This window comes from Chenopodium quinoa, unplaced genomic scaffold (assembly GCF_001683475.1).
Source record: "Chenopodium quinoa cultivar QQ74 unplaced genomic scaffold, ASM168347v1, whole genome shotgun sequence".
In the NCBI taxonomy this organism is placed as follows: domain Eukaryota; kingdom Viridiplantae; phylum Streptophyta; class Magnoliopsida; order Caryophyllales; family Amaranthaceae; genus Chenopodium; species Chenopodium quinoa.
In genome coordinates, this window is record NW_018742933.1 from 95,005 (window position 1) to 167,093 (window position 72,089).

At 37.9% G+C, this 72,089-nt stretch overlaps 3 protein-coding genes across 3 annotated transcripts; 2 read left to right on the forward strand and 1 right to left on the reverse strand.

Annotated features, from left to right (window-relative positions):
• The first annotated feature begins 19,491 nt into the window (after positions 1-19,491).
• On the forward strand, positions 19,492-21,142 carry LOC110728410 (protein FAR1-RELATED SEQUENCE 5-like). The gene is made up of 3 exons (XM_021908066.1): positions 19,492-20,049; positions 20,208-20,681; positions 20,762-21,142. Exons 1-3 carry the CDS (start codon positions 19,492-19,494, stop codon positions 21,140-21,142), a joined length of 1,413 nt encoding a protein of 470 aa, XP_021763758.1.
• A 6,788-nt stretch (positions 21,143-27,930) lies between these two features.
• On the forward strand, positions 27,931-35,723 carry LOC110728420 (ATP sulfurylase 1, chloroplastic-like). Its single transcript, XM_021908072.1, has 5 exons — positions 27,931-28,636; positions 33,258-33,663; positions 34,666-34,926; positions 35,014-35,100; positions 35,203-35,723. Exons 1-5 carry the CDS (start codon positions 28,116-28,118, stop codon positions 35,356-35,358), a joined length of 1,431 nt encoding a protein of 476 aa, XP_021763764.1. The 5' UTR covers positions 27,931-28,115; the 3' UTR covers positions 35,359-35,723.
• Positions 35,724-51,856: 16,133 nt separating this feature from the next.
• Positions 51,857-54,668, reverse strand: LOC110728411 (protein FAR1-RELATED SEQUENCE 5-like). Its single transcript, XM_021908067.1, has 4 exons — positions 54,240-54,668; positions 53,441-53,754; positions 52,280-53,000; positions 51,857-52,237 (listed from the first exon to the last, which is right to left on the reverse strand). The coding sequence occupies exons 1-4, from the start codon at positions 54,666-54,668 to the stop codon at positions 51,857-51,859; spliced, it is 1,845 nt and encodes a 614-aa protein (XP_021763759.1).
• Positions 54,669-72,089: the final 17,421 nt, after the last annotated feature.

A 72,089-nucleotide genomic window follows, 5' to 3' on the forward strand; every position in this document is an offset into this window, starting at 1 on the left:
CTTCGGGAAAATTTTCCACCTACGGAAATGAATGACAATCCACATTGAGGAACCTTTGCCGAAATTTATTATGGATAGAGACCTACAACAATCCTTTGGGAAATTTTGCCATAGGGAACTGGGTGTATGACAATCCTATCTCGGAAAACTTGCCAATGAGCCGATGAATGTATGACAATCCGAACTTGGAAAAACTTGCCAAACTGAGAAGGAGCACGACAATCCACGCTTGGAAACTTTGCCAGAGATGACAATCCGATCTTTGAAAAATTGTCGTTGAAGAAGATGCACGACAATCCATGAAATATTGTCAGTTGGGAATGACAATCCAATTGTGGAAATATTGTCGTTTAAAAAGAATGCGCGATAATCCATATTTGAAAATATTGTCGTTTAAGTGCTTGCTTTTGAATCGATTGTAATGAGCCAGTGTTTTAGGCGCTTAAGCTAAGTGAGACGATCTTTCGTCAGGTCGATCACTTAGACTGTAATCAAACCGACTACTTAATCATGTCAAATTGCTTATAGGGGCTAACTGGCGTACCAAGGAACCCGAAATTGTTGTATGAGGTCAAAATCACCTTTCTGAGAGGCTTCGAGCTCTGTCACTGCTGAAATATCTCTGGCGCCAAGAATTGACTCTGTCGCCAGACGCTGTGATCTAGCGCCAGGCGCTAAAAGCTATTGCCAGACGATAGATGTTTTCGTCTGGCACTGGGGTAGGGTCTTCCCTGTTCTGCTGCACCTGTATTTATTTTTTACTATAGAACTTTGCCAATCTCTTTAATTATCTTAGGGTTGACCTATGGTTTAGCATTGCTTGACTCATTGACTTGACACGACTCAAGGTATAAACTTGACTCGATATGATTGACTGAATCGAGGTTGACTCGACTCAAAGTGTTAGACACATGTGTTAGACTCAAATCAAGGTGATATGATACGGCATGACTCAATGTGTACATGACTCGTGTGTGCATTGTAATGTGATCGTGCGACTCGAAAAATGCAAAAAAAGCGAAAATTTTCCGTCATTTTTGTGGAGGGTACCGACTTTCTCTTGAAAAAGAAAGACGCGAAAAAGAATCGAAAGTTTGAAGGTGCATGTTGAACGAGCTTAGCCAAATATTGTTTGATACTATCTCTCAAGGTGCAAGGATTAATCCATCCTAGGCTATCTCAATGGTTGACTCAATGATGAAAGTATTTGGGTAACTTAGGCATGGAGGCTAAGCACTTCATACTTCGATGCAATGACGATTATGAGTGATGTGCGATTTTGACATGACAAGGCATGCTTCAACGTTATGTTAAGATTTCATGACAAAGGGTTCCTAAGGGAAGTATATTTGGTCATGTATCTATGATGTGTGTGATAGTGATACTAAAGTTAGGCCGCAAGAAATAAGTGTGTGGGAAAATATTATTTTTTAAAAGAGTCAAATGGTGGTGACTCTTAGGCTAGGTAAACTAATGATGTAGGGATCAAGCCCCCAAGTCTAGCTCTACATGAATAGGGATGAGCATAGGAGATCCCTTGATATGATCAATTATGAATGTAAATATGAATGCATTTTTATTACGGCCGCACCTCGATTTAAGGTTGACTACGTATCCGTTAGGAATCAGGCCGAACGTAGCTCTAGCCGAACCTCGCACAAGTGTGTATACCTCAAAAAGGTCTTTTTAAGGGTTGTAACGTGGTTAGGCTAAAGGCTTGAAGAAGAAGAAGGGGATAAAGGCTCAAGACCCTAGATAAGCCCCCAAGGTGTGCAACTTTGCTTTTGGATCTTTGTATTTTTATGCTTGAGTTTCTACTCTTTTTTTAGCTCTTTTTTTTTTTTTGCTTTAGCATATATTTTATTTTTATAAGTGTGGACAATCTCGATCATGCAGTCTATCACTCACTTGGCATTCATGTTTCTCAGGCACGGTACCGAGCACTCGATAAGAGACGCAATCCGAGACGTGTTCATATCGAAGACATTTTCATATCAAAGATATTGGAACACTTTCCCTTTTTGTACACTTTTATTTATTTATTTTTATTTTGATCTTTTGAATTCACTCAAGCCTTTTTTTAGAATTGCATAAGTTACACACCATCCCATCTCAAGGTTAGGTAGATGTAGGTTGAAAAAAGAAAGGTATATCGTTAGACGAGGCTCAAAGTGGTTTATGAAGAAAGGATTGCATATTAGAAAGGTGAAAGGTAATATGATGTGGCTACAAGGGGTGCCTCAAATCATCGGTATACCTTGTGCTTAATACGACATGGATTTTTTTTTTTTTGTAATGCAATATAATGAAATGATCATATGTAAGAGAATAAATTCTCATTTTATTAAAAGAAAATATATAATGATCCTACAAAATAAATCTAAGGAGAATAAAAAGGTGCCTATGCTAGACTTATTGGGGAAAGGGTAAATAAAAAAGAACTAGAAAAAAAAGGTCACAAAATCTTGTCGTTGAAGCTCGCCTCTTGTCTTGTGTTGTTCGCTTCATCATCACCCAGTCTTCTCGCTAGCTAGAGGCAATGGGATCTTGTTTGCCTCTATGAGATCTTGAATGAGATTTTGAAACCTATAGCATTCGTCAGTAGTATGACCGCGACCTTTATGGTATCGACAATAGGAATTTGGATCCCAATTGGGAAAACGTTTTTTAGATGGGGGGTCTTGACTGGGACCAATGGAGTGAATATGACCTTGATCATGAAGACAATCAAAAGCTCCATTGAAAGTCATTTCTATTGGTATGTACTCTTCAATGGTCCATTTTGCTTGTGGCTTAGGAGCATTGAGTTCTTCATTAAACCCTTGGCGAGAATTTTGTTTGATGGCCATTACCCGATTTGCTAATCCTTCTACCACATTAAAGAGCATGGCAACGACATCTTTTAATTTTCGAACGTCCTCTTTTAGACTTGACGAGTCCTCCCTGGTATTATCTAAGAAAAGACTTTCATCCTCCCCAATCATGGCCACCTCATCGAGAGAGGTCATATAAGCTGTCTCGATCATAGGCTCTCCTACAGGTGTGATAAGAAGTGATGGATCGAAGGATGTTTGATTCTCTTCGATGGCTAGAATCTCGGGAGTTTCATTATTATCGATTAGATCTTGAATAGCTTCTTTGAGTTCCAACACTCCTCAGTGTCGTGACCCTTTCCTTAGTGATATTTGCAGTGCTTATTAGGGTCCCACTTAGGTGGCCTAGCTTCTGGAACTGGATCTTTCATGGGCCCTATGGGCATGACTACTCCTTTGTGATGTAGCTTCTCGAAAGCCGTTTCATAACTCATACAAGTGGAGTGAACACTCTTTTTAATCTTTGGATTCGTGGTTTAGAGGCGTTCTTGGCATGTACTTCATTAATGGGAGAGGAAGAAGAAGGATGGTCGTTCTTCTTTCCTCTCGCACCATTATCTTTCAGAAAGTCATCTTCAATGTCAATGCCTATATTATAGACAGCTTTGAAAGTATTTAAATTGTGTTGGTACTTTAAGTGCTTTGAATACTTCCCTTGGAGATTCTTGATAAACATCCTCACAGATTCTTTTTCGGTAGGAGCCTTGACCATATTAGCAGAAGTTTCCCTCCATTTGTTGAAGAAAGAAGTGAACCCTTTGTTTTCTTTTTGTTTTAACATCTCAAGTTGTATGTGGTCTGTTTCGTCTTGGATGTTGCACTTATATCTATCTAAGAAAGCGTTTGTTATCGACTCCCAAGAAGAGGTTTTTTCTTTCTCGAGAGAAAAGAACCATTGTTGACAAAAGGTGTTGAGAGATAGTGGAAACAGAGAGGAGAAAACCTTCTTATCGATACCCTTAATGTTCATTATGGTTTCAAAAGCTCTTAGATGGAAGTAAGGGTTATCTGTTGCCTTGAATTTAGGGATGTCAGTGGCGTTGAACTTATGTGGAAGAAGTTCCTTGTCCAGCGAGACCCCTTGTGAACTCATGCCCTGGAATTTATAGTCACTAGATAGCTTGCTTAGACTCTCTTTCATGAGGTCCATCTATTGTTGCTTCACGGGATCATCAATCTTGAGTGTGAGTAGCTTCAGTGTCTCTGTCACGATAACCAATTGGTTCCTAAGCTCATTGACTTCTTCTTGACTTTCCATTATCCTTTTAGCCTTCCTCTTTTGACGAATTGGTTTATCGAAAAGTGAAACTTGAATAAAGAGGTTGTCCTTGATTAATCGCCCTTCTCTCCTCGACCAAATACTGTGGAAAAGGAATTTGGGGATATTCATTGTTAATTGTTTGACTCGAACTTTATTCAACATGTAATGGATGGAGGAAGTGAAGAAAGATTGGAATAGAATGTGAAGGAAAATGATGTAGATGGAAGGATATGAAGAATTAGGAATAGGATGTACTCCCCAACTCAAATGACGGAAAAAACTGACTCATGCATGAACCTAAGACATGGTCATGGTGATGTGTACTCAAAGTGTGTGCTAACACTAGTGAGTGTAGGTGGTACGTTAAGACCGTGTCATGACCATGTGACTTAGACTCAATTAACGACTTGACAAGGTGTTATTGACAGCGAAAATTAACCGAATTAATTAGCAAACTGGTTAATTCGACACTAGGTGATGACTCGATCAATAATCCGAACTGTCGACAAAACGACAGGACTGGCGTCGCACTGTGTGGTGTAGCGCCAGACGAGAGAGTTGTCGCCAGGCGCCACACTCCACAGAGTGGCGCTACAGTCCAGACTTTGGCGCCAATACTGGAGCTTCAATTGGGACTGTCTTTGGTGTTATTAATCAACAGGGGTATGCCTAAAGTCGTACTAGGTCAATTCTGATTAAAATATTAGACTTTATTGACTAAAATTAATTAATTAATTAATTAAATAATTAGGCAAAGTTCTTTAAGGCATTAATTTATTTAATATCAACACAAGTCAAACAAACGGTTAAGAGAAACATAAAATATAGGCAAAATTGGCCTCAACATTCTGAATTTTGGCTTAGGTGCACTCAGCACCCTGAACTAAGAAAAATAGCCAAAACACCCTGAAGTATTAGCATGGGTGCACTTAGCACCATACAAGAAAATTTCCGGCCAAAAGTGGCCGGATTCCGGCGACTTTTTTTTTTTTAATAAAAAAATGTTTTTTTTTTTTATAAAAAATGTATTTTTATTTTCTTATTATTATTTTATTATTATTATTATTATTATTATTATTATTATTATTATTATTATTATTATTATTATAATTATTCTTATTATTATTATTATTATCACGAAAATACCTCGATTTGCGTGTTGTTATTTTTTGACGGAAATTGTTTAGGTAAGGTTTCGAGGGTCATTTTTACCCTTAATAGATTCAAATTTAGCTCAGATTTTGCAAAAAAAACGGTAATACCTCGTTTTGCGTGTCAAATAATATCTAAGTAGCTAAGACACGCAAATCGAGATATTCCCTGACACGCAAAACGAGGTATTTCCATTATTTTTTTGCAAATTCCGAGCTTGATTTGGATCCATTAAGGGTAAAAATGACCCCGAAACCTTACCAAAACAATTTCCATCACAAGAAATAACAATACGCAAATCGAGATATTCCTCGACACGCAAAACAAGGTATTTCCATTACTTTTTTGCGAATTCCGTACTTAATTTGGTTCCATTAAGGGTTAAAATGACCCTTGAAACCTTACCCGAACAATTTCCATCACAAAAAATAATAACAATACGCAAATCGAGATATTCCTCGACACGCAAAACGAGGTATTTCCATAAATTTTTTGCGAGTTACGAGCTTAATTTGGACTCATTAAGCTAAGGGAAAAAATGACCCCCGAAACCTTAATTTCCGTAAAAAAAAATAAATAACAACACGCAAATTGAGGTATTTTTGTAATAATAATAATAATAACAATAATAATAATAATAAATAATAATGATGATGATGATGATGATAATAATAATAATAATAATAATAATAATAATAATAATAATAATAATAATAATAATAATAATAATAATAATTATTATTATTATAATAATAATAATAATAATAATAATAATAATAATAAGAAGAAGAAGAAGAAGAAGAAGAAGAAGAAAGAAGAAGAAGAAGAAGAAGAAGAAGAAGAAGAAGAAGAAGAAGAAGAAGAAGAAGAAGAAGAAGAAGAAGAAGAAGAAGAAGAAAATTAAAGAAAAATAAATTTTAATTAAAAAAAAAAGTCGCCGGAATCCGACCACTTTTGGCCGGAAATTTTCTTGTATGGTGCTAAGTGCACCCATGCTAATACTTCAGGGTGTTTTGGCTATTTTTCTTAGTTCAGGGTGCTGAGTGCACCCAAGCCAAAGTTTAGAGTGTTGAGGCCAATTTTGCCTAAAATATATGCACAACAAATAATGCACAATTAGTCAAGTAGGCACAATATGATGCAATGAGTTTGCAACCTAACCATGGCTCTAGTTCTCTAAAGTTCGGGATATGATTTAGTCAATAGAGGGTCCATAGTTAATTGTCCGGATGCAGCGCGCGGAAGCCTAACCGTGAAGGGTTGGCGCGAGTGGATGGGACACCGTGAGTTTTAGAAAAACTCGCTTCCATGGTTTGGTGAATTCAACATTCACGTATGTACCCTTTGTTGCACAAAGCGTTCAATCAGGTAGATGGAGCATGAATTCCCAGAGGGTTATGTCCATATGTAGAACACATATGGGTTTTGAAAAAGTGAGAAAAACTCAATCAGGAAGTAAGATCGAGCAAACAATACGAAAAACTGGTCAAAATTAGAACGCATATTTCTGGCTCGGTATTGGAGGAATTTGGCGCCAGCAAACAGAGACTTGCGCCAGGTTTTAACTGTAGCTCCTGGTGCCAATGCTGGCGTCTGGCGCTACAGTTAAATGCCTGGCGCCAATGCTCTTGTCGTTGGCGCTAATTCCTACATGCCTCAGCAGCTTTCTGTGCTCGATAAAATTTTCCAGTTTCGCGCAGTGTTATTTCGGTCCTAGTTGTGAAAGATATTTCTCAAATTTCCTACGTGTAAAATCCTATGTTTTTATCTCATTACGGATGGTCTTTCCAATGAGATCTTTTTTATGCATATGACAATACTTAGAACGTTTCGAGTCTCATCCACTCATTCTAAATCATTGCCGAAACAAATTCAGGAATTAAAATAGAAATCCTCCCCAGTGGAGTCGCCAAAAACTGTAGGGAATATTTCAAGCATTATCCCTCTAGCTTGAACTCCACTGTGATCATACACTAAAGTATGGTGGCGTCCAAAAGGGAAGAAGATAGAGCAAAAGAGTCTCCAACAAGTTTTAGGAACTTGTAAACCGTTCACAGGGTGAAGGTTACACCCCTAAACGATCCAAGAGATCGTCAACTCCATAAGGTCTTGTACCAAATAAGGGTTCGGGGATAAAGGTGAAAATCTAACCTAAAAGAGATTGAACCTGCCCTAATAATAGGCCTCTACTTTATTCAGATCGTATTCATGTGCGCTTTTTGACTAACATGCAATCAATAAGATTAACCCTAAACCTGTTTATCTATGTTGGTTGAATATAATGCACAAATAAACTATTATTGGCGATCACTTGAATTACAATCACATTAACCCTAACAAGATTATTAATCATCTTATTAAGCGTGATTACAAATATAGATCCCTTTAAACATGCATAAAAGGCGTGATCAAGCAATAAATAATAAAATATCAAGCAACATAATAATAATCAAAATAACAATAATCAAAATAATAATTATAATAATAACAATTATAATAATCATAATAATCATGTTAAATCATAGCAAGATCCTAGGCATGATACTAATAAGATTAATAACTAACCCTAGCATGTCACTAAGCATTAAAAATCAAATCTTTATCCCAAACATGATACTAACAATCATAAATATTAGGAAGAACATAAGAAGTATCGTACTTTTAATCATACTTGATATTAAAATTACCCTAGACATGATACTAGGAATCAAAACAACCTAAGCAGGAACTCTATATCATAACATCAATAAAAAAAACCATTAAAGTACTTACTTTGATGCCTCGTACCTCTTTCTAATAACAAAATACACACGTTAGTAACTTCAAGGAAAATAATAATCAAAACAATTAAATTAAATAATTGAAAGAGAGATTTGGGACCAAACCCTCAGCAATTAAACCTTTCACGTCTAGGGCGAAGGCAACTTCGAATATGGCTAGGTGTATCTAGATCTAATGAATGCGGAATTTTGTATTTGAAAAGCTAGTTTTGAAAAAGAGAGAGAGAGATAGATCAAGAAAATCTTGATGAGAGTTGGTTTAGAATTAGAAAGAATAAGAATTGATGATTGCGAATGAAAACTGGTTAATGAAAACGGAGTTTTTAATACGTTATTTATAGAGAAAATCAGCCAAAAAGTTAAAATTATTAAAACAGAGTCTGGCACACAGAAAACAGAACCAGCGACAACGCTGGTTGTTAGCGTTAAGCGCCAATGCTGGCGCCAGGCGCTACAGCTGGTGTTTGGCGCTAATTTGGAAAATTATGCGTTTTCTCAAAATCAGATAAAAATTGCCGTACAGGAGGATCAAATCGTATTTTCCTCAAAAATGCTCTTTGATTTTAATTAAAACTCTGAAAAGTCAACAAAAGTCAATTTATCAATGCTAATTAAATTAGGAATGAAAAGAACCTTCTAGAAGAATCTAGAAGACTAAAACCATTCCTAATTGCATTAGGAATGATAAATCATATTAGGCCCTCCCCTAGTTCATTGGGCCGCATATAAGGCTCAAACCGGGCCCAGTTTAGTAAATTGGACATAACTTCCTCAATATTCATCGGAATTGGGCTTATAATATATCGTCGGAAAGGTCTTGTCAAGCCCCATTTAACTACACTACTATTGGACCCATATTATGGACCAACCAAACTGGATTGGCTGTTTTCTTAAAATAAGTTTTCAAAAACAGAGAGAAGAGAAAAAAAATTAAAATTTTCCGCAACACTAAACTTTCCACACTTTCGCTTCATTTGATTATGATTCGAAGCGAAAGGCACTCATCACTGGGTTTGGTTTTGGGGAGACACAATTGGGTGTCTACAGATTCCAAAGGGGAGAGTTGAGGATGTTCCTCTTAAGATAGGAGGGTTCACTATTCCCGTTGATTTCATTGTGCTTGAGATTGCGGAAGATGACCATATCCCTATCATTTTAGGAAGACCTTTCTTAGCCACTTCGGGAGCCTTAATAGATGTGAAAGGAGGTCGTATTACCTTGAGAGTTGGTAAGAAAGAGGAAAGTTTTAAGTTGAAACCAATGCATGAGTCTTTGTCTCTTATGTAAGGAATTATGTGTGCTAATTCCCCTCACTCTATTGATAATGTGTGCATGATTGATTCTTCAACTAATGATGTTCTTGAGAATTGTGATGATGCTCTTTCAAGTTTTTATGACAAGAAGGTTAGTGAAGAGAAAATGATGATTCCCAAGCTTATGGACGAGGAGGAAGTTGAAATTCCTCATTGGTTTGAGCTCTATCCTCAAGATGGAGGGGATGTTTCCATGAGTATGGATGGTGAGGAACCATCTACAATGAACAACAAGCCAAATAAAAAAGCTCAAGATTCTAAGAAGAAGAGAGAGAGAGAAAGAAGTTAAGGAAAGAAAAATTTGCAATTGAAAAGTCTTTGAAGGAAGTTTCATCAAGCAACAACAAGAGGTTGCTAGAAGTTGAAGAGGAATTTGCTCTTTCCGCTACCTTGAAGAAGGTGGTGTTCTTTGACCCTCCATGATTTGGAGGAAGAGTCGAGCTTAGGACCATAAGAAGTTAAGGAAAGAAAAATTTGCAATTGAAAAGTCTTTGAAGGAAGTTTCATCAAGCAACAACAAGAGGTTGCTAGAAGTTGAAGAGGAATTTGCTCTTTCCGCTACCTTGAAGAAGGTGGTGTTCTTTGACCCTCCATGATTTGGAGGAAGAGTCGAGCTTAGGACCATAAGCAAGCGCTTCCCAGGAGGCAACCCGGAGATTTCTAACCCTTTTCTTTCTATTTTCACTTTTTTTTTTTCTTAATTTTCCTTCTTTAGTTTCTTTCTTTAGTTTCTTTTCTTTCTTTCACTTGTTTTTCTTTTGGATTTATAGGTTGAACTCTTGGAGTTGGATTTCACCAAGTGTGCATGAGCAATGGGAGGATGTTTTGCGGTTTTTGATGTGGTTGTGTTCGATACTATCGAAATTTGATGTCAAGGGGCAAGAATTTTAGTGAGGTAAGATAGGGAAATTTGTGCTTTAAAGTTGAAGAAAGGTTTGAACTTGGTGGGTTCATGTGGTGCTACCATTATTTTGGGATGTTGAACCCACTATAATCTTGATTTGAAACTGCCACTTTCGGTGGGTTCAATAGCCCCAAAGTTGATCTTGATCAATAAGCCCACGCATGAACGCACCAAAGAAGAGGAAAGTTAGGGAAGACTTATGGCGCGGGCGCGCCAAGCTAAGGTGCGGCCGCGCCCGACCAAGGTGCGGGCGCGCCATCCCCCTGCGCGGTCGCACCCCTGTTTTGCCGAGCCTTTTATTCTTCCTTCCTTCTTTCTTTTCTCATTTCCCTTTATTCCTCTAATCTTGCACGACTTATCCTCCCTCATCCTCACCAAAGCCGCACGACCTCAAAGTCTTTACTCATCCAATTTTATCTCACATCGACCAAATTTTCACTTCAAATCCTTTAGTTTTTCTATTCCTCTTTTTACTCTTTGATAGCTTAGTTTAGTGTTCCTTTGTAGTTTCCTTTTCTTTTGTTTTGAAGTTACTAACCATTTTCTTTGTTTATAGTTTCTTTTGCTTTTCTTATTCTCACATGGCTTTATGATGATGCTTATGATTTTGAAGCGCAACGAAGGTGGTTCTTTCTATCGCCTTTGTTTATTATGCTAAGCATGGATAGCCCGGTGAGACCTTTCTAATTTTTCTCTTTATTTTCTGTGGATGCATAGATTAGGTTTAGTTTAGGGAAAGTTAAACGGTTCAATGATGATTGCTCGTTAACACGTAATGTGTTTGGGATCGTTTACGATGTTGTTATTCGATCACTTGTATGTCGATTGGGATATATGTGTTTAACTTGCTTTCTAGTTCCTTTGTCAATTTTTCCTATTCTTCCTTTATCTATGGCTTTCCTTTTCTTTTCTTTTCCTTTTATTTTTCTTTTCCCTTATTTTTACTTAAATCTTGTCTTGGTATGTGGTATGCTTTTGAGGCTTGTTTTTCATCCCTTTTTGTTTTCCTCATGAATTGGACTTTGTACATTGGACTTCGTCTTTTGAATGAATTTCTTCCTAGGTAGTAAAGGTATGCACGGTTTGAGACTATGCTTGGTTGACTCTAGGATAGGTGTATGCTAGGGTAGTTGGTTTGAACTAGGAGGATCATGAAGCCGGATTCTACTTGTTTGTGGCATGTTGGTAGTTGCTCCCTATAGTCGATTTGACACCACTAGTGAGTTTTTGCTACATCCATGTGAGGTTCATTGTTTTTCAAGCCTTCAACCTATTTTGTATGAGCGGCGTGGATCCTTGACTATTACGGACCTAATCTATAAAGCTTGATTTATGATTCTTCAACCCGAGACCGAGCTATTTAGGGAGGACAAAGGCATCTTTTTGGGGTGGTATTTTTCATTTTTAGGATAGTTTGTTTCATCTTTGTTTTTGGGTTTACATTTTCCTTCTTGCAACCATTTGAGCCTATTACCTTCTTTTCAAACCACATCTTTAGATCTTTGGCCTTTTGTTTCATTTTCTTTCTTTTCTTGTTTTTTGTGAAGCAATTGATCATTCTTGATGGAGTTTGTGGTGAAAAAGTTGGGATATGTGGTTCCCTTGATGCAAGGTTGTGTTATATCTTCTTAATAATGGAAAATGAGTATGAGTAAAAGTCGTCCTTAATGATAAAAGGCATGGACAAATAAGTGCAAAATTGAAAAGTCGTTCGAAGTTGGAAAGAGGCAAGGACAAAGCATAGCAAACAAAATAAAACATAAAAAAAATTTGAAAAAGTGAAAAAAATTCAAAAATATTTTGATGTAATATTTTCTCCTTCTAAGCATTTAGGACAATGCTTCATTTAAGCTTGGGGGAGAAGCGTTTATGCTTTTTGTACATATTCTTCTGAGTATAGCTTTGAATAAGCTTGGGGTGTAGTTGTTTTGTTTGGTGATTTCTTGATCGTTATGTTGAGGATTGAGCACCCTTTTGCTTCACTATTTAGGAAAACCGCCAAATTTTAAATTTTAGCCTACCTTCACCCTTTATGCCTTACGTTACAACATTTGGGAAATCCCTTTCGACCTATAAGTTGAGTCACTATTCGGGGGAGGGAATCATGGGTCATTGCCTAAGGAAAGGGGATGCATAGTCAAGATTGTCGAGTAGCCTAAATAAATCTCTTCTTCCGGTTCCTTCGAGGAATCATTGGGATGCTCACTAAGGGGATATTTGAGACTAGTGGGGAGAACACGGTATGATCGTTTGGGATGAACGTGGATTGTGATTTCTAGTTCCTATGCTTAGCATACCTTATGTTTCAATCAACCTTGGATATCTTGGAACGTGCATACCTTGATTGCTTGAGAAAGATTTTCATTCATTTGCAATGTAGTCTCTTTGTAAGTCCATTTCGCAAAGGTTTTGTTTTCCCTTTTCCCTTTTTCTTTTCTTTTTATGGTTTTGCCTCTTGGATGTTGGGAGAGAGTTATGGGTAAACTCTTAGGATACCCTTACGAGAGCATTACTCGTCCTCTAGGGCGATCTAGGGGTTTAAAATGGCTTGTTGTAGCTAAAAACAACCGTGATTCCTACGATAGTGAGTCTTAGTGTATATTCTCATCTTGAGTCTTTCTTTTTCTTTTTGAATAAGTCTTTCATCCTTATTCTTTCTTGCTTTGTTTTGCTCGAGGACGAGCAAAAGTTTAGCTTGGGGGAATTTGATGAGTGTCATTTATGGCACTCATTTGGCTTCTTTTTAGGATGAATTTCATGCTATTTTATAGCTCTTTTCTTTAGTTTTCCTTAGTTTTGTTCTTTATTTCTTTATTTGTGCTTTCCTTAGTTAGTTTTCTTTCTTTGTGCATTTCTTTGTTTATTTGGTCTTTTTCCCTTTTATTTGCTTGTTTTCGTGTATTTTCAGGTTATGATCGTGTTCCGAGGATTCTCGAGCCTTCTTCTCATATTTCTCATCATTTTGGATGCCTCTTGCTTGTCATTTGGAGCTCAAGTTTGAAGGAATACAAGGAGCAAGTTCATGAGATCGGTGCATGCATGCGGTGGGGGCATCATCTTTAGCATAAACCCACAAAAATAGCCATTTCAAGAATGCCTACCTTAATGTTCATCATCATCACCAAGACGAGCGCACGAGGATGAGCTAGGACGAAGAAGAGGGAGCTCCCCTGCTGCCAGGTGCGGGCGCGCACCTAGGTGGCGCGGGCGCGCCTGCCTGGGTCCCTGTTCCGTACCCATTTTCCCGCGGCCGCGCCTCTCCCTTGATGTGACCGTACCTTCCGGGGTTTCTTTTGGGACGATCTAACTAACTCTTCTTTTGTATCTTTCCTTTATATTGTCTTTCCTTCTATTTTCAGAGAGAGGATGATTAGAGAATTCAATTAGATCATAATTAAAGAGATTTTAGAGAGAGAAACTCTAGGATTTTAGAGAGAGAAATTAATGGTGGATTGTTGATGATTGAAGATTTCTCCATTTTCCTTTGATTTTTGATCAAGTTTGTAAGGGTTCCTTTTCTTTAATTCAATCTATAGTTTGATCTTTAGTTTGATTTCATTTGTTTTGTTGATTGTTTTAGTTTGATAGAAGTTTGATTGATTTATGTTTGATTTTAGCTTGTTTGATTTGATCATGATGAATTTGTTGCTTAGTGTTGTTTTGATCTTAATTTCAATGGCTAGTGAGTAGATTTCTTACTAGTGTAATGGTGAAGCATGTATGAGTAATGGATTAATGCTAATTGGGGAAAATTGATGGAGTTGATGATGTGATTAAATTGGTTGATGATCATGTGCATGTGTGTGATTAATTAAAGAGTAGCTAACTTTGAGTGTTGCACTAGATTGTTTTGTAAGTTCACATTGATACGAACCATTGATTTGCGGGCATTGTGGCTTGCATTTAACGATTGAGGTGTCTTGTGACGTTCCTAGCTAGAGTTTATCTTAGTTGACCCTAGTTAGACCTAGGAAAATAGCTTGATACGCTCTTTTGGTTGCATGATTGGTCTTCCCTCACATTGCTTGACTTAGGCACTTTGATATCCCAATTAGTTGAATCCGTTACGATTACATGTGGATCCTAGCCCTAGAGTTTTACATACTTGATTTCAATTCGCTGTTTAGTCATCCTTGTCCTAGTTTACATACCTACACCCTACCATTTCGGAGTAGCTTGACTTAGGCAATAGATAATTGCCCACCGTTCCTTAGCGGTTCGACCCTCAACTTACCATTATACTTGTGTAAGGGTGTGTTGAGAGATTACAAATTTTGTTTGGCCTAGGGTAGGGGTTAGTTTCAACAACCTAGTTCCGACCCTTGCCACCGGGTTCATCCTCTTCAATTGTTCCTACTCATACCCCTATATCTGATTTGAACCTTAGAGTGAAGGACCTTATTGACCATGAGAATCACAAGTGGACAACAAAAATTATTGCGAGCACTTTTAACCCGAAAGATCAAGCTTGATACTCGCAATTTCATTGTCCAATAAAAAAACAAAAAGCAAAAGGATTCTATGTTCTGGTGGCAAAACAAAAATGGTACCTATATATATTGTGAGGTTTGGTTATTGGATGAGGATACAAGGAGGGTTGGCAGAGCAGACTGCTAGCTCTGATAAAGCTTGGAGATTAATTTGGGGTTTGAATGGACCACCAAAGTTAAAGCACTTCTTATGGAGGGCCTGCAAAGGCTTCCTGGGTGTTAGGGAGAGATTATTTTACCGCCACTTAATTCCCGACAAGGTGTGCTCCATCTGTAGCAATGATGAAGAATCAATCATTCATGCTACTTTCGATTGATGTGCTGCTAAGGACATATGGGCTGCAAACGAGTTTAGTGTGCTGTTAACCCAATATCTAACATCGAGCTTCACTGACAGATTGCTTTGGCTTGTTGAAAAACTACCCAAGGAGAAGCTCGTGGCTGATGCCTCTCTCATGTGGGCTTCCTGGTCATGCAGGAGTAAGACTTTCTTTGAGGGGGCGAATATGGATTATATTGGTATTGCTGCTGGTTTTTCGAAGATGGCATTTGATTATTGTGAGTATGCAGAGAGAGTATTTCCTGGGAATAGAGGAATGGTTGTTGTGGGGGCTAGTTCGTGGAGCCTTCCTGCTATGGGTGTTGTAAAAATAAATTGCGATGCCCACCTTGGAGGTGACACACGCATGGGAGCAGTGATCAGGGATGATAATGGCAGGTTACTTGTGGTTGCAGCTCGTCAGGTGAGTGTGAAATGGAGTGTTGATGAGGCTGACTGCTGCTAGAAGATTTGGTCTTCAACTTGCAAACAAGTTGGGTTTCTCTAAAGTGCAGCTCGAGAGTGATGCAATCAAGGTGGGTTCGGGTGTGATTAATCGTGTTGATGGACTCACTCCTTTTCATATGATATTAGATGATATTGTAGCTCTCTCTTATATTTTGCATCTTTTTCTTTCTCTCATGTTAGAAGGGGAGGAAATACTTTAGCTCACTTAGTGGCAAGATGGGATTCTCATGGTTGTGATGAGTTTGTATGTTTTGGTCCTTTTCCCCAAAGCCTCCAAACTTTGGCGGATCTTGATCTCAATTAATATATGATTTGCAGGTGATTTCAAAAAAAAAAAATTAATAATAGCACAAAGTCTTATATGTGGTTATTCACACCGTGTGGCAGGGGTTACCTCATTAGTAAGTAGGGGTTACTTGTTTAGTGTTAAAGGGGTTACTTCGTCGGTGCTATAGGATTACTCAATTAGTGTTATAGGGGGTACTCAGTTTGTAATACAGGGGTACTTGGTCGGTTTTATACAGATTATTTTGTTCATTTATAAGTGGACATACGATATAGTTAGCCACACGCAAGATGAGCTCTTTTAATATTATATTTTCTCTTTTCATTCTCTCCACCTAAACGCACAACTACTTCTTTTTATTATTATTATTTTGCTTTCATGTTCATTATTTTTCAATATGATATATTAACTCATTATCTACTTTTTAAACTTTTGAAAACTCCAACTACCCCACTTTACACTTCATAAAATACAAAGGAAGTATTGTTCTTGTAAAAAAAAAAGTACTCCCTCCGTGTCTATTTGATAGTCACTTATTCCATTTTTGGTGCCCAAAATGTTAATCACATATTTTTTTTCAATTACCATTAATATTAATTTTTTTTTACCAAAATTCTCTCCAATTTGCAAAAATATTTGTGCAAATTTAACTTTCATATGTAAATTTTGTTTTTTTCATGTACTTTAATTATTTTCTCACTCTACTTTTTTGCCTACTCAATGTAAAATTTACTTTTTCAATGCACTTTTGCTACTTCTTATTCATGTTTATTAAGTTTGGTGAAAATTGCCCAAAAGTGACTACTTCCTCCGTGTTTTTTTAAGTGTTACACTTTGACCGACACATACTTTTAGGCAATTTAAGTGATTTAAATAAAATAAGAGGTTAGTAGGGTAAGAGTATTATATTATTGTAAAAGAAAGATAATAAAGTTAATAATTTATTGAAAAGTAATGAATGTGAGAGGAAAGATAATTAAAAAAAGTAGTAGTGAGTTTGGGTGGGGACCATGAGAGGAGAGTGATATAATATTTTAATGTAACTTTTTGACAAAAAAGGAAGTGTAACACTTAAAAAAACACGGCCGAAAATAGAAAGTGTAACACTTGTAAAAACACGAAAGGAATATCAAATAAAAACGTAGGGAGTACATGCCAAATGTCAAAATCACAATTTGGCTCTTTGATTCTATAGTGGATTATCGAAAAAGTATTACATAATTAGCTGCTTTAATTTGATTGTGGACGATTTAATTTGTATATAAGTGTTTGTAAAAACAATAAAAAAAAAAAAAAAAAAAAAAAAAAAAAAAAAAAAAAATTCTATATAAGTGATAAAGTAGTAGGTTGAACTGTTGAAGCATGTACAAATTATTGAAACTTGTCTAGGTTCATTCCTATCTCTATCCTCCAATCAAGCTTTTCCTAAATCCTATGAGAACTACCCAAAAAGAATCCAGGTTTATTTGACTATTATTATTATTATTATTATTATTATTATATATATATATATATATATATTTTTTTTTTTTGACAAATGACAAAAGAAGCCAAAAATACACTTGACAAACTTTCTTTCCCGAAACGTTCTTCAAAATGTTTAAATTAAAAGGTATCCAAAACTAAATATTACCAAAAATTATGTTTCATAATGTTAGATGACTAGTCAATTAATCCTTGCGCCTACCCTTGGACCTTGGTGACGAATTACCTCAAGGCTACCCCTAAATTCGTCAATAATATAGTGTTCATTTTTCATTCTACATGAGGATAAGGAAAGTATAACGAATTATTTTTATTATTAGGATGAAGTGTCAATTTTAATTACGTACACAATATAAAGAAAGTACATGATTAAATTTGAATCACAATTATACCGGTGATGATGATGAGAATTGAGATAATTATTATAATTATTTTTAAATTTACCGGATATAATCGTTGTGAAAGATAATCTATAAAAATGTTAATAAAAATATAATTTGTACAAAATATATCTTATTGACATATGTAAGAACAATCCCATTTGCATGTACCCGGTGTACAATATTTTTACTGTACATCGGGTTTTCGCACGTGCTTTTTTTTTAAAATAAAAATCGCAGAATTTCAAATACCTAAAAATAAAAAAAACGCAGAACAACAATGGAGGAGAGAGAAAGTGAGAAAACGCAGCTATCAATCATCCATTGAGGAGAGAGAAAGTGAGAAATCGCAAAAATTGCAGAAAACGATCATCAATCGAGGAGAAAAAGGTTAGAAAACGCAAAAATTGCAGAAATCGATCATCAATTGAGGAGAAAAAAGGTGAGAAAACGCACAAATAGAAGAATTCGATCATCAATTAAGGACAAAGAAAGTGAGAAAACTTACAAATTGCAGAATTCGATCATCAATGGAGAATTCGACTTTCGATACAACAAATTGCAGCAATCTCATTCACGAATTGCTACAAAAACAGAGGCAAATTGAGACTGAATTTGAAATCGATTTAAATCGATCGATTATAGAAGAAGAAGAAGAAACTAATTGTTTTGGAGATGAATTCGTACCAATATTCAACAATCCAGACAATGCAGATGAAGCAATCGATAATGCAGATGAAGCAATTGAGAATGCAAAAGACGCAATTCACAATGCAGAAAATCAAGTGGTTCCTGATAAATCAATTGATTCAAATTCAGAACAAACAACCAAATCAGATGCAACTGAAGGTAATTTCTATGAATTTTTGAGATTGTATGCAAAAAGTAACCCTTTGAATACATAATTGTTACCCTTTTCATGCATAAACGTGACCATACTTATGCCTAAATGTTACCCTCAGATTGAATGCAGAACTTTTTAGATTGCATGCAAAAAAGTAACCCTTTGAATGCCTAAATGTTACCCTTTTCATGCTTAAAAGTGACCCTATTTATGCTCAAATGTTACACTCAGATTGTATGCTGAAAATTCAGATTGTATGCAAAAAGTAACCCTTTCAATGCCTAAATGTTACCTTTTTCATGCATAAAAGTTACCCTATTTATGCTCAAATGTTACACTCAGATTGTATGCTGAAAATTCAGATTGTATGCAAAAAGTAACCCTTTCAATGCCTAAATGTTACCTTTTTCATGCATAAAAGTTACCCTATTTTCAAACGAATGTTACCCTTTTTTTTATGCTGTCTGTGGTTATTATCTGATTTGTTTGTATTAAATAACAGATACAAATCCAATTGATGCTTATGATTTAGATCTTAGAGGATCATTTGTTGGTGTGGTAAGAGAAACTTTTGAAGAAATTTTGGAATTGTATGAAAAACATGCTGCTATACTGGGGTTTTCAATAAGAAAACATACAACTAGATTCAAACAACACACAAAAATAGTAACTGAGAAAAACTATGTGTGTTCTGCTGAGGGAAAGAGACATTCTGGTCAGAAGAAAACAAAGTTAGTTGAAATGGTTGATGAAGAGGATGTAAATGTAAAAACAAGAAAGCCAAGACAAGTATCCATTACAAGATCAAATTGCAAGGCATGCATAAGAGCAAAAGTGAATAAAGAAGGACAGTTTGAGGTGGTGGCTCATGTTATTCAGCATAACCACGAGCTAACAAAGCCATAGTGGCATTATTTGCATCGTTCTGAAAGAAAAATGACAGAGGAAAAAGTTGTAACAATCAAAACAATGAAATCTTCAGGTCTAACTACAATGGACACTTACAATTACATGGCTACAGAGGCTGGAGGAGAACAGAATATAGGCCATAGTGTTGTAGATCACCTGAATTTCTGCTCAAGGTTAAGAATGGAACAAATTGAGGCTGGAGATGCTCAAACTTTAGTGAACATTTTAAGTCAGGAACAATCAGAGGATCCAAACTTCTTTTTTAGAGTGAAGTTTGACAAAGAAGGAAGAATTTGCAATATCTTTTGGAGAGATTCAATGATGCTAGAAGACTATAGGATATATGGAGATGTTCTTATCTTTGATACAACATACAGAACCAACAGATATAATCTTATATGTGCTCCATTTGTTGGCATAAATAACCACGGGCATAATTGTATGTTTGCTTGTGCTTTTATTGGGGATGAAACGACAGATTCATTTGTGTGGTTACTACAAACCTTCTTCAAAGCTATGGAGGATAGAAAACCAACTTCAATATTCACTGACCAGGACCAAGCAATGGCAAATGCTATACTGGAGGTAAAAGATTTATATTGACATCTTATAGATTTGAGCTATGACAATAACGTTTTCCTTTTTCACATAAAGTTACCCTTTTAGCTGCATAAAGTTACCCTTTTTAGTGCATAAAATAACCCTTTTAACAGCATAAAGTGACCCCTTTATTTTCAATGCAGGTGATTCTTAATACAAGACATAGACTTTGTATATGGCATTTGGAGCAAAATGCCATAACCAGATTTGGAGCTCTTAAAAAAGACAAAGAATTCAAATTTGCATTCAACCAGTGCTTAAAGATGTGTGTGACAGAACAAGAATTCGAAGCAAAGTGGCAAGCAATGTTGCAAAAATATGAGTTGACAGATTACTCTTGGTACAAAAGAGTGTATGAGTTGAAAGACAAATGGTGTCCTGCCCTTTGTAGAGATTTCTTTTCAGTAGGGATCTTATCGTCACAAAGGAGTGAAAGCACTAATCATGCCATAGGATTCAGAGCAAGTAAAGCAACTACTTTGACAGAATTTTATACCATATTTAAGAAGACAACTAATCGTTGGAGAAGCACAGAGAAATATGATGAGTTTACCTGTAGCAAGTCAATAGCATTCACTTCATTGCCTCTATCTGGAATGCTAAAGCATGCCGCACAGGTAAAAAGTTAACTGACAAGTACATAAATTACACCTAATATATGGCAATTTAAATGAAGCTACATGATTTTAATGTACAGGTTTTCACTTTATCACTCTTTAGAAATTTTGAAGAGGAGTTTGGATACTCTATGGCAACAACTGTTCAGATGTTAGGCAGTAATGAAGAATGCCTACTTTATCAAGTAACACTAGAAGACAAGCCATGGTCTGCACATCAAGTAAACTATATACAAGAGAGCCAAACTGTATGGTGTACTTGCAAAAACTTTGAAGCATCTGGATGGTTATGTTATCATTGCATCAGAATTCTACATTTGCATTCAGTAACAAGAATACCAGACAAGTATGTTTCAAAAAGATGGACTAAGTTTGCAAAAATAGAGGCATGGGATAGGTTGAAGAATCAGGATCCTAAACAGCAATATATTCCATGGAGGCAAACAATGATGAGGAAATAATACAATCTAATCTTAAAAAGTCAAGAAAATGAAGAGACAAGAGCATTTATGGAAGAAAGCTTCAGAAACAGTCTTAAAATGGTGGAAGACTTACTTGCTAGTGCTGCTCAGAAAGAAAGTGCAGAAGCTGCTTCTAACATTCCTGATGTGGCAGACAACACTCAAAGCAATACTGACGCTTCTTTAGCATCGAGTACAAGCACATGTGTACCAATAATTCTTGATCCTAAAAGGGCTGTAACAAAAGGAAGAAGCAAGAGAGCAAAAGGAGGACTTGAAAAAAGCAAGAGAAAAAGAAAACCAGCACTGCCACCTCCAAATTCAGAATTTGGATCAAAGACACCTAACTTACGACTCTTTTAAGATCTTTTTTAGAACATTTTTTTTTTCGAAATTAATATACCTTGTATTGTTAAACTATTTTTCTTTTGTTTTGACATTTTTATTAGCACATGTTTAATTATTGGAACACATCAACTTATGTTACCCTTTTAACGTATAAAAGTAACCCTTTTCATGCATAAAAGTAACCCTTTTCATGCATAAAAGTGACCCTTTTCATGCATAAAATTTATCCTTTCTATCCCCTAAATCAACCTTTCTTTGGCAATAGTTACCCTTTCTGTTAATAAAAGTTAACCCTTTTATCAATAAAAGTTACCCTTTTCATGCATAAAAGTTACACTATCTACCCACAAAATTATACCTTATCATGTATAAACTTATTATTTCTACCCACAAAAGTAACCCTTTTTATGCTACAAAGTAAACCTTTTTATGCATGAAAGTGACCCTTTTCGTGCATAAAAGTTATCCTTTCTATCCACTAAATCAACCTTTTCTTTTCTAATAGTTACCCTTTCTGTTAATAAAAGTTACCCTTTTTATCACTAAAAGTTATCCTTTTCATGCATAAAACCCCTGACCCTTTTATTTTACAGAAAAAGTGTCCATTTTCATGAATAGAAGTGACCCTTTTTCTACATAAAAGTGACCCTTTTCATTGCTAAAATTACCATTTCTAACAATAAAATCTACCTTTTTCTTGCTTAAAAGTTACCCTTTCTATAAATAAAAGTTACCCTTTCTATAAATAAAAGTTACCCTTTTCTGCATAAAAGTTACCCCATAAAAAACATAAAAATAAACCTTTTAATTACTTTATGTATTCACATACATCAGTATTCCAAAAACAACTAAAGACTTTAAACTAAGTTTAATTACTTCATTAAACTTAATGTATGCACATACATTAAGTTTTTTCATTGTTAAAAAAACCCCCTGAACTAATCAGCTAACAACTATCAATTATTTCACTATTTAGAAGGAGTAAACTTTTTTGCCTGCTTTTTTGCCCTTTTTCCTTTGTTCTTTTCCTCTTCTCCCTCTGCCTTTGCTTCTGCTTCTGCTGCCATTTATCTTTCTTCTGTTTCTCTCTTCTTCTTTGCAGCAATTGCAGCCTTTAATCTTTCTTCAATTCCATTGACATAAGCAGGATCTTTCTTCTTCTCATTGAACTTGTGTAATTCTGACAACACATCGTTCCTAGATTCATTCAAATCACACAGTACCAGTGTGGTACAGATCTCTCCTCGTAAAAATTTCCTTCCATTAATCTCAAAACAGCAAAAAAAATAAAAATTATCAATATGTTATTAATAAAAGCAATAGAAAGGAAAAAACTACAGAAACTATATAGATAATTACTGTTTTGAGATCATTGAATTTGAACGATTCACCAACAAAATGGAGCATGTGATACATGACAAAGACCCCACAGTCCAAATTGTCAACCTTTTCTTTTCTCCATTCCAACTCAACAACTTCAAAACCATAAGAAGGTAGCTGAGAACTCTTTGGATGATTTCTTTTGCCAAGAAAAGCACCCATTTGAACACACTGACATAAAATATAAAAGTTTAGAATACATTAAAATCAAAAAAGTTAAAATGGAAACAATGAATCAACATTAACATAACAAAAAAAAAACAAACATAAACATACCATCTTTGAACACAATTCTTTTGTATAAACAAGAGCAGAATCAGTCCAGATAATATTGTCAAGATAATATACCAACTCTTTTGTATGATCAATAACATACAAAATGTAGTGATTCTCAATAAGAACAGGAAAATAAATCTGAAACAGCAAAATTAAAGAGATTTAAACAGAGCATATCATAAAGAGAACACTTTTAAATTTATTACATTAAGTTTAGAATAAAAATACCAGATCAGCATCCATTATATTACATTCTGGATTCTCATAGCTAACCCAAACTTCCCATATGTCGTGCAAATCCTTAACAGCACTAGATATGTTACCTTTGCCAATATTGTCACAAACATGCAAGAATGAAAACTATTAAAGTATAAGATCTCAATAATATATATATAAAGTAAATGTGTTAAGATATAAAAAAAGGAATGAAATAACTTACACTCTGCCTAACACCGAAGAAGAATTTCCGAGGACCAGTAGCCTGAAAACATGCTTTCTCATTCAAATACAGACAGAAGCAATCAATAGCGCACCATCGAATCCTGAGTGGAGCAACAAGGGACACCATGTCTTCTCTTGGAATTAAAAAGTTCATTCCAAAAGTAACAAGGCTCTCACTGAAACAATAAAAAAATAAGATCAACATTAAAAAAAAAATATAAGAAAAAAAACAGATAAAAAAATAATTATAATAAAAAAGGACACTTAACTTCCTATCCATTGAAACATCCTTCAGCAAACAATAATCGAGAGTTTCCAAATGTAACTGAGGCAAATTCTTGAAAATCCGAGCATTGCTCTTTACAAAAAGAGTTACAAAAGGCACCTGCACTCCTACATGTCCACAGTCTAGAGAGCATAGAGATTTATTTGCTCTGAGTCGAGGAGGTTCATTTTGATCAATATGCCCGACAGGAATATTTTGAGTAGGACCAGGAATGATAGCAGAAGGTCCAGAACCATTAAGGCCTTCATTAACTATTTTTCCATGACCATTGTCATCATCCTTAGGAATATTTTCATTGAAACCTTGTGCGGGTTCTTTTTCAGGAACAAAATCTTTGTTACCTTTTGTAGGTTCATAAAAACCGCAAAACATATCATGTACAGACTTCATTTTATTACACTCATCAATTAAACCATCTAAAATCTTCAAATAATGAGGATCAGAGAGTAGCAGTTCAGTTTGAGAAACTGAAACAAAATCATCAGAAGATAATGAAACACTTCTGCGAGAAGTAATCAGATCATTCAAGGTTTGAAAACCAGTTGACTGAACAAATAATAAAACATCCATATTTCTTTTAAACAAAAGAAACGTTTCATAAACAACCTACAAACATATGAACAATGAAAAAAAATGTTACAAATAAAAATAATAAAATAAGTAGGAAATCTAAATATATGCTAAAAGTGACCCTTTTAAATGCATAAACTGGCCCTTTTAAATGAAAAAGTTACCCTTTTGTATGAATAAAGTAACCCTTTTAACTTAATATTGAAGATAACTTTAATGCAACTAAAGGGTAACTTCGGTGCAAATAAAGGGTAACTTTGGTACACAAAAGGGTAACTTTTGTACACAAAAGGGTAACTATTGTACACAAAACGGTAACTTTTGTACACAAAGAAGGGTAACTTTTGTACACAAAAAGGGTAACTTTTGTAAACAAAAAGCAATAATAACTAAACATATAAGAAAACAGAACACTTACATCAGTTGAATTTTTTTTAATTTCTTCATCGGTCATAATACCTTCTGGAAGCTCAAATGCAACAATGCGACCAGTGGTACCACTTGTAGAAGGACCCTTATCATAACCCAAAGTAGGAGCTGGCTTAAAAACAGTTCCCCTAAAATTAAACTGTGACACAGGATATGTAATAGTATCCAATGGTCCCTGCCCATAACCACCAGCTTTGATCTCTAACTTAATTCGCTTCTTAATCTTTACATTCGTCCAATGTTGAATTAAAGGAAGAGTACTACTTTCCTTTTCACCTTGAAAATTTAGACGATGAAAATACATAATTTGCAAAGCTAGCAAACAACCACTAACATTTTGAGCATTTTCATCATCCTTATACTTCTGAACAACCTTCTTTAACTTTTTTAAAACATATGAACACCAATCAAAAGTTTTAATTTCATCAACTTTTTCAACAGCTTTCAGCAACTTCAATGAAATAGTCCTATTAGTAGTAGGAGCTAAAAAGCTAGACATAGCTTGAAGAACAAAACACCTCTTAAATACTTCCCCTCCATCAACCAAATCAACCATCCTAGACTCCAATTTTGACAAATGAAGAGGTTGCTTACCAGAAAGACCATAATCAGATCTCCATGCCTGAATGATACGTTTATCTACACTTTCATCTTCAGAATTTGTATTAAGTTCAGGAACACAAATATCACTCAAAGGCAAGCAAAACACATCGCATATATCATTTCTAGTAACAACAAATTCTTTACCAGTAGCGATGGTAAACATGCAGCTACCAGCATTGAAGTTTTCAACAAGCCAAGATAGCATTTGACGATTAAGAGTTTTCAATTTAAGATGTAATAAACCTCCAAAACCAATTTCTTCAACAGCCTGTTTTTGCTCAGGACTAAAGTTCTGCAGCAATATTTCCAATGAATAGGGTCTACATCTTGCAATGATTCTTCTTTGCTCCCTAAATAGAAAAAAAAAGAAAGAAAATGTAACTAAAACAATATAAAATAAAAACAAAATATAATTAAAAATGTAATAAAAAAATATGTATACTTACATAAAAGATTCAGAATCAGATTCAGAAAGCATTTCATAATCAGAATCTTCCACTGTATTAGCTTTCTTAGGTACAATTTTGGCCTTCTTAGGAACTATTTTGGCCTTCTTAGACTCTGGTTTGTCACTCTCAGGAATTGTCCCAGCCTTTTTAGATACTGCTTTGCTCTTCTCAGGAGCAATCTGGGTCTTTTTTGGTACCGGTTTAGGCTTAGCAGGCTCTTTAGGCTTTCCTTTTCCTTTTGTAGGCTTTTTATAACGATAACCACCTATTGAACCACCTGTATATAATTATTAAAGTAATATAAATACAAATTCAGAAATTACTCATGGAAAAATATAGAATAATGTTCACAAATGACACTTTTAAATGCATAAAGTGACCCTTTTAACAGCACAAAGTAACCCTTCTAACAGCACAAATTGACCCTTTTAACATCACAAAGTGACCCTTTTAACAGTATAAAGTGACCCTTTTAACAGCATAAAGTGACCCTTTTAACAGCATAAAGTGACCCTTTTATATGCAAAAAGTGACCCTTTTAACTGAAAAAGTTATTCATTTAACAACATACACTGACTCTTTTCCCAGCATAAAGTGACCCTTTTAACATCACAAAGTGACCCTTTTAACATCACAAAGTGACCCTTTTAACAGCATAAAGTGACCTTTTTAACAGCATAAAGTGACCCTTTTATATGCAAAAAGTGACCCCTTTTTTTTTGCAAAGAGTGACCCTTTTAACTGAAAAAGTTAATCATTTAACAACATACAGTGACTCTTTTAACAGCATAAAGTCACCCTTTTAACATCATAAAGTGAACATTGTCAAAACATATAAATGACACACATGTCTATTACTCAAACACAATGAGCAATGCATATATGCATGTTAATCAAACACAGATGCACAAACACAATGCGAATATGCCTATTATACACATAATCTAACTAAAACATAAAACCTAAACAAATAATCAGTTTAATTAGCATTCTCTGACTAAAACCTAACATACAAAATTTGAAGAATAATAAGCAAAATTTTGAATCAATTATATACAATGAACAATAAAATAAAGCAAAATTAAACATAATAACTTCATAATTCAAATTCAATTATCATAATATGCATAAAAAATCAACTGAAAACTATAAAAAATAACATGCACTACTAATTCGACATATATAAGCGAAATTTCAATTGAAAAATTTGAAAAAATGATGTAAAATTTAAGTAAACACACCTTCTTCAGCATCTACAGCCTTCTTTGTAATCTTCTTCTTCACCATTGCAGAATCAACACTACGAAAATCGAAAACAAAATCAAAATCAAAAAACCTAAAAATCGAAGAATCAAAACAATTTAAACTAACAAAAATCTCAAAAAAATAAGTAAACGAACCTGAATTAAGCAAATAACAACTTCACCAGTGAAAAAGAAGAAAGAAAAAGCTCGAAAATTAACAATGGAGGACAGAGAAAACGCTCGAAACCGCCAGTTACTTGCTTTTTAGAGAGAGAAAAACGAAGAGAGAGAAAGCTATAGTGAATGAATGAAGAGAGAAAAGTTCTATTTCTTTATTTATTTTGGCAATCATTAGGAAGCACGTGCCAAACCCACTAAATTGACAGTTGATACTTGTCCAAAAATTCCGCCATTCATTAAATTAATGAACATCGGTTTTTTTTTAAAAATTTGTGATGTAAGAATCATAATTCACACAATTTGGACAATTAATTCCAAACAATCCTTATTTTTGACAAATAATCTCATGATTCACACATTTTATAAAAATAAAATCAATTTATTACAATCTCTATTGTATAAATTGTAAATTGAATATTTTATGGTGACCAATTTTACCATTACCAAAGATAATTCAATATTGAATAAGCCTTTTGAATATTCCAAGTTCATCTCTGTCTTTTAGGCCCCTTTATTAAAATATTAAAAACCAAACAAAAGCACTTACGCAAACTCAGCCTCCATAACACAATTTTCCAAATATTTTATTTCCAATTATTTCCCATAATGTTTCATTTAATTTATTTTAGAATCATTGAACATATAAATTACGGGTAGTAGTTGTATATATAAAACCACAAATGTTTGTCATTTGAGCACAATACCTTAGGCTTGGGCAAAAAGCCAGGCCTAAATTAAATAAACAAACTCAAACACAACAACAAATAATGGCTTCAATGGCAGCTATTTTCACCAAAACCCCGTCAAATCCAAATATTTCATTACCAAAGCTTTCGAAAACCAGATTTGGTTCATCAAATATTATACCATTTTCGACCCGAAACTCGAACCCTCGGGTTCGAACCCAACTGCGATTGCAAGTCGCATCGCAGCTGATTTCGCCCGATGGAGGTAATCTTGTTGAACTAGTAGTTGATGAATCCCTCAAGAGAGAGAAAAAGAGGGAGGCTATTGAGTTGCCAAAGATCAAGCTTACTAAGATCGATCTACAATGGATTCATATTCTTAGTGAAGGGTGGGCTAGCCCACTTTCTGGGTTCATGAAAGAAAATGAGTTCCTCCAAACGCTTCATTTCAATTCGCTCCGACTTGATGATGGTTCATTTGTCAATATGTCGGTTCCGATTGTTCTCGCCATTGATGATTTGGTCAAGGATCAGATTGGTGAGTCTCGCCGTGTTGCCCTGTTTGACCCTGCTCGTGATGAGCCGGTTGCGATCCTCAACGAGTAAGTTTTTATTTATTTCGGGTTCGTTTGAAATCGTGGTTTTCTGTTAACCGGAAGAAAATAAAAAAAATTGTCGAACAAACTATTTTAGGGAAAAAATTTCATTCGTGAACAACTATCTTTTTCTTTTATTTTTTAAAAAAACTACCTCAAAATTAAAGAAAAGTTTAGATAACACTACCCATTTTCGTAAGAAAAAAAACGTTTAGTGGGTTCACTTTTTCAATGTTCCTACTTAATTAACTCCTCTAATTACCATCTTTCTTTCCTAATTAACTTTCCCTAAACCCTACAATTTAAAACCCCAAATTAGACATCCTATCAATTACAATGGCCAATTAGACATCCTACCAATTGCAGTAACCAATTAGTAATTAAAATACAATTGAATTTAATCTTAAAGTCAAAATAATCGAAACTTAGAACTCAAATGAACTCCTAAACCCTAGAAATCAAAACCCCAAATTTATTTGAACTCATAAACCCTAATCTGAATCCCTAATTTACACTCTAATTAGGTTAATTGCGTTCAATTAAAATTTGTATACAAATACAATAAATAATAAATTAAAGGAAAAATTGATGGGAATAATCCCATCTTTTGAGCGTCGGAGATTAATAATCCCACCTTTGGGATATTTTTAAATAATCTCACCTTTGTACCCAATTTACTCCTAATAGTCCTGGGTAACCAGTAGCCGGTTGAAGAGGTAATTTTTTTTATTATTATTTTTTTACATGTGTCACAATTTGATTTGTCCAAAATTAAAATAAAAAAAAATTAAAAAAAAAACACCACAACCCAAACTACACCACAGCCACCACCACCCAGATCTTAGAACCACCAACCCACCCAGATTCCGACCGATTTCCCACTGCCCCAAAAAGCGACCGACTTCCCACCGCCCCAGGATCAAATCATCCCAACCAGATTCCGACCAAGATCCCACCCCAGCCAAACCACCAACCCACCCAGATTCCGACCAAGATCCCACCCCAGCCAAACCACCAACCCACCCAGATTCCGATCAAGATCCCACCCCAGCCAAACCATCCCCAAAACCACCTTCGAAAACCAAATCTAAAACCACCTTTGAAAAATTGAAAACCCACCAAGTCGGCCTGAATTGAGGTCAGGGGAGGAAGGCGCGGTGGGGATGGGGGACAGGGAAGATAGGCGCGTCGGGAATGGGGGACAGGGAAGGTCGGAGCAACCTTACAAGGGACGGGGGACGGGGAAGGTTGAAATGGGGGACGGAGAGGGGCTGGGATCGGGGGATGGGAAAGCTCGCTGGCCGGTTCCTCGACGCCGATTGGTTCAGGGGGGTTTGATAGCGACGCCGGCATTGGAGTTGGGGTTGGGGATGGCTGGCCGGAGAGAGAAAGGGTCTTCAAGGTTGCGGGATGGTTGGTTTCGAGGGTTTTCGTGATGGTGGAGGGAGGTTGTTGGTTCTAAGGAGGGTGGCGTCGGCGCTGGGGATCCGGTCTAGGTGGTCGGGGTTGTGGGGCAGGGGAGTCCGGTAGCAAGGTTGGTTGGAACAGGCGGCGGGGAAGGTTGGGTGATTTTTTAATTATTCAATTAATTTCTTTTTTTTTTTCTTAAAAAAATTAAACTTAATTTTTTTTTGACCAATCACTAGCCAACACGTGTGTGGTAACTTGTTATAACAAGTTCCATGACCGGTTGGGATTATTAGGAGTAAATTGGGTACAAAGGTGGGATTATTTAAAAATATCCCAAAGGTGAGATTATTAATCTCCGACGCTCAAAAGGTGGGATTATTCCCATCAATTTTTCCTAAATTAAAAGGAAAGTGTGAACATTACTTAAATAATTGAAAATTTGTGTTCAATTGATTGAGTATAATCTTTTGGATTATTGAGTGAAGGGAAGTTAATTAGGGAGGAAAGAGAAGGTAATAAGGGGAGTTAATTAAGTGAAAAAGTGAAAAATAGGCCCAATAACGTTTTAATTGGACGAAAATGTTAATGGATAGTGCTATCCAAACGTTTTGTAACTTGTGGGTAATTCTAAACAAATAAAAAAAAAATTGGTTGTTGTTAAACCCTATTTTTAGGATAGTTTTAGGCAAAATTTCGTTAGTTTAAAATATGTTTGTGTTTAGATTATACGAATTTTATGTGTATAGAAAAATTGTTGTGGGATTTTGTTAAAATCTTCTCAATATAGATATTGACAGGATTTTGTTTCATTTTATTTTTTTTTACAAAGTTTTGATCTTTAAGGGGGTGTTTGGTTTATATAATTAAGGTATAAGGTATGAGTTTAGAATAGTTTAAACCCAAGGTATGGGGTTTAGAAACCTTAGGGGGGGAGGTTGGTTTGGCTCTTTGCCATACATTTAGGCATCAAATAAAAGAAAAACATTGTATTTTATAATCATATCAAACATATGGTATTAAGAATCAAGTTCTAAACCCATACCACTATGGTTTCATTCCTGATTCCAACCCCATACTAGTTTGCGAACCAAATGCCCCCTAAAATACATACAACTAAAAGCAACTCCAATGGGAAGCTAATTTGATAATTAGCTTGCCATGCCACATAAGCTTTTAAGCTAAATATCATTTTAGCTAATTTTTGCTTTAATGGCTAGCTATTAGCTTAGTAATAGTTGTTGGATTGAAAATGCATGGAAAGAGCTAAATTGATGCAATTGACATTTTATTTTAGCAAGTTTAATTCCCAAGCAAATTAGTTTTGCCAAGCTAATTTGCTTAGCCAAGCTAATTCAGTTTTCTAACTCCAATGGTTAAGTTAGTATATAGGAAATTATTGAAATTACAAGCAAGTCCCTAGCTACAACCATTGGAGTTGCTCTAAATATTGTTAAATTATTTAAAAAAAAAAAATATTGTTAAATGATCTTAATAAATGTTGATAGTCTAAAACTCTAAAATGAATGATTTGTTTTCTTTAAAAAATAAAATAAAATGAATGATTTGTAAATTGTATTGCAATTGTTTATCGATTAATGTCTTCCTTATTTTTAATTTTTTTAAAAACAATTATTACCGGGTTAATGTGTACAGAATGGAGCAGGTAGCGGGATTCGAACCCCCAACCTTTGAGTGGAAGGGGATGTTTTAAATTTTTTTAGTTTTTTTTTTCTTTTCCGTACTATGTATTACAACTTCACAAGTTTAACTGTTGAAGTTTATGATTTATTCTCTATATTTTGTTTTAATCTAAAGTTATGTTTAGATTTTGCTGCTTTGGATATTTGATATTTAGCTTTAGAGAGAAAATATCCTTTTTTTTATCGTAGATTTCAAAAAATCGATTCATTATTTTTTTTGAATTTAAAGTTGACACTAATATAATGCAAATAAGACTCTTTGGAATACAAAGAAAGAGACTGATACCATAAATTATTTTTTGATGGGATAATCATTAAATTTGAGTGCTTTGTTTGCTTCTTAAGATACCCTTAGTGATTACTCCGGTAGACTTAACATTCAAAACACTTCTATGTGTGGGATTAAATCTCAATTTGGATTGAATTTGAAATGAATTTTTTATTACTCATTGTGTTAATCTGTTCAAACAAGTACTGTTGCTTAATGGAGTAACATGTTTTTGCTTTAGCCTTTTTGAGATACTTGACATGAGAGCTGCCACTATTGATTACTTCGTAAGATTATTTGTAAACTAAAAAAATGCCCAAGAGTGAGTGCACTCTTATTAATTTAGTTGTAAGTCACCCATTATGATTTAGAATGTACTGGAGAGAATGGTAGACTTATCATAGGAATCATGAGACAATACTAGAATTCTTCGAAGTGTGCAGAGTTTTCATGTTATACTAAAAAAATACACCTAATAACGAACTTGTACTCCATTATTAATTTAGTTGTAAGTCACCCATTATGATTTAGAATATATGGGAGAGAATGGTAGACTTATCATAGGAATCATGAGACAATACTACAATTCTACAAAGTGTGCAGAGTTTTCATGTTATAGTGTATAAGTTTTTAAATCTGCACCTAAAATCCGTGCATGCATTTTAAGATTTGATTCTTTTTGTTGACAACATATACGTAGTATATAGAACATGCCTCTGGGTTACTATTGACATCTATAATATCTCTTATATTAAGGACGTGAAATTATTTAGACAAGCACTGTTAGGCAAATCTTTGACTTTAGACCAATAATATTTAGTTTTGTGGCTTACCAAGTCTTTTTTCTTGTGTCTTTTAGAAATTTGACAATTATTTGAGTATTTGCAGGAAAATATTTGTTGACAGTTATTGTAGGAGTAAGGATTTGCTGTGTTTATGAAGAAGCTAGATTTTGCTCAGTTTCAGTTAGTGATGCAGTCAACCCCATAATTTTAGAGCCAAAAAAAAAAAAAAAAAGCCATCATAAAAGAAAAAACCAAACTTTGATGTGTTCAGAATTTTACATATGTTCCTGCCATTTTTTTTTTTTTTACATATGTTCACATCATAACAATTGTTGTGTGTGTCAAATATTACATGACAAATTCCCTGATGGAATTGCCGATGCTTTAAAACTTTTGCCCATTCATGTTTGTATAATGCTTCAACAATCTTATAATCAATTTTACTGTATTTGTTTGCCATCCAGCATTCAGATATACAAGCACAACAAAGAAGAACGTGTTGCAAGAACATGGGGTACAACTGCTCCTGGTCTTCCTTACGTGGAGGAAACAATAGCTAATGCTGGAGACTGGTTGATTGGAGGGGATTTAGAGGTTCTAGAACCTATCAAGTTCAATGATGGTCTTGATAGGTTTCGTCTTTCCCCTGCTCAGCTACGCAAGGAGTTCCTCAGTCGTGATGCTGATGCAGTCTTTGCATTTCAACTTAGGAATCCAGTGCACAATGGTCACGCTCTGCTAATGACTGACACGCGTCGTCGACTTCTTGAGATGGGATATAAGAATCCTATCCTTTTGCTTAATCCACTAGGAGGCTTCACTAAGGCAGATGATGTTCCGCTGCATTGGCGCATGAAGCAACATGAAAAGGTTTGGCAACCTGCTCTAATGATAATTGCATTATCTAGGCATTTTACACTGTTAATGACTCTGCTTGGCAATTTACACATCATTGTGACTACATGACATGTTCATTGGAAAATTTAACATATATACTTCATACTGCAAGCCATTTTAGACCATAAACTATGGCTCTTACACATTATATGAAAGGGTGGCATGTAGTATGATCTAAATTCTAGAACTTTTGATGTTCATGTCATCATCATTTGAGAAGCTTCTCGTGTATGGAGTGGATCCTACCCCCTGCATATTATTTGAAAATTTGGAAAAATTTTGTTTCCTATTTTTGTTTTAGGATAATTTATGATGACTCTACAATACCTATTACGTATAATTGTAGTGGGAAAAGTACATAAATCACACAGCTACACTATAAATCTAAAGGGTTTTTAGTGCTTATTCTGTCTTTATCTTTAACATTAGGTTTTGGATGATGTGACAATTTTTTTTATGAGTAGGTAGTACTTTATTTCATTAACAATTTGTTTGGATAGGAAGAAATGGAAGGAAAAGAAGAGAAGAGAAATGGAGGGGGACAAAATCTCTTGTTTGGGTAAAAGATTGGGGGAAGGAAGGGGAAGGAGAGGGAGGGATCCATTTTCCCTTTCTCTATAATAACCATAATCTCTCCAAAATTGGAGAGATCTGGAGGGAAAATGGAGCTCACCTCCCCCTTCCTTTCTTTTCCCTTCCCTTCCTCCATTTTCCCTCCCCTTCTTTTCCTTCCTTCTCTGCTATCCAAACAAAGCGTAAGTAGTCAACTTGAGGGGGAAAGTGAGGTTTCTGACATATTTTTTCACAAATATAGATAGCACTTCATTGAACTGTTTTGTCATGCTTCGTTATTGTTTGGACGTGAGTAGATTTGGATGATCTCTTTTTCTTCAGGATATTCAGATAATTTAAAGAATAATAATCCCAGATTAAATGCATGGCATCCCTAACTGTTTTAAATGTGACATATATTAGGTACTTGAAGATGGGGTGTTAGATCCAGAAACGACTGTTGTTTCGATATTTCCTTCTCCTATGCACTATGCTGGTCCAACTGAGGTACAATGGCATGCAAAGGCTCGTATTAATGCTGGTGCCAATTTTTACATTGTTGGCCGTGACCCTGCTGGCATGGGTCATCCTGTTGAGAAAAGAGATTTATATGATGCTGACCATGGGAAGAAGGTGCTTAGCATGGCTCCTGGACTCGAGCGACTCAACATCCTTCCATTCAAGGTTCAAAATTTTAGCTTTGAATTATGATTCTTTTTGGTCTGTTGCATGTTTAAATGAGGTATTAATCACTGTTTCCTAAAACATCAGGTTGCTGCTTATGACAAGACTCAAGGCAAAATGGCATTCTTCGATCCATCAAGGCCTCAAGATTTTCAGTTCATATCAGGCACCAAGGTAATCGATTGTCACATCTACAATTCTAACAGGGCATCGATAGTTATGCCATTGTTTTAGCTTGTAAAACATTATAAATTGATCAAGTTTGTCCTATTGCAGATGCGAACTCTGGCCAAGAACAAAGAAAATCCCCCTAATGGATTTATGTGCCCTGGTGGATGGAAGGTTTTGGTGGAATACTACGACAGTGTTGCTTCTTCTGACAATGACAAGATTCCTCAAGCCGCCACTACTGCTGCTGCTGTAGCTGTTTGATGAGTTTTTTTTAGTCCCATTTGAAACTTCTATCGTTTGTGTGAAATTGCTATGAATTCCTATTTCCTACGAATATTTGTCTCGAAAGCTTTGTTCATATTTCTGTTTCTGGAGTTCTCTGGTCAAAACTCGCTGCTTGGTACCAGGTTACGTAGGGTCCTGAGTATTTGCTCCCCTACCCTAAGTTCGTGGAAGCATTTCTGGGGGAATATGCATAATTCTCCGTTCTAATTCAAAGGCTTTCGCAAACCATCATTGTAACAAATTGGAATGAATAATGAATGAACTGTGGTGATCTCACATTGTATGCTCGATTGTTCGAAAACTTAGGGTCTTTGCTTAATTGAACGGGTATCTTGTGTCCACCTAAAGTGTTGATATTGGAATGTGGGTAATTCTTTCTGTTTCTTGGTTCAAAAACTTTTGTATACATCCGGTTTACACTAATATTAGTGTACATCGAGCAGTATAAGGGTGACTTTTAGCTAATTTTAGGGTAACTTTTTGCCTGTTTTTGGGTAACTTTAAACATAATACAATCTTTATATAAATAAACAACAAGAAAAGTTTTATAAAGGTAATTTAATTACATTCAATCATTAATAATTGATTTTTAGTCATTTAAAATGTGAATAAAGTGTAGATAATTTTTATTTGAATTGGGTTACTTTTACGCATATTGCGGTAACTTTTATTCATTTCAGAGGTAACTTTTAATCAATTTAAACTATATTTATAATGGATGTACAATAATTACACCTGATTTTTTTAAAAGTTTGTGTTCTTGGTTATCTTCTTATTTTATGTTTCGATGTGATTCTTATCCATTGTCCTACTGTTACTGTCTAATATATTAGGAACTTCGTAACTTCATTTGGATAACCCGGTTATTCTAATAGTTGAAATCGTGATACTGCAAGGAAAGTAGGAAGCACAACATATCTGCAGAAAACGTACACAGGTACACTCAACAACAAAAAATCAATTGAAAACGTGAAATGTGCCTTTGGAGTCTAATAAAACGTGAAAACATAAGTCCCTCATACGATAAATATATTAGGTAGTTTCATATGTTACCTGAACTTCTAATCAAACTGGTATTTTAATTTACTTAACAATATCTGTACTATAATCATTAAATATAAAATTAACGTGATACAAAGTATCTTTTTTGCCTAATCAAATATCTATGATTTGCTTCACACTTTTATATATATATATATATATATATATAGAAATGGGATCATATGACTATATGAGACCACATCCCTTATGTGAGAACCCTATTATATGTGAGGACTAATTATAACCGTTGGATCAATTACATCCAACGGCCACAATTAAATCCCGGTCAAACAAAACTCCTGTGTTTTTTCTCTCTTCTCCTTCCTCTTTCACGCGCTATTTTCTCTCTCCTCACAATTTCTCTATTTTCTACTCTCTTCTCTCTGCTATTCTCTCTGATTTTTCATCACTACTCCTTCAATCTTCATCAATTCTTTTTCAAGGTGAGTTTATTGTTTATGTTTTCATGTTCTTCAATTAATTTTAGGTCACATTCAGTTACATTTGTTGATTTTCATTTTGATTTTCGCTGATTTCTGCTCACATTGTTTATCAATTTCTGTCGATAATGTTTTACTTTGTTTTTTTCATTGATTTTAGTTTTATTTTCGTTTTTTGAGTAGTTATCAAGTTGACTTTGCTTATTTTCGTTATTGTCCAGTTTGTTCGTTTTTTTGGAAACCTACAATTCACTGATAATTTTTGCTATTATGTTGATTTTAGCTTGATTTTAGGTATTTTAATTATTTTGTGTATTTTAATTTGATTTTCGGTTTACTTTAGTTCTCAATTATGTTTTATTTTCTGGTTTTATCTTATTTTTTGTTTGATTATAGCTTTATTTGAGTAATTATTAGTTGATTTTAGTTTTAATTTTGCTTCATATGAGTAATTATCTTACATTTTCTTTGTTTTTTTTGGAAACCTAGAAGTAATTGCTATGGATTCTGCAAATGTTCCTCAAGAAAATACAATGTATGTGTTTCTGCTCATTTTATTTTTATTATTTGAGTTATTATTAATTTTGTTGTTGTTGTAGATTAGTTGATTAGTTGTATTACTTGTATGAGAGTTCTTGTAGATTAGTTGATAACTTGTTCATTTTATGTTTTGTTGTTCATTTATGAAATATTAGCTTTTTAATTGACAGTTACAAGCAATAAAAAGTTGTAGATTATGTTGGGAAGTAATTTTCAATACATCTAAAACTGCCACAGGTCAATACTTGTATGTGAAAGCAAATAGGAAAAAAAAACAGTTTAAGATGGGAGTACAGGGCTCTCATCTCTTTTGTTTGTCTTAGAAATTATCACAATCAAAATTCCCTGTGCAATGTTATTACTATCGTCACCACAAAGCTACCAACTTCGTCGTGTACTTAGTTCGGCTTTTCACATTAGAAGCCAAGAAACTGATAGTTCGAAGGCGTTTTACTGTTCGGCTTTTCACATCAGAAGCCTAGAAGTTAGTTCATTATGTTGCACATCAAGTCTTTAAGTAGATATCAGTGAGAAAGAATTTGAGTTTAAAAACAAGTTCTCTAACTTCTTCACAGGTTTGAAAGTAGTTGATAACTTGTTCATTTTATGTTTTGTTTTTCATTTTAGCACTAAGTATTTGCTCATTTGACAAATGAGCATTTAACTATTTGCTCATTTGAGAAATGAGCAATTAACTATTTGCTCATTTGAGAAATGAGCATTTAAGTTTTTGTTCATTTTGTTAAATTAGTAGCTAAGTATTTGCTCATTTGACATCAAGGATACTATTTTGTTGAGCAGGACATCTGTTGAGACAAATTTTGCTGTTAATGTTGGTGAGCAAGATGCAGCAGGGGCGGGACAGTTAAGAGTTATTGGTGGTGACCAAGATGCAGCAGGGGCAGCACAGTTAAGAGTTGGTGGTGACCAAGATGCAGCAGGGGCATCACAGTTAGGAGTTGTTGGTGGTGACGAAGATGCAGCAGGGCCAGCAAAATTAGGAGTTGTTGGTCGTTCTACACAACCATAATATAAAGGAATGAGTTTCAAGACAGGATCTTCTAATGACAAAGGAAAAATGGTTTTAAAGGACACATTAAAGAAAGAAAAACAGATGATTAAGGTAGTGGAGATGAAATCTAGCAATGAATTGCAAGGTTTGAAGTCAGGCAATGAAGTGGAAGGTTTGAAGTCTCACATTCATGGGACATTGCATAGTCGGATGTCACCCTCATCCATTGTTCAAGTTATGGAATCAGTTTTACTTTCACAAAATCAGTTGAAAGCAGTTAAAGATATAGGATTTGGGTCGATGGAGTTTTTGAAGGTGACCCAACTACCTTTGCGGTTGGGTTTATGGTTGGTGCAACACTTTGATGCTAAGACGTGTTCATTAAATATTCCTGATTCTGATCCTTTCCGTATTACTGAAGACCATGTGCATGAAGTTCTTGGGTTGCCAATATGGGGCATAGAGATTGATAAAAATAATTTTTTCAGAAATAAAAAGTCATTCAGCAATGGAAAAAGCAATTCCAAATCAACTCACTCTCTATCAAAATAGGGGAGCTTAAAGAGTTTTTGAAGGAGCATAAGTCATCTGGTGCTATGTTCAAACGGAACTTTGTAGTTCTTTGTGTGTCTACACTGATGGATGGTAGTCTTGTTATTTTTATTATGCTCATTTTACTTTCAATTTGCTCATTTTCAATTTAGTTTGCTCATTTCTATTTTATTTTGCTCACTTAAATTTCTATTTGCTCATTTCTCTTTTGTTTTGCTTATTTTTTTTGTCAGGGAAACAAAACATGAATATTAATTATGATATTCTTACATTTCTTTCTGATGTTGATAAAATCAAGGACTTGAATTGGTCAAAGTATATCCTTGATTCTCTCGTGAAGGACAAGCTTTTATGGGAAGAACGTCCAACTCGTTCTTTTCCTGGGTCTTTATTGTTTCTTATGGTATTACTATAATTTTTGTTTATTTTTAATGTAGTATTTCTTACTTATTTGTTGATTTTTAATTTACTAATTTTTCTTTTCTTACTTGTTTGTAGTTATTATATGTTGATCAATTTGTACTTTAGGAAGTTCGAGCTGCACGTGAAATTCCAATCTTGAAAGGGTGGACAACAGCTATGCTGTCAACACGTGAGAAATTGGAACTCTTTAAAGGGAGGCTTGGAAATATTCGTGCTAAAAAGCTTGATGCTGGTTCTTCTAGCATGACACAGCCTAAAATGATGTTTAACTATAATTTTCTGTTTTAATCTTTTCCTTTTTATCCTATTTTTTCAACTTCTTTGTTTTTTATTTAGGAAAAATTCATTCCTTCTGAAGTGGAAACTCAAGTAGTTGCCAATAAGGTAACCATATATACTGTAATATTCTTTGTTCTTTTTGGAAATGACCAAATAATTTTTGCTCATTTGTCTAATGAGTAAGCAATTACTTGCTCATATTTGAAATGAGCAAATAATTTTTTGCTCATTTGACAGATGAGCAAATTATGCAATTGGTTATGTGTTATAAGTAAGCTTGGTTTATATTTGTTAGGATATTTGCTTTCAACTTGTTCTAACTTTCTTTTTCTTTTTTTTTGTTTTGTTTTTGTTTGTCTTTAGGAACAATCTGATCCAATTCGTACAAAAAATGAAGAAAGTGAACAAGATCCAAAGAAGGTATTTATATGAGTTTTCTGGAAACCAATATTAATTTTTTGTTCATTTTTAGAGTTCTTCTCAGTATGATGCATAGAGGCAAGTGGCCATATGTGTGCTTTTGCATTACTCATATGCATCTCATGAATATAGAAAAAGTATTTTATGTAAATGTTGGTCTTTGGTTACTGCAATCTTGTGAAACTCATATATGATAAATATGTGGATATTTCTTGTGAGCAGGAGCATTATAGTTCTTAATTTTTTGCTCATTTTTCAAATGAGCAATTAACTTTTTGCTCATTTGTCAAATGAGCAAAAACTTCAATGCTCATATAAAGTTCAATTTGCTCAGTTTTATATGACTTTGCTCATTCCATATCCACTTTGCTCATTTCGTATCCACTTTGCTCATTTCATATTTACTCTTCTCATTTATATTTATCTTATTTATGTATTTTTTTATTTTTATTTTCTTTTACAGAAATGCCTTATGGAGCTTGCAACAGCATCTACAAACCTGGTCTTGGCATACATGTATTTCAGTCAAAAACATGAAATTGCCATCAAGTATTTTCCAAACAACGAGAAGATACAAAAGTTGAAGGAAGATGCCATGGGCATTTGTGATGAGCATAAGATGAGCTCCAAAACTTTGACTGAAGATAATACTCTTTCATTTAGCCAAGATGAAGAGTATTGGCAAGATCCAGCAGTAATTGAAGCTTGGGATAGTTTTTCTGAGATTTCAAGCAACAAAAAGCATGCTGAATCTTCAATCAATGCAATGGTTGTTCATCCAAATGAATCGGAACCCATTGATGTTACTAAGATTGCTTCTGAAAGTGTTCAGATAGCAAGTTGTATCCTGATGTTGGATGTTCAGATAGGGCTGCTAAAAATGTGTTCAAAAAAATTGGAGATTCAAGTTTCAAATCTGCTTCAGGACATTCACTTGTCAAAGGATCTAGAACTCCTACATTCAGTTTAGGAGTCTTTTCTCAAGAAACTGATTCTCCCCCTAGCAATGCGCCTACTGAACCTGTAGTTGCTTCTGTCATTGCACAAGTTGGTGCTTTTGTTGCTGATGCTTCTCAAGCTGTTGGTGATGCTCTGATTGCTAATCCTCAAGATCTCATTTCTGATGCTCAAGAAGCTTTAATTGTGCATAAGAGAAAAGGTGATACTGAAAAGAAGAGTTATATTCCAAAGAAACGCAAACCTCAGCCATCAGTGCTTCTTAGATCACCTTTTAAGTCCCGCATTATGATAATTTACAATCCATTATCACCAGTTCAGAGAGCGTCTTGAGAGCAATGTTTGCTGACGATAAAAATCGTTTGTAAGTATTTTTTTTATCTATAGAATTTATTATCTTGTACATTAACTTCCATTTGTTTTAGTCATACTAACTTTATTTATTCTTTTTATGCAGTGAACCAGTATTTAATGGAGAGAATGGTCTTGAAATTTTGAGATTACATCTTGAGAAGCTTTATAATAAATATAAGGTAGATACAGAGATCATTAATGCTTGGTGTAGCATTCTGAATTATAATGAGCAGTTTAGAGATCCAAATTCTCCTGCTCGTTTCTTTTTTTACCTTAGTGCTACCGTAAGTTCAAATTCTTTCATTTATTTTGTTTTATTGAATTATTTTGTTTTTTTGTTGTAATTAATTTTTTTTTCTTTAACATGTAGGACTGTCTTATTCACTATGAGATAGATTCTGTTGCCCATCGGAATAAGATGTTTTTTGAGGTTGCTGAGAATTTGTACATGAAATCAGTTGTACCACACAAGGATATTCAGCTTTTTTTCTTCCCAGTTTATGAAGAAGATCATTACTATTTGGTATGTTTTAACACTACCACACTGAATGGTAATATTGAGCTTTTTGATTATAACGAAGATTCTGGAGATCATAAACAACTTTTAAATCATTTGGTATGGCTTAAAAGTTAATCTCTATTCACATTATGTTTGTTTCTTTTACTTGAATGATCAGATTTTATTATGTTTGCTTATTTGATGTTTTTATTTTCAGAGAACTGCTTTTTCAAACTTTATTCAATGTGAAGGAAATGTACAGAGTTCTATTTTGGCAAATGATATCAAGCGGATGGAAATTTCTGTGATTAATGGTTCATGGAAGTCTTCGGATAAAAATCATTTGCATTGTGGAGTTGTAGTGATGAGACTCATGGAAACATACATGGGTAGTGCAAAGTGGGATCCTGGTTTGAAGAAAAATAATGTAAGTCTTTCAGATTAGTCTCATTAATAATAAGATGTTTTGGTCTATTTGCTTACTTGTTCATTTCATAAATGAACAAAGAAATGTTTGCTCATTTCACAAATGAGAAACTAATTCTTTGCTCATTTGAGAAATGAGCAATTAACATTTTGATTATTTGCTAAATGAGCAAGAAATTACATGCTCATTTATCAAATGAGCAAAGAAATGTTTGCTCATTTGACAAATGAGAAAGGATTTACTTGTTCATTTCATAAATGAACAAAGAAATGTTTGCTTATTTCACAAATGAGCAACTAATTCTTTGCTCATTTAATAAATGAGCAATTAACTTTTTGATTATTTGCTAAATGAGCAAGAAATTACTTGCTCATTTATCAAATGAGCAAAGAAATGTTTGCTCATTTGACAAATGAGCAAGGATTTAATTGTTCATTTCATAAATGAGCAAGGATTCCTATCAAATGTTTACTTTAATTTTAAGGTCTATGGTCCATTAATCTAGCAATACCGTAGGCCATTGTCTTACAAGTTACAACTGCAACTTGTGGTGTTACTTTTACATGTTTGCTCTTGTTATTGAAATCTCCTTAATTGTATAGGGTTTGATTATGTTATTTGTTTTGCAGCTGATAATCTTGACTAAACTTCGTGAAAAGTACACCCTGGGAATAATTACAAGTGAAGTGAACACTATTCAATCTGTTAAAGAAATTGCTCAGAAGAAGAAAAAGTTAAGTAAAGTTTTTGTTGCTGACAAAGAAGAAAATGCTGAAAAAGAAGAGCATGAAGAAGAAAAAGTTCAAGGAAGAAAGAGCAAAAGACTGAAGAAAGCTGAATGTTAGGGAATTAAATAGTTAGTAGTGATGATTTGTCTTTTTTGGTTTAGGGAATTGGGTAAATTAAGATTTTATCTACTTTTAAGTAGTCTTTGAATGATGTAAAACTGATTTATAAACAGATTTTACCAATAGAAGCCTACCCTTTTTTACTATAGTGATGATTATATTTGAATTAAAATTCAATCTTTTATTTGTTTTTACTTCACATACCTTGTTATATACAGTCGTTTTCATTTGAAATATTCGTTCATTTGTTAAATGATCAAACAGATGTTTGCTAATTAAATGATAGATCAATGAATTCTTGCTCATTTGATAAATGTTCAAAGAATTTCTTGCTCATTTGATAAATGAATAAAGAAATGTTTGCTCATTTCACAAATGAGAAACTATTTTTGCTCATTTAAGAAATGAGCTTTTACCTTTTTTGATTATTCGCTAAGTGAGCAAGGAATTACTTGCTCATTTGATGATTGAGAAAAGATATGTTTGCTCATTTGACCCAAGGAGAGCTGATTTTGGATTGGGAGATGAAACAAGAGTGCAATTGTTCCAAGTTCATATAATAGCTAATTTGCTCACTTGCCAAATGAGCAAATAATTATTTGCTCATTTGACAAAATGAGTAGTTAACTATTTGCTCATTTGATTAATGAGCAAGGAATTATTGCTCATTTGAGAAATGAACAAATATTTAGTCACTCATTTGAATATGTTCTATTTTCAATTCAACGATATTGCAAAGCATTAAACTATGATTAGTGTTTCGGGGTTTTCTGATGTCCTGCGGGAGAGTTACAATTCCGAGACTGGAACCGGACGCCTGTACCTGCAAAACAACGGAGACTCCTGGTGGTGGGAGCTCCGCCTCCAACGGTCAAGTTAGTACTTGATTAAGGAGTAATTAATGCGGAAATTAAAGTGATTGGGTCTCTCTAGGTGAGAGTGTTTAATTGCTTAATCCCCTTTAATGAGGATTAATTAAGTATTTATAGTCTTTGAGAAGCATGCCAATCCTAGGTTTAGGTTAACCTTGGGCTGATTGGGCTTTCCTCGGAAGTTGGGCCTGGGTGGCCGGTTTCTCCATTAGGCATGGAGTATGCCACGTGTCATGACATAATAGGTCCAAGGTGGACGAATAAGCGGGTGCCACGTGGCAAGCCCTGACAGTTCCAACTGAGGGACACTTGGCAGGACTTGATTGGCCCACGTGGCGCATTCCGATTGGTGGGAGCAAAATCCCCTAATCATTTGCCCCTCACAGGTGTCGCACTGTAACAGACGACGACCTGCTACAGGTGTCACTCGGCGAAAGGCCGAGAGATTCTCCCGCCCAAATTATGAATTCTGGAAGTGACCCTTCGCCTATATAAGGGAGTGTTGACTTCAGTCATTTTCACACTTGAGAACTTTTTGAGAGAACATTCGGACCCCTGAACTTGCTCTGACATTTTGGACCCTTTCTGCCTACCGCCTGCTCTGACAAGCCGACTGCAAAGGATTTTCAGAACTTCATCAATTGTCACTCGTTCAGGTAACTGTCGGTTCTCTTACTCTTAATTTTCTTTTTATTCTTTTTTGAAATGGCACCACGGAAGCACACGACACGACCTAGGTTAGTGATCAGCCGGTCACCGGGGACGGCTGAATCTAGGACTAGGAGTGCCGCCTGCCCTTTTCCGGACCCATCTTTTCCCTTTATACAAAGTCCGACTGTATCTGTGTCTATGCAGAGCATGATGGCCAGAACAAAAAAGACTGCCAGGATCTCAAACTCAGACGGCTCCTCCCACAGGGTGCCGATTAGTGAAACATCTGACCAGGCGCCAGATGTGGAAGTGAAACAAAGCGGCTTGAAAGCCGGCAGTTTTGAGGGACGAGTCAAAGTGACCCCTTCCCATTTTATAGTTGACAATTCTACATTCTCTCCTGCTCCTTTTAAAGGAGAGGAGGCGGGCCCCTCCGGGAGAGGGGAGGAGTCGTCCTCTTCGGACTCGTCAGAGGACGATTCCGAGTCTAGCTCTTCTGGCCATGCTTCTCTGGACACAGAAGAGAAAAACAGTCGCCTGCAAGAGTGACAAGCGCACATTAGGGCGCGCTTTAAGGAATATAAATGGGTGATTTTGGATGTATTTAGGCCCGTTTTGGTCGTTTATTGCCTTGTTACACTCGTTTCCTTCATATTACGTGCTTCACGGGTTTCGGTCTGTTTTTGGTGTGTTAACAGGTATAGTTGACCAAGTTATGTCGAGTCCCGAACCATTGGTGCGTAATCAGGCTATTATCGATCCTAGTCCACCAAGCTAAGGCTTTGCTGCGGTTCTCAAGGCCTTGAAAGGCAAGTTAAGTAGCAGGCAAGGCAGAACAGTTCACAAATATGACACCTGTTCACTATTTTGCTCACAACTTTCGGTATACAAATGATAATGGAGTGATTCTAATTGCATTGGAAAGTAGACTTGAAGAGCTTTCCAACGATATATTGCACGCCTCAAATAGAGCTCTGGATAAGAAGTTGTGACTGTTTTAAGAAAACCAAAGTTCCTGCAACCTTCCTGCCTATGCTGCACGGTCGTGCCAGATTCAGCACGGCCGTGCCAGGCATTAGCACGGCCGTGCCAAATTCAGCACGACCGTGCCAGGCATTAGCACGGCCGTGCCAGATTCAGCACGGCCGTGCCAGGCATTAGCACGACCGTGCCAAGCCAATTTCCATGCCCGTGCCAGTGCCAGATTCAGCACGGCCGTGCCAGATTCAGCACGGCCGTGCCAGGCATTAGCACGGCCGTGCCAAATTCAGCACGGCCGTGCCATAATTGAAGATATTGCGGATCAGCTACTGCCATGCTTGCACGGCCGTGCCACTTCCAGCACGGCCGTGCCGATTCACGAAGGGCAGCCTGCGATTTACTTTTCGATTTAAAACATATATATATAGCCCGATTGTAAGGGTTAAAAGACAGTTTTAGAGATAGTTTTGAGAGCCTTTGTAGAGAGTTATTGGAGAACGTTCTTAGTATTAGAGATTCATTAGTTTTCTTAGAGAATTTCCTAGAGATTTTAGTTTTCTTGGATTGATTTGAAGCAAGATTTGCGAAGGTTCTTTGTATTATTCATTGACGACGGATATCAAAGTTCTGAACTTTTCCATTGATTCGCATCAATACAATTGGTATTATTCATTCTTGTTTATTAATCAAGCTTTATTATTCCTTAATCAGAATTCATGTTTATATCTATTATGCTTTTGGAATTCATTATTGCTTTGATTATGAATATGTGTGAGTAGTCTCCTAGCTAGGGTTTCGGGATGAAACCCGGCCTAGGTAATCTATGTAATTGAGGATTGATTTTGATAAACGGATTGTGATTAAATTGATTATATGCGATTGCATGTTAATTCATTATAATAGGAGTAGCTAACCTAGAATCTTGAATTTGATTGGATGATATCCTTGATTTGAACAAGAGATTGTGAATTGAGTATTTCATTATTGAATGTGGTTTGATTATGTATCGAGTAATGTTAAGTGCATGAGAAATCCAAGCTTAGTATTGCCCGTTGTCTTCCTATCACATGATATTGATCAGACATATAGTCTTTGCATATCCCGTTTGTCTCTGTGATTCCTTGTTGCGTAGTTACCGATGGTTTGGTGAATTCCCGTTCTCCCTAGTGTCTTAGTTTATTGATTTATTCCATCTTATTAGTAGTATTTTAGAACACCATTTTCCATTGATTTCGAACTAGCTTAGGTTTAAGATTGATTTGCAATTACTCTCGTTCCTCGTGGACCGAACCTTTATTTGCCATTGTACTTGGTTATAGGGTGTTCGTATAAGTATTGTTTGATTGAGAGTTAGATTGTAGCGACCGATTTAACCCTTGTCAAAGAGGCGAGGCTTTCTCACGCAGTTGAGAAGGGGGACGATTGGGCGGAGCCATCCGCCTCTTACCGAGAGCAAAATACCCCCTACTACTGCACGGTACCTCGGGGCCGGATCACGGCCATGCAAGAGAAAGTGGAGAGCTTTATCGCAAACCACACAATGGGCCCCGACTTTTTAGTGTTTGTGCCGGATCCAGAAGACACAGTCGTCTGGCCGGCTGGTACCAGTTATGATAGCGCCTGCTTTGGCTGCTACGAGGCGGTCATCAAGGCTAGGCTGCGCTTCCCACTACATCCGGCTGTTCAGCGGATCTTGGATGGGTATGAGTTGGGGTTATGACAGTTAGCCCCGAACTCCTAGGTCAACGTACTCGGCTATGTGGCCGGGTGCGAACTGCACGGGGTGGAGCCGAGCTTCGAGGCTTTCGCCCACATGAACTACCTCAGCCGGACCCCTAAGGCAGGCGGTACCGGCTGGTATCAATTGACGAGCCACAGGGGCTACCTCATGACGAGAGGTAAAGCAAACAAATGGAAGGACTGGCGGAGCACCTTCCTCATCATTGAGAGTTCAGACACAGAGCTGAACAATCGCTTCAACAGGTGGAACAGGAATCCGCCCCTTCTTGCAGGCGGCCGCAGCATGCCGCCTGTTCCCCCCAAGGCTAAGAAAGAGATCCTAGATAAAGGATTCTTCAAAGTAGAGTCGAAGGTGAACTCTACTTCAGGGGTACGAGAGCAAGTACCCCTGCACTGCGTCCCGAGCTTCAAATGGCTCTACGACGAGTACTTTTTGGCCGCCTGTGGCCTCAGCAGTCGGTGCTCAAGAGGTAGCCGGCCTGTCGAATACTCTGTTGTTCCATGCATTTCTTGTTATGACTTTTATTAACTTTGCTATTTGTTTTTGCAGCGGACGCCATGAGCAAAATTACCGCCTCCAAGACTGCGGCGGCCATGTTGCGGGCCTCCATCATGCAACAAGCTTCAACCGACTCCCCCAACAAGGGGGCACCCTTGGTGGGCTTCGAACCTTTCACCCTCTTTTTGGAGTTGTGTTTATGCATATACTGACTTCTTCTTTTTTAGACGGGCGCTCCAAGAGCTTCTTCTTCCGAACAGCCGGACCCCAAGGCCCGGAGGACGACTGTTGCGAGCTCTCCTGGTTCTGCCAGGAAACATGCGGCGGCTGAGAAACAGCCGACCACTTCTTCTAAAACTCTAGCTGGGCCGCCTAGAAGTATGAAGTTGTCCTTGTAAATTTTAGACTTGCTCCCTTTTTTACTAGGTCTAATTTGTTTGTTTATGCTTGATGCAGCCGGCCCTGAGGAGCCTGACTTGGTCGAGGTGGCCAAGTCTATGATCAAGGCCGTTCCTCCAGCTGAAAGGGAGGCGGTCAGGGGTGTCAGCACCCTTGACCTAGACGGGATTGCAGGGGTCCTTGCTGAGGTATACTTAGCATATGTTTGAGTATTTGAATTCCAGGACGCCCGTTTTTTTTTTGTTTGGAAACTGACGCCTGTTCCCCTTTTTACTTAGGCCCTGCTCCGAGTGAACGGCCTTCGCAAGCCGCTTGACCGGAAGAACAAAGAGGTAAAGGCTGCAAAAGCTATGGCCACCTCTGACTGTGATAAGGCAACGTTTCAAATTGCCCAAAATGAAGTTCTGACCATTTATATTCTTTATTATCAGGCGCAGGCTACCGCCGCTATCCGGGCTCAGTTAGAGGCGGCCCAGAAGAGGAATAGCGAGCTAGAGGCGACCATCAACAGCCTCAAGGCCGAGCTGAGACCTCTTCGCCAAAAGATGTCCTCATACGAAACCTTGGAGAAATCCTTGGCGAGCGTAAAGGTACGCCTGGTGACCCAGGAGAAGAGTCTTACTCAGGAGCTCTCGGAAAAGGCCGAGCAAGAAAAGAAAGAGCTGGTCCGGGAGATGATGGAAGACTCTGCTCAAATCCAGCGCATGACTTGGGGCCGCCTCTTCCCCAATGCTGACTTTGCCTCATGGAAAAAACCGTACCGCGAGTGTTCTGATATATATAATCAAGAGATCCTAGCGGCTGCTGAGGAAGAGGCGTTGGAGGAGGAGGAGCCGGTAGTGGCGCTTGTGCCTCTTGGGGGTAATGCATCAAAAAAGGATGTAGCTGAAGCCGAGTCCAGCAAGAAGAGTGTTGACCAGGCGGCAGCTGCTAATATTGAAGATCTACCCCCTTCTTAAGCTTTATGTCTTCTTTCCACGGCCTGTATGCCGTTTGTTTGTATTTACCCGGCCAGGGGGCCGGGGCTCTGAATATTTTGCCGGTCTTTGATGACCGGCTTCTTTTTAATGAATTTTTTGTTTTGCTTCAAATTTGTTCAAGTATTGAATATTCTGATATCCAATTGTACACTATACCGACTGTTTTACATGGCCGATAGTTGCAGACAGGTACGGATAGTTAGTCACGCCGCCTATGCCCCTGGACGACTGGTTGTCTGTTTCCAGGCTAGACGATCAGTCGGCCATTTATCCAATCGGTATTCGAACCATTTTAAAGACTGGATCCCCTTTAGGCAGGCGGTCCTGTCATTTGTAAAATTAACCAAGTAGGAAAGTGGTTTGATCAAGTAAACATGATTGTTACCTAGTCGCCAAGTAACTGAGTAGTAGAGGTGTCAAGCGGTGGGTACCGGTTGTTCCCCTTTATTCGCCAATGTTTGTTGGCTTTTATCTCATAGGTTGTTAACCTAGAGGAGTAGTGGTTGAGAGCCCCTGTTTGCTAAAAACAGGCGGACGACTCATACCTTTTAGGCTCCATACTAAGTTTTGAGAGAGTGACTATGAGTTAACTTTGGTGTTACTCAGTCGCCGTCACTCCTGCTTGAGTGGGATCATCCAACCCTTGAAGGTACATCAGGTTGGTGAATGCCATCAGATGGTCTTCTGGGTTAGTAGTGCCGTCATAGGCGCCTACTAATACATTTTTCACTTTGGCCGGCTGAGCGGCTTCAGTAATTTCCTTGGAGAAGGCCGACAGATGTTCGCCAAGTCTAAGCAACCGTAGCTGCCAGTCCATAGGTTGGACGTTTTTTTCTGCATATCCACCAAACGGAGGTGGCTGTAAGAAATACTGTTGTTGCGGTACAAACGGTAAGTTTGGTACCGCCTGGTCGCTATGATAGCCGGACTGACGGGAGGTGCCGCCTGAATGACTCTCATGATACGACTGAGTATGCCTCATCGAGGTATTTCGCATACTGTCTTGGAAGTTTGAAGTAGAGGCCGACTCTGACAATCGGTCACTCTTCTTCTGCTCTAGCAGTAGCCGAGCGTCTGTGTATGATTTCCTCGACCCGTCCGCCTGAATATGACGAACAGGTTTCCTATTTCCTGGAGTAGGAAAACGGTATTTTGTGAAATCAAAGGCAGTCGGCTCCCGCTTCCTAGATTTAGGATGAGGAGTCGCCTCTCGCCCTTGAACTGGCTTCCTCTTCTGTGAAGTGGAGGGTTTCTTAGCCGACTGCTCCTTGTCCAGAGCAGGCGGCTTCTTGTTGATCAACTCTTGAATTTCTCCCTTGAAGTCCCTCATGAAGGTCATGAGTTCACTCCTTGTGATGGGAGCAGACCCAGCAGTCGGCTGTTGCCGAACAGGCGGTGCGCCTGCTGGCTCGCTTCCTGTATGAAGATGTTCCCGTTCCCTCCTTTCGGTGTGACGGGTACGTCGGGCCCTTAGGGTCCCGTCTGAAGCTGTGTGAGCTTCAACTTCAAATTCATTCTCAGTATCGTGGTCCGACTGAACTTGAGGGTCGTCTAGGGGACGCCTCTCTTCAGGAGTCGGTACAGACGTGGATGCCATCTCAGAAGTACTCTCCCCACAGACGGCGCCAGATGTTTCGGGGTTTTCTGATGTCCTGCGGGAGAGTTACAATTCCGAGACTGGAACCGGACGCCTGTACCTGCAAAACAACGGAGACTCCTGGTGGTGGGAGCTCCGCCTCCAACGGTCAAGTTAGTACTTGATTAAGGAGTAATTAATGCGGAAATTAAAGTGATTGGGTCTCTCTAGGTGAGAGTGTTTAATTGCTTAATTCCCTTTAATGAGGATTAATTAAGTATTTATAGTCTTTGAGAAGCGTGCCAATCCTAGGTTTAGGTTAACCTTGGGCTGATTGGGCTTTCCTCGGAAGTTGGGCCTGGGTGGCCGGTTTCTCCATTAGGCATGTAGTATGCCACGTGTCATGACATAATAGGTCCAAGGTGGACGAATAAGCGGGTGCCACGTGGCAAGCCCTGACAGTTCCAACTGAGGGACACTTGGCAGGACCTGATTGGCCGACGTGGCGCATTCCGATTGGTGGGAGCAAAATCCCCTAATCAATTAGTACAAAATTAATAATATATTATTAAATATAAAAATTCAACAAAATCTTATATGTATATAAAAGTACCATTACACTTTTTTTGGACAATTTCTAATATCATGATGACTCAATTCACCACAACCTCTACATAATCTCTTCTTTTTTTGGTTTTGTTCTACAACCTTTTCTTTTTCTCCCTTAAGCCTTTTTGCACTTATACCTCTTGTTTCAACATTTGACACATCAGTCTCACTCGCTTTCTTTTTTGAAGTCTCTTCATTTGATACATGAACTCTAGTCCCTTTATTCTTTGAAACTTTTGGAGGTTTGACAATTATTTCAGTTGGCACACTAGCTCCAATCAATAGCTCAATGTCTTGCTCTTTGTTTTTTGCACTTCCAGCTGTTGTTTCATTATTTCTTGCAATCCTCTTTGCTTCCAAATCGTTTCTTATTCCTTAAAGATTTATCACAAGGTCTTGATTATCTTCATCTTTGCCTTCTGCCAAACTTACACAAGTGTGTATCTCTGACCATAAATCATTTAACAATTTTTTCTTGTCTATTATATTAGCACATTGCTGCAACAGGTTTCCTCCCAAGTCAAAAATTGGTTTCTTTAATGCCATAGTAGTCCACCTGTGTAGCATATACTGCTCGGGAATGGTTTCAAACCTTTTTTCTTTCCAAACCCAAATCATATGTCTACATGGAATTCCTTGCCTATGAAATAGCTTGCAAGAACATGTGGTGTCATAGTTAGTTGGATTAAACACAACATCAAATGTTCTAGTCCGATTTCCTTCACTTACTGTTGCTAATTCCAATTCATTTTCTTTCTTCAATTCATCAACACCACAAGAAAAACAAGCAATTTCAACCTCGTATTGAAATTCATAAAAGACAGAGTTAGTATATAAATGTGAGGCATGCTTTTCTATCCCTAGTGGTGTTTTGCACTCAGGATATTTGTGCTTTGAATCATTATCATTCTGACCTTGAGTGTGTCTCTGGGCATCAATTGCAGCTTCATATCTCAAGTAAAACTCAACAAGTGACACATGAGGATTGGTAAAGGAGCAGAAAAAGTTGTTTTCACTTTCGGATCTTGATGTTGTACGCATTATTCCTCCAAGGAACACATCTCTGAAATAGGCCGGAATCCACTTGTCTCTTATCTTGTACATATAACCTAACCATTCATGTTGTTCCAAGTGGTATTCAATCATCACCTTGTTCCACCTTTCTTCAAACTCAGCAGGTTCAATTTCAAGGTGCCAAACGCAAGCACATAATTTTTTTAGGAAACCAGTTTCTTCTTGCATGATTGATTTCTCCACCTTATCTAGTAACTTTTTCATTATGTGCCACATACAGAACTGATGTTCAGTCTTCTTAAACACACTTCTAATAGCAATTTTCATTGCTTGATCCTGATATGTGATCATACAATTAGGTTCATTCCCACCCATTGCCTTGAGGAATGATCTGAACAGCCATTCAAATGACACGATATCTTCCTTTGCTATGAAACCAGCAGCAAAATTAATGCAATTCTTATGATGGTCAACGCCTGTAAATGGAGTAAACACCATGTTGTACCTGTTTACACATACAAAATAAAGTTTAAATGAGCAAATAAGTTAATACTCATTTGAAAAATTATCAAATAATCGATTGCTCATTTGTCAAATGAGCAAATAACTCAATGCTTATTTGTGAAATAAGCAAACAATTCTTTGCTCTTTTGTCAAATGTGCAAATAATTGAATGCTCATTTGTCATATGAGCAAATAACTCAATGCACATTTGTGAAATGAGCAAACAATTCAATGCTCATTTGTCAAATGAGCAAATAATTCAATGCTCATTTGTCAAATGAACATGAAATTCAATGCCCATATACATACTCTTATCAAAGAATATTAGACTTATGGGGATATTCAATTTTCACATAGAAGTAATGAGAAATTAAACTAATTTTATTTAAAACAAAGTCATTAATTTCAGCCATAGCTAGTAATAACACATAAATGAATTACCTGTTGGTTTGGTATGTGGTATCAAAGGATACCATATCACTAAATAGAGCATAACTCTTTTTACAAAGGGGGTCTGCCCACAATGCTCTACAAAGGCAATAATCTTCATCCATCTCAAAATCAAAGAAAAAAGCGCTCCACATCAGCTTTTTGTTGGTAAAGTTATTCACGAACATTTGAGCATCACTTCCTTGAATGTATGCTTTTAAATCTCTATGGAAATTTTTGAAATCTTCCTTAGATGAACCAATGTTTTCATATCCTCCAACAATTTCCTTCATCAATCGAAAAGTTGTAACGGGACCAATATTCATCTATTTAAAGAACAAAACAGTTTGTCACATGAGCAAATAATTCAATGCTCATTTTTAAAATGAGAAAACAATTCAATGCTCATTTGTCAAATGAGAAAAAAAATTATTTGCCCATTTGTCAAATGAGCAAACAGCTTTTATTAGAACATACAGAGAATTCATGAAACATAAGAGAATTTGAAACATAAGAGAATTCATGAAACAATTAAATGCTCATTTGGCAAATGAGCAACAAATTATTTGCTCATTTGTCAAATGAGCAAACAACTTTTATTAGAAGATACATGGAATTCATGAAACATAAGAGAATTTGAAAGTGTTACCTTAGAATTATTCACAATTATTTTTTTGTGTAAAATGTTCATTTTCCTTCCTTCTTTTTGGAATAGATTGCAGCTAGGTGTATAAAGTGCATGAGTATGTCCCTCATGAAATTTTGTCACTATGAATGTGTTATCATCACAATGCTTTAGGACAATATGTGCCTTGCACCCAACACGAGTAACGAGTCTCTTCCTTTTGATTGAAGATTTTTCTTCATTGTTTTCCCCTTCCTTGTTATTTAAATCTTTTTCTATAGTAGTCTTTCTTTTCTCTTTGTATCCTTCCTTATTGCACAAGATATACTGATATTTTAATTCTTTGCTTCTTCTTTGTCTTTTAGTTGTAGACTTCCTTGTATTGAAGCCAGAAGCAAATGAACAGCCTTTATAAAATTCAAGGCCCTTTTCAAGATTATTAAACTTCATCCCTATAGCTGGTTTCAACTCATTGGGGCATATTGGATGCCATTCTTTTGTTCCTCCAGGAGTGATCAAAGGTGCTACTTTAGGAGAAACTACTATTGTAGGAGTAGTTGGCACATTTGTGATGGTACTTGATTGACTCTCAACTTGTTCTTTGTTGCTCATCATTTGTGAATATGCACCTCCTTAAACACACTTAAACACACACATACACTCTTAATAATTAGAACTGAAATCAGATTCTTAAACAAACTTACACACACATAGACATAGATACACACTTACACACACACACACACACACACACACACACTCAATAATTTCATAATCTATAATTATAACTGAAATCAATTTCTGAAATCAGAATTGCAAGCAGAAAGAGGAGGGGGCAGGGGGGGATAGGTTTGCTCATTTGTCAAATGAACATGCAATTCAATGCCCACATATATAAACTCTTACACTCAATCACACTCACACTCACACTCACACACAGACACAATATTACACTCACTCACATACACACACTCACACACACACACACACACACACACACACACATACATACACAATTCTATATACTTAGTGTTTTTACAAGCTAATATTTGCCAAACTTATAGATCCTTGAATTACTTATGAATGTCATTAATATTTGCTCATTTTAATTGTAGTTACCTCATTTTAAATGTTCTATTATACATATTTAGGTTCGCTCATTTTAATTTATTTGCTCATTTTGAATTTCATTGAAAATAAGAACATAATAACAGCAAAGTTCAATTTGCTCATTTTTATATGACTTTGATCATTCCATATCCACTTTGCTCATTTCATATCCACTTTATTCTATTATACATATTTAGGTTTGCTAATTTCATTTCATTTTTAAATGTTTTATTATACATATTTAGGTTTTCTCATTTTAATTTATTTGCTCATTTTGAATTTGATTGAAAATAAGAACATAAATAATTGATTCAATCACTATAAAGTTTAATTTGATATTATTAAAATCTCTATCAAATTAATCAAACCAAAATAATTGATTCAATTCAATCAAATAATTGATGCAATTAAACATTCAATTCGATTAATGTAATTCGAAAATTAACATGTAATTCAATTCGAAAATTAACATGAAATTCCAAATTTTTCTGAGATGTAAAATCAAAATATATTGAATATTCAGATTAACATGCAATTCAAAATTAAAATTACGAACAAACCTCAATGATGGATGAAATTGAGACCGTTGAAATTCGCAAAGAGAAACCGTTGAAAATTGCAGAAAGAAACCGCTGAAATTTGTCGAAAGAAGAGCATACTTAGTGAATCGCCATTGATAAGTAAATCGCCATTGATGAGCTTTGATTTTCTGACAGAATAGAGGGGAGAGATTAATTAGATGCTGAAAGTTAGTTTGTAGGCAGGCTTATAATCTCAGCAGTTGGATTTCATCTAATCTAGCGGCTGAGATTTGTTCTCACATAAGGTGTGGTTCTCACATAAAGGGTGGTTCTCACCGGATCCCGACCCTATATATATATATATATATATATAATATATATATATATATATATATATATATATATATATATATAATTCGCTTCACACTTATATATATATACAAACGATTTAAACTATGTTGTAGAAATGTAATGACTAATAATGATATTGATGCAAATGTTCGATTAAATATACAAAAAAAAAAACAGGTAAGCATGAAATATTAGAAAATTCTAATAATAACAAAAAATAAATTAGATAAAAAAATTGTTCTACGCCCGTCGATCACAAACACAAAATTAAACTTTGGGTTAGGGTGGAACATTTTTTGACTTGTAACCTAGAGTGACCCGATCTGAAATGACTCATGACCCGACCCAATTAACATGTCGATCTATATTAGGGTGTGTTTTATTCACTTGATTTTTACTTATCTGAACTTAATACACCCTCCGTTTCATAATGTTAGTCCCATATACTATTTTGGGCGTTTCAAAAAGATCTAACCATATTGAATATATTTCATTTATAACTTGATTTTTTTTGGAATTAATTGATTGTGGATTTATGACATGACTCTAAGTAAGGAAGTTTTGTCTTAAATTATGTAATTATGACTTGTGCTTTCCTAATAAAAAATCAAAAAAGTTAAATACGGTAAAATAATTATGAATTATGTTGTACTTTAATGTTAGATTCCAAATATATTTTTTTTCTTATTTTATGTAATTGATTCTATATGGGACTAACATTATGAAACGAAGGGAGTATAACTTATTAAAACTCATTTTAGTTTTAATTTTTACTTGGCTAAACCTTATCATAATTTATTTTTCCTGAACTGAATTTATCTTAACTTAACTACTTCCTTCGCTCCAAAAAATTATTATGATATAAAAAATAAATTTAGATGAAACTTATTGAGAGTTATAATCTAATATTTTTTTAAATAAAATAATAATTTTATTTGTATACATAAATATTAGTATTTTATCAAAAATAAAATTCTAAAGTAACAATTTTATCTAAATTTGATTGAAAATGAAACTTTAAACTAACTTTTGTATCCTATAAAGTCTATTTAAATCTATACAACGTGGCGCGACACTTGGCGAAAAATTAGAATGCCAAGTGTCGCTGTCTCATGACCTGGCTAAAAGTTTAAGGGAAATTCTACATGGTGGCCTCCAGATTTTAATTTTTCTACGTGGAAGACACACTTTTTTCCAACTCTCTCAAGTGGCACTATGGTTTTGCAAAATTATGTAGAGTGTCCTTTTTTTTAGTTTATGGCTAACATTTATAATTAAAATGGTTAACCTTAGGTTTTTTGGTTTAAAAATTAATTAAAGTATATTTTAAAATAATAAAATAAAAAAAAAGAATTTTTTTTAAAAAAAAAAATCCCAAACCCACGACCACCCTCCCACCACCACGTCCACCATCCACAACCCCAACCCCCATACACCACCGGCGCCCAAAATCCCTTTTTACCGCGTCGGCGCCGGCAGCCCTGTCCCCCTACCCACTGAACCCACCGCGACACCACCTGAACCTCATATCCCAAACCCAAAACCCCCAAATACCCAACCCGAAACCCCTTAAAAACCCTCTCCCACCACTTTAAACCCCGAATTAGACCCTCCCCCACCCTTGAAACTTAGACGCCCAAGGTTTTGAGGGTGGGAAAGGTCCTTATTTTGGGGTTTAACGTGGCGGGGGTGGGTTTATTCAGGTTTCGAGTCGGATATTTTGGGGTTTCACGTGGTGGGTTTAGTGGGTAGGGGGACGGGCTGGGTTGTCGGAATGGTGAAGGTTGTTTGGGTGGCAGCGAAGGGTGGGGGAGTGCTGGGTTCTTGGAATGGTGAAGGTCACCGCCTTCCGGGATGGTGGTGGTGGGGAGGGTGGTCGTAGGTTGGGGGCTGTGAATTTTCTTTTTTTTTTTTTTTTTTTTTTTTTTTTTTTTTTTTTTTTTGAAGAATTTGATTTTAAAAAAAAAAAAAATTAATTGTGGTTAATCAAAAAATCAAAAGGTTAGCCATAAAACCTTAAAAAGGGCACTGTACGTGATTTTTCAAAACTTGGATGCCACTTGAGAGAATTGGAACAAAGTGTGTCTTCCACGTAGAAAAATTAAAACCTGGAGGCCACGATGTAGAATTTCCCACAAAGTTTAATTTTATATAATACTTATATGATATATAAAGCTAAACTTTTAGCCAGGTCACGACGTTGCGACACTTTGCCGTTTCAACTTTTCGCTAAGTGTAACGGCAAAGTGTCGCATCACATTGGATAGATTTAAATAGACTTCATAAGATAAAAATAAAAAAGGAAAAATGAAAACTAATAATCCCACCCTTACCTATTTTGCTCAAAACAATACCACCTTTTCGAATTACCAAAACAATCCCACCTTATACCCCAATCTTCTTAAAACATGCCTTTTTACAGGCTACCTAAAGCTAGAACATGTTTTTTATTTGGGAAATTGTATTTGGTGAACTCCAATTATTTAATTTTACAAGTGGTGAACATTCTTAAAATTAATTATCAACGGTAAACTTAACTTTTTTTTTTATTTTAAATCAATTATAACCTTGATGATTAATTTAACTAAACATTTAACTATATTTAGTTAGTTTTCTTTCTTTTTTTTTAAAAAAAAAAAACCCTATTCCCCCACTTCTCCCTCCCCCGCCCCACCCACGCTGGCGCACCGGCCGCCCAACCATCCTTCACCGGTCCGCCACCTTATAACCCACCACTGACCGCATTATCCACCTTGAAAACCGGACCCCTTCTCCGACGACCCCCATCCTCTGTTCGCCGGCCCAGAAACCCTAAACCCAACCCAAAAACACCGCAAAACCCAAACTCGTTTAGGGTTTTAAAACCAAACCCAGAAATCGGGTTTGGGTTTTAAGGTGGTTTAGGTGGGGTTTAAGGTTTTCAAGCTGCGCGAAAAGGGAAGGGGACTCGTCAGTTTTCGGGGACGCGAAGGGGGATAGGGGTCGAATCGGGGTAGGGGTCTAGGGAGGGGGGCCGATTCCAACAGGGAGAGGGTGGTTTTGGGGAAACGGGTTTGGGATTTGCGGTGGTGGAAGGTTATTTTCGAGGGAGAGTGGGTGGTCGCTGGCACTAGGGGGAGAGTCGTCGACACTAGGGGGAGAGTCGCCGATTTCCGGCCGACGGGAAGGGGCTGGGTAGTGGGTTGTGGGGGGTTGGTTTTTTTTTATTTAAATTTTTTTTAATATAATTAAAAAAAAAACAAATTGTATAGGATATCTCCCGCTGAACTATCGCCCAGCTCCCAGGGTGCGCACTCATTGCCGAGAGGACAACTAAGAGGGGCTCACCAGCCCGGTAGAGTTAGCCCACAGAGCTGACTAGGCCAGATTCTCCACAAAGGAGATCATACACCTATAAATAGAGGGAAAAGTACAACAAAAAAGAGGTTAGACACACAAGTTATTACACACTCTACATCTCTCTAAGTACACTTTCTCTCTCTAAACACTCTCTAACTTAGGCATCGGAGGGAGGTTCCTCGAGCCACCCTGATGGCATTTTACGTGTGTTTCCCTGTGTGGGTTTCAACGGGACCCAGCTCACCCAGCGGAACCCTTGGATCCATACCTGGAACAATTGGCGCTAGAAGGAGGGGTAGGATCATCCAACCTGAGGTTCACCAACTGAGTAAGGGACTAGTTGATAAACCACCATGGCTGGAGAGGAAGCTGTACAAGCACCCAAACCTAAGGCCAATGACGCAAATCAAACACCACAAAAAACACCGCCAGTAGCCATCGACCCTAAAGGATCTGCCGAGAAACCCAAATCCATCATCTCACAAAAATCCAATCCCGTTGTATCGATGTCTACTGCAACTAAAGTAGCGTCAAAACAAGTAGATTCGATAAGATCTAGTTCCGTTATCAAGTACGGTATGCCATTGATAGGCGCGAACAATGAACCCATTATTTCCACACCTATAACCCAGAAACCGCAACCCGTAAACATGCCATCCATTCCGCAGAACCTCTCTAAGTGCAGCAAGGAGAAGTTGGCAGCGATGAAAGCAATCCTTGCTAACTTTGGTAAGGGAGCGAGCTCGTCACCAGTAGCAACAACTATGGAACCAGCGGTGAAGAAGGCAACACTCGCAAAGCTCACTCCCAAGCAGAAGGAGCTTGTCCAGCTGAGGAAGAAGGTGTTGGAATTAGAAGCTCGGAATCTGAACCAAGAATGGAGTGTAGAGGAAAAAACCTAGGCTAAGGGCAGCCCGGAGAAACGAGTCATCCGCAGCAGGTCACCAGCCTTTGAGCGGGGACCGAGCTTGGATAGGGAGAAGCGAGCACGGATCCAGGTTATTCCAGATGATTCCCCATTTTACACGGAGATTCTAGAGGAGTCGATGGAGAAGATAAAGATGCAGAGCTGCAGGTACAACGGAACCACAACACCTAAGAATCATATCTTGGCTTTTGAGAACCACATGGTGCTCTACACCATGACAGATTCAGTCTGGTGTAAAGCATTTCCGCCAACTCTTGAGGGGCTGGCAGCAGAGTGGCATGGAGCCATTCCAAAGGGTTCCGTGTACTCGTATAATCAGCTAAAAAGAATGTTTATGGAGCATTTTTATCACCTTGGTAGATCAAACTAAGATGATAACTGAGTTGATGTCACTAGTTCAGGGAAAAGATGATCCCATGAGGGAGTTTATCACCAGATTCAACAAGGAGGCAACAACCATCCCAAATATGAGCCAGGAGGTAGCGTTACTGGCAATGCAGAGTGGTTTGCTACCATGCTCACCATTCAGAGCGTATATGGGGCCTAAGAGCCTCAAGACGCTAGCTGAAGCGCTAGGTATAGCGCACGAGTTCATTAAGGAAGACGAGACTAATAGATAAATGCTGAGTAGGAAGGCGCTAAACGACCCATTTAAGCGGGCAGAAGTCACCCGGGCAGAAAACACAGCCAGGGCTGACCAGCCCAACAAATCTGAGCAAGGTCGCAGGGAGGCAGATCGAGCTGTTGGGGTAAGAAGGGTAGACCCGAAGAGGGGAGAAAGACTTGGAAGGTTCGACCAGTATACCCCGCTCACTCACTCGAGATCCCACATCTTCAGCGTGAACAAAGCTGATGATAAGTGGCAAAGACCTCCGAGGATGGTTAATAGGAACCGTGATCCCAGCAAGTGGTGTGACCTCCATAGGGATCATGGCCACACGAATGAATGAATGAACACACCTGAAAGACAACATAGAAGATCTAGTCAGGAGGGGGTACCTGAGCTAGTTCAAACAGCAGGCTAATCCCCTCAAAAGAAGAGAAGAAGATAGAATAGGCTGTGACCGCAGAAAAGGTCTCAGAGGTCCCGCTGAGGATAAAGATAGAGACAGCAAGCCAGAAGGCAGGGTGTATGTGATCAGCGAAGGACCAGTACATGGGGGAATAGTGAACATGGCGCGGGCAGACCTGCGGGCAATGATACACCAGATAAACTATAATGAGAAGCGCAGATGGCCACCTCTTCCCTTGCAGCCACGAGCTACATTTGACGAGTTTGACCAGAAGGGCATAATCTATCCTCATGATGATCCTCTGGTAGTAACGATGAGAATTGCAAACTGGGAGGTAGACCGAATATTGATAGATGGGGGCAACTCAGCCAACATCATATATATCAACGCGTTCAAAGAGCTAAAGCTAGACAGAATAGACCTAAAAAGGGTGATTTATGAATTCACTTGGTTTAACGGGTCTAGACTGATCCCGGAAGGTATAATAGAGCTCTCTATCCGAGTGAGAGAAAGGTAAAAAAAGACGCGATATTCGAGCAGAGTTCCTGGTGATAGACTCTCCTTCACCTTACAATGTGATCATGGGGAGGCCGCTCATCCACAAGATTGGCGGAGTGGTTTCCACTTATCATCTTGCCATGGCTTACACAACCAATGGAGGGCAGTAAAAAAAGCTCATGGGAAGCCAGAAAATAGCTCAACAATGTTACATAACTGCCCTAAAGCAGCCCGCTAGGACCAGACGACAGCTAATCTCAAAGAAAAGGTCTATTGAACAGGCTGAGAAAAAGTCAAGAAAAAGGAAGCGGGAAGAATATCACAGGGAGAAGGATAAACAAAAGCTGGCCATGGAAAATTTATACCCCGCAAGAGATGGCTAGACCACTTCCCAGCGGGTAGCATGTTACAATCGAGCTCACAGAAGGTGATCCTTCAAGAACAGTAAAAATGGGAAAGGACATTGATCCTGGAGTGGGGGTGCACCTCATAGAATTGCCGAGGAAGAACAAGGACATCTTCGCATTTTTAGTAGATGAGATGCCCGGAATTCACCCTGAAGTCATGGTCCACAGGCTGAATGTGAAGGAGGATGTTAAGCCAATCAGGCAGAAGAAACGAAGCTTCTCCACGGAGAAAAATAAGGCAATCCAGGAAGAAGTGGAAAAACTCTTGGAAGCTGGATTCATTGAGCCCTGCGATTACCCTGAGTGGCGGCTAGTCAACAAGGTCATGGTGAAGAAGGTAAATGGCCAGTGGAGGATGTGTGTTGATTTCAAATATCTCAACAAAGCATGCCCAAAAGATTGTTACCCATTGCCGCAAATTGATCAGCTGCTAGATTTAACCAGCGGGCACGCCCTGCTAAGCTTCATGGATGCCTTCTCAGGGTATCATCAAATCAGTTTACACAACCCAGACCGGCAGAAATCTGCATTCATCATCGAGGGGGGAGTGTACAATTACATAGCTATGCCCTTCGGGTTGAAGAATGCTAGAGCTACTTTTCAGAAGATAATGGATAGAGTGTTCATGCACCAAAAGGGTAGGAATGTTGAGGTATACGTTGACGACTCAATTGTCAATAGCGTCACGCAGGCAGGACATATCATGGACTTGGAGGAAAAATTTTCCACCTTAAACAAGTATAACATCAAACTCAACCCGAAGAAATGTGTCTTCGAGGTGAGCTTGGAAAATTCTTACGCTTCCTGACTAGCGAGAGAGGGATAGACGCGAATCCGGAGAAGGTTGAAGCAGCCCTGAGCTTACCTAAGCCTAAGTGCATTAAGGATATCATGCAGCTGGCAAGCATAATGGCCGCACTAACTAGGTTCATCAGCAAGTCAGCTGACAAAGCTTTACCGTTCTATCAGCTGCTGAAAGGAAACAAGGAATTTAAGTGGGGAGCCGTAGAAAAAGAAGCCTTTGAGGGCATCAAAGAGCATCTAACTAAGCTCCCAACAATGATCAGCCCGGAGCTGAGAGAAAAATTACAGTTGTACATTTCCGCGTCAATGCAAACAATCGCAGCCGTTCTCCTGGTAGAAAGACAAAAGCAGCAAAGGCCAATGTACTTTGTGAGCCACGTGCTAACTGAGGCTGAGCAAAGTTAGCCATTGGTGGAGAATCTAGCTTTTGCAGTGGTAACAACAGCAAGGAAGTTGAAACCATATTTTGACGCACACATAATACAAATCCTCACAAATCACCAACTGGAAAAAGCATTACAAAAAATGGATGTATCAGGCAGACTCTTGTAATGGGCCATTGAACTCTCTGAGTATGAGTTCGAGGTCAAGCCTAAGGCAGCTATCAAAGCACAAGCCTTAGCAGATTTTATTATGGAAGCCTCTTACAAAGAGAAAGAAGATAACATTGGAAGCTAGAAGGTGGAAGTAGATGGATCATCAGTCCAAACAGGGAGCGGAGTAGGGATCATAGTGACATCCCCAGAGGGAAATGTATTTGAATATGCCATTAAGTTCGAATTCAGAGCATCAAAACAACAAGGTAGAGTACAAGGCAGCTTTGGTAGGCCTGCGTATGAGTATCGCAGCCGGAGTTAAGAAAGTCCATCTGCAGACTGACTCTCAGCTTGTCGCCAGTCAGCTGAACGAGGAATATGAGATTAGGGAATCCATAATGCTGAAGTATGTAACCAAGGTAAAGCAGCTGATAGCTTAGCTAGTTCACTTCCAGATAGACTTGGTCCCTAGAGCAGGATACTCCCAGGCTGATGCATTATTAAATTTAGCTAGTTCCATCCTACAGAGCCTTATAAGGACGGTGATGGTGGAAGTCCTAGAGGAAAGCAGCATCACTGAAAAGGAGCAGGTGAACTGCATCGGGCAGCAATGAGCTTGGTTGACAGATATAATGGCATACCAAGTTTATGGCTCGCTACCGGACAACGAAGTGCAAGCTAAGAAAGTCAAGAAAGACGCTAACTGGTACGTGGTAATGAGTGGGGAGCTCAACAAAAAGGACTTCCCCAAACCACTGCTAAGGTGTATCCCAAAGTGGGAGCAAGAGAAAATCATGGAAGAAGCAAACTCAAGAATATGTGCCAACCACATTGGTGGAAAAGCCTTAGGAGTAGAAGTTCTCATAAGGGGTGCATACTGGCCAACTCTGACACAAGATGCACTGGCATATGTGAAAAAGTGTGAAAAGTGTCAAAAATATTCCCCAGTCATAAACCAGCCAGCAAATGATCTGACCCCAATCCTCATTCCGATCCCATTTTCTTAGTGGGGGGGTGGACATATTGGGACCCTTCACCACTAGGTCAGCGTGCAGGAAGTACCTCATAGTGGCCGTAGACTATTTTACCAAGTGGATAGAGGCCGAGCCTACTAAGTACATAAAGCAACCAAAGTGAGGACGTTCATATGGAAAAACATGATCACAATGTTTGGGGTGCCGCAGTGCATAGTCTTTGACCACAGATGCCAATTCGACTGGGACACCATCAAGGATTACCTGGAGGACATGGGCACCAAGTATGCAAGTGCCTCAGTCTGTCACCCGCAGAGCAATGGCCAAGACAAAGCAGCAAACAAGCTGATCTTAACAACCCTGCAGAGGAAGCTGGAGGAGCACAAAGGCCTATGGGCTGACCTAGTCCTAGAGGTGTTATGGGCAAATAGTACCACTGAAAAAGAATCTATCGGCAAAATCCCTTTCACTATAGCCTATGGGGCTGATGCAGTTGTCCTAGTGGAAGTGAAAATTCCCAGCCTGAGGATAAAACACTATGAGCCACAAGGAAATGAAAAGCGCATGCTGGAGGAGCTAGACTTCTTGCCGGAAGTAAGGCTAAAAGCAGCTCTCAAGCTGGCAGCCTAGAAGAGTAGGATTTCCAAAGCTTTCAACAAAATAGTCAAGCACCAGGAGTTCTTGCCAGGAGACCTGGTTCCCTGAAGGACAGCAGCAGTGGGAAGAGGAAACCATCATGGAAAGCTTTCAGCTAATAGGAAAGGCCCCTTCATCATTCATGAGCAGGTAGGACCTGGTGCATTCCTCCTCGCAGATCAAGAAGGTCAGGTCTTAAGGAATAGTTTCAATGCTGATGTGCTAAAGAAATATTTTGTATAAAGTGGCAAGAAGTTAAGTAGCATTGGGAATAATTGTTTCAATTTTGCTAGAACTCTATTTAGTTCATGTTATATCAATTAAAGCATTCAAGCCATTTTAATTCAATGAAATATGAGCCTCTACGTGAGGAGTATATATCATAAACTTGTTTAAATGTATTATGCTTTAGCATCATGTACTAACATGCAGGAAAAAAAAAACATGCAAGTGCTGAAGGCAGAAAGCACCATAACATGGTGCAGCAAAATAATGTTAAACGACAAAAGGGCATCCCTCCCTAAAATTTCACCTTACCTGCTCAAAGTAAAATAGGGCACCACCTCGGGGACGCCCGAGGGGGAGGCATGACACGTTCAACTTGAGCAGGGAAGGTCGGTAAAAACGAAGAGGGATGAGATGCGCGGGTAACACTAAGGTCCACTTAGTCCCACCCAAATCACCTCTTTAAGGGGAAGAGGAGGAGATTGACAAATGATAAGCCCTTACAAAGAGAAGTAGGGGGCACAAAGCAATAAGTCGCAACACGTACAAACAAGCTGAACGACACAAACAAGTCACAGCGAAATAAGTTGAATGACATAAAATGAATAGCCAAAAGTTGGTTCACACGAATAAGTCTCAGCAGAGCAAATCGAATGATGCCAAACTGGCAGCAATTGAATAAACTAATCAATATGCAAGCAAGTCTCTACAAAAATTAAGTAGAGTACGTAGAGCACTGCGCAAAATGGGCAGAAAGAGCAAAGCTCACTGAAGTTCCTGCTAAATATAGCAGAGGACAAGAAAATAAGAAAGCCCCCAGCAGCCAAATAAGGAAAACAGGGAGGCCTAACCTACAAGGCTTCACTGAGCGCAACAAAGAGGCTTCTGTGCTAAGATCTAGGTACTACTACACCTTGGCCCAACAGTAGGTTCAGACAGGCACACAGACTACAAAACAACCAACGGACGAAATAGTAGAAAGGTCATCATATACATATGACACAAAGCCGAACCCCTGCCCACCGAGGCAGAGTAAACATTCAGCAGGTAAAGTCACAATATCTATAATGCTGAACCCCTGCACACCAAGGCAGAGTAAACATTCAGCAGAGGAAAGTTAATAAAACATAAATTCAAGTCAAGCTGGATAGGACAAGCAGTGAAAAGATAAAGTGTTATGAGAAGACACAATAAAAACATAATCTTTGGCAGCTATACACCTCTAAGATAGCAACAAAAACTATCTAGTTACCACAGATATGGGCGAGGGAAACTTAGAAGAACCACTGGAGTAGGAAGGTGACGGCCGCCATAACCTTTATTGTTCACCAGCCAAGGACTTCACCCCAATAGCTGCAGCAACGTCAAGGCAGAGAGGAACCTCCAAGTTCAGCACAGCATGGTTGGGAACCTTGCAGCTAACAGCACGAGGGTGGTCAGCAGGCAACTCGAACATGCCAGCATCTTCAGCAGCCTCAACCTTCGCCCAGAAAGTGTCGAAACGAGCCTGCTGCTCCTCACCCGTACCATACAAACTGCTCACACAGTAGGTTGCAGCCTCCCAGCCACCATTGTGGAAATCAGCCAACAGCTTAGCAAAGGTAGGAGAAAGTGCAAAGGCCCTAAGTGCCTCCTTTCTAGCAGCTTCTAGCTCAGCCATATGCCCAACCCGTAGATCGGCAATCTCCGCCTCCAGCGTCTGCACCTTGGACTGAGAAGTTTGCAGTTGTTCCTCACAACTCGTTAGCTTGGTCTTGGTGAGCTGAAATTCTCCCAACTGAAGCTGTAGGGCATCCGCTCTCTCTCTTAGGGGAGTCACCTCACTGACAAGGGCATCCCTCTCAGAATGAGCCTACTGAATCTCAAAATTCTTCTAAGAAAGAATCAGACCTCGATTCTGGTACTCCGTCTCCACTGTAAGCAAGGCATTGGACAAGTTACATAAAGGCAGAGAAAGGAAAGAGTAAAACATAATAGAAATCAATAAAGGATAAGAAAAAAGACAAGGCATTAATAAAAGAATAAGCAGAAAAAGAAAAAGAAATCGGAATCAAGAGAAGAAAAGACTAAAAGCAAGAACTAACCTTCTACAAGTTATGACAAGCCGTAGCCGTAGGAAGACTGACTGAGCTACGCGCAGAATCACCAGGGAGACGAACTCCCTGAGTAAGACGATACCCCAAGGTACCACCTTTCTAGCGATCGTCCACGAACAAGGACTTATAAAACCTGACATTCATCTCAGGGCGAAAAGGAGCATTCTCAGCTCCAGCAGGGCACAGCAAGGGACGAAGGTGGGCATCAACGGGGACCTCAGAAAATTCAATGGTCCAGTAGGGTGGAAGGTACCCCTAGCAGAGATTGAAGTTGCAAGCAATGGGTTCTCAAAGGCGTCGCTTAAGAATTGGTGAACACAATGATTAAGTTCACTGGAATTCTGAGTATCGATTCCCCTGTCAACATTCCCACCAGGGAGCCTAGTGTTAGCAGAGTGAGAAGCAAAAGGATCAAGGCCAGAGGAGGTGCGAGCCTTTTTCGCAGCGGGCTCATCCTCAGCAGGGGGAGAGGTCACAAGATCATCCTCCAAGTCTATAACTGGCTGATCTTGCTTGTTAGTACTTCCCAGCTGATATTGCCCACCCCTGGTAGCACTTCGGAGCCGCCCTCGCAGGCTGGAAGGGCGCGGAGGAAACATGGGAAGCTCCAAGATAGTCTCATCGAGAAGCTGGAAATTAGGGGCCTCAGTAGAAGGAGCTACAGTATCCTTCGCAGCGGTAGTAGTATCGGCATCATAAGAAAAGAGCAAAACATGCTCAGTAGAAGAAGTGGGCTTTACACCCGCAGCAGTAGTAGCCTCAACCTCATTAGAGGGAAGCTTAAGAACGCTATCCATAAAATCATTAGTGGTATTCTTCGAATCATTAGAAGCTTGATCAAGTGGTCTCTGGGTAATAGAGGTCTGAGGTGCCACCCGGCCGAAAGCCGCAGCAGACTGCTTCTCAGGAGAAGCACCTTGCGCCACTAACGCCTCAGACTCTGAAGCCGTTCTTCGGGGGGCAGGACGAGTTTCACGCATACTCCCAACAGTGGAGGAGAGGGCTCATCTTCAGCACGGCTTGATCCTGCATAGTTAGCAGCTGTCATAATGCTGACGACAGCCCGCCATTCAGTTGGAGCTAGACGCACCTCATTCTGCAAAGAACCAGCATACACCTCCAGAGTATCAAAAGCTCTAGGGGATTGCCCGAAGTATCAGTTTAAGGGTCCTTCCAATTACCAGCCAGCCCAAGAATGCGCTTGTCCAGTTTGTCATAACTTGAAAATGGAAGACAAAGAGACAGAACAACATAAGGGCCAAGGCAAAAAGGGAAAAGAAGAAGGAAGAGAAAGAAAAGCAAAACTTACCAGCCTAATGTGTATGGCATAAGCGTATGGCAGAGAGCTACTTGTTGCCCACAATGTACAAGGAGTTAGGGAACCATATCTTGGGATACCTCGAATCGCCTGACGCAGCTCCCTGCAAAGCATCAAAAGCTTCTGTCTCACGAACAGGCTCGTAAGGAGAAACAATAACCTCAGTCATATTGGTGTGAATTTCCCGAAAGTTGCGCGACACAACAAAAGTGGAAGGCACTCTCCCCCAGAAGTACTTGCCAGTCCAATCCCGAAAGCGACCAAGCTTCGGGTAAGACAAAATTCTGCTCTCTTTAGGAGCTACATAATACCACCGAGCCTCCGAGCTAGAAGCAGACCTTTTCAGGCTCATTAAAGACTTAAATAGGTGCAGATACTCACGGTAGCTTCTAAACTGAGAAAACCATAGCAAGCATATTAAAGTATGTAGAGAAGCGGGATGCAATAAAGCAATGCAGAGGTTAAAGGCGCTAAACACCTTCTCAAGAGTGGGATCAAGAGGAAACCTCAGACCCAAATCCAGCTGAGAAGCGAACACCGCAATATGACTAGTAGGGGCAGCGGTCAGCTTAGTACCCTCAGCAGGCAAAACCAGCTCATAACCCTCACCAAAACCATAAAACTTTTGTCCCACAAAAGTAAGGTTCAACTTCCTGGCATCCTTACGCCAGTTGGAATCCAGTACGCAGTTCTTCGTCCTGTAGCACTTGTCATCCAAAAAAATTTGGTTTTGCCCTCCTCTAGGATCCACAACGTAAGTGGGCTGGTAGTAAAAAAAAGCGCGGTCACCAGGAGACTCAGCCATTTTGCTCGAGTTAACGGCTGGGGAAGGAGATAGCGATGAAGTCGCAGCACTGCCACCCCGTACTACATAATGTCAAACCAATTCACATCATTCATGTCATCAAGCCAAGCAAAACTATTTAAAGGCTGAACATGGGGAATGGGAGTAACAAGAGAAACATCAGGGGGATTAGCCTTGACGACGTCAGCTAACATTTTATGGTGCATTGCGCGCATCCTTAAACGGGTGAGATGGGACAAAGGAATCCCATCCTTAACAAGCACCCGCTCGCAGTAAGGATCAAAGAAATCAGGACAAGGCTCTCGCCAAAAAGGGTTAACAACACTACCCTCAGCAAGACGACTATTGCCTGACCTAGATGCAGTAGCAGGAGTCGTAGCAGTATCCGTCTTGCTCGCAACGGGGGGACAAACATAGGGCAAAACCATTTTATAGGATTGGGGAAAGAAGAAAGAGAAACAGGAAGAGTGTGCGCAGGACGCTCACCTGAAGGAGAGGATCGAGAAGGAGAATCCGACTTAGTGGCCACTTGAGGCTCACTTATGTTCTGACTATTAGAAGCGTCAAACATTATGAAATCTACAAAGACAAAAAGCCCTCAGAGAGGAAGAAGAAGGCAATGAGGCACCGAAAATTGAAAATCAATGGAGATAAGAATAATGGAGGAATAAAAAGAAGGAATTAAGAGCGCAATTACAGCAATAAGAAAGGGGTAAAATCGTACAATGATAATTGAAACGAGTCAAAAGATACAATTTTGTGAAGAAAATTACAAAAAGAAGCAAAATTGGGTAAGTACATACTACTAAAGGTACAAAGTTAGTACCTTTAGAACAAAAGTTGCAGAAGCAACACTAAACAACAACAATGGCGATCCAAGAAATCGAACAGGGAGCGAAACTCCAAACTGTATCCAAATAAGAAAGGCGATTCAGTAAAGGGAAAGGACAAGGAAGAGGAAAGCGAACATGACAAAAAAAAATGAAGCAAGAATAAAAGTAAAGAAGGCAAGAACTTACCACAACATTGGAGGAGAAACGCAAGTCTGAGGATGGGCACAAGAAAGTAAGAAATTTGAAATGAAAGAAAGAAGACGGGGAACAGAAAGATGAAGAAGGTCAAAAGAAATGGGGGACAGTGAATTCAATACGGAATTAATGGGCATTTGGGCATGAAGTAAAACCAAACCGCCATGTCACTTCATTAAAATCTAAACTAAATGCTCGGATGATCGACACGTGTCCCACTCGTGCAAACGCTATTCCCGCAAAAAAAAAATAAAAAAAAAAATATATCAAGGGAAAGACTTCAACGGGAGTGATCGAAATTCCTCTCTGCAAATCGTCATTTCTCAGACATCAACTAGAGTGATCAAAATTCCTCTCCGCAAATCGTCATTTCTCAGACTTCAGCGGAAGTGATCGAAATTCCTCTCCGCAAATCGTCATTTCTCAGACTTCAGCGGGAGTGATCGAAATTCCTCTCCGTAAGATCGTTATTTCTCGTAATTCAGCGGGAGTGATCAAAATTCCTCTCCGTAAGATCGTCATTTCTCAGACTTCAGCAGGAGTGATCAAAATGTCTCCCTGCAGTCTTGGCAAGCCCCGACCAAATGTGCGCCTAGCAGGCAGAAACAGACCCATCATAAACACCCAGTAATTCGATAAAGTCATCACTAAGATTACAACCTAACAACTCAAGTCTCCGGATCGCATCAACAACCAAGAGACTTGAGGGGCTAGGAGTGTGCAGGGTAATTTGGCCAGACGACCCATTGAGCTACGGCCGATAAGGCTACACGCTCAGAATAGCTGGCATGAATGACCTCATACCATCTCTTGAGGGGCTAGTTGTAGGGGATAGCTCCTGCTGAGCTATTCCATCCTGTTAGGCTCAGATAAGAAGACTCTGCCGCGTAAAGAAGAGTCGGCATGAGTGACCTCATACCACCTCTTGAGGGGCTAGTTGTATAGGATAACTACTGCTGAACTATCGCCCAACTCTTAAAGTGTGCACTCATTGCCGAGAGGACAACTAAGAGGGGCTCACCAGCCCGATTGAGTCAGCCCGCAGAGCTGACCTGGCCAGATTCTCCACAAAGGAGATCGTTCACCTATAAATAGAGGGCAAAGTACAACAAAAAAGAGGTTAGACACACAAGTTATTACACACTCTACATCTCTCTATGTACACTTTCTCTCTCTAAACACTCTCTAACTTAAGCATCGGAGGGGGGTTCCTCGAGCCACCCCCGAGGGCAGTTTACGTGTGTTGCCTTGTGTAGGTTGTTAAAGGGATCCATCTCGCCCGCCAGAACCCTTGGATCCATACCTGAAACACTTACTATAGTTTAGGAAATAACACTTATCAATGGTAATTTATAATTTAGGTTTACCATTGATAATTAATTTTAAGAACGTTCACCACTTGTAAAATTAAATAATTGGAATTCACTAGTGAGAATTTCCCTTTATT

Coding starts and splice junctions, on each gene's coding strand:
- LOC110728420 (XM_021908072.1), top strand. CDS start 28,116: ATGGCTTCAATGGCAGCTATTTTCACCAAAACCCCGTCAAATCCAAAT. Junction 28,637..33,257: donor CCGGTTGCGATCCTCAACGA/GTAAGTTTTTAT, acceptor TTTGCCATCCAG/CATTCAGATATACAAGCACA. Junction 34,927..35,013: donor TCAACATCCTTCCATTCAAG/GTTCAAAATTTT, acceptor CTAAAACATCAG/GTTGCTGCTTATGACAAGAC.
- LOC110728410 (XM_021908066.1), top strand. CDS start 19,492: ATGACAGAGGAAAAAGTTGTAACAATCAAAACAATGAAATCTTCAGGT. Junction 20,050..20,207: donor TGGCAAATGCTATACTGGAG/GTAAAAGATTTA, acceptor TTTTCAATGCAG/GTGATTCTTAATACAAGACA. Junction 20,682..20,761: donor TGCTAAAGCATGCCGCACAG/GTAAAAAGTTAA, acceptor TTTAATGTACAG/GTTTTCACTTTATCACTCTT.
- LOC110728411 (XM_021908067.1), bottom strand. CDS start 54,668: ATGATGAGCAACAAAGAACAAGTTGAGAGTCAATCAAGTACCATCACA. Junction 53,755..54,239: donor TTACTCGTGTTGGGTGCAAG/GCACATATTGTC, acceptor TTCTTTAAATAG/ATGAATATTGGTCCCGTTAC. Junction 52,238..52,279: donor TTTATGAATTTCAATACGAG/GTTGAAATTGCT, acceptor GATGAATTGAAG/AAAGAAAATGAATTGGAATT.